This window comes from Pinus tabuliformis, chromosome 2_1, assembly GCF_031772625.1.
Source record: "Pinus tabuliformis cultivar Carrire ecotype Pingquan chromosome 2_1, CPIR1, whole genome shotgun sequence".
In the NCBI taxonomy this organism is placed as follows: Eukaryota; Viridiplantae; Streptophyta; class Pinopsida; order Pinales; family Pinaceae; genus Pinus; species Pinus tabuliformis.
In genome coordinates this window covers 295,209,269-295,281,357 of record NC_142299.1, presented here as the reverse complement: position 1 = coordinate 295,281,357, position 72,089 = coordinate 295,209,269, and the positions used below count along the sequence as shown (strand labels likewise).

Below are 72,089 nucleotides of genomic sequence, written 5' to 3'. Positions count from 1 at the left end.
TTTATGAGAAGGAAATGTTGGCAATACTCCATGCACTTAAGAAATGGCGACCCTGACTAATGGGAAGACACTTCAAGGTATCAATTTCAGAGTATCTTATCAAGTGGAAGAACTTATCTGCTGAAGATTCCACATGGGAGGATGAGAATTTTATACAGAAGCATCCAGAACTACTCAAGTGTTGAGGACAACACTTTTTTTGAAGGAGAGGGGCATGTTGGGTCCCTATAATACTAGTAATTACCCCATTACTATTGTAGTTGCATCCCTTATTAATATTGTTGTGCCCCTATTATCCCCATATTGTTATTACTGTGCCCCATAGAATCCCTCTATTGTTATTTTTGTGGCTTTATATTATTATTGTTAGGTCAGCTGGGTTATATTGTGACTCCTTAGACTCCTATATATAGAAAGGAGGTTTTTTCATTTGAATCATCGAAGAATTGTTCATTTATGTAATGTAAAGGAGGTTGCCCCCTTGAAGAGGCTGAATTTTAAGGCGTTGATCTATCTTTTCTATCTTTTTTTTGAGCTGGTTTCATAAAAACCTTAATCCTTCTACTTAGATGATTTCCCTTTATAGGAAAAAATCCATCCAACTGATAGTACACTATCCCTCCTCTGATCTCAAATGGGTATTTCTCTGAACTGACATGCATGAGTTATTTATGAGTGAATACTCAGTTATCTGAATTACAGTAGTTACATGCATGCAAGCACTAACTAACTAAACTCTCATTAATTTAACAACCTATTAAATTAATCTAACTGGACTTGACTAAGTTAAACTAAGTCAACTAATTGCAACTCATCCTTATCTCTTTAACTGATGGATAAATTCCTCAATTAATAGATAAAATGTTGCATGTCCTCACATCGACTTCAAGTTTGTTTTTCCTTAACTAATTAACTCAAGATGAATTAATTAATTAATTTACAAACTGATGTTAATATCAAATTCGAATTTTACTTCCTATTTTTTAGTCGAGGGACTGACTAAAATAGGAATCCATCATGAACTGCTAAAAATAGAATGCTATTTTTAGCACTTCCATTTTTCATTCCCTATTGCCCAACCCAGCACTGGTACCCAAACTGCTGTTTTTAGCAGTGCTATTTTTAGGACTTCTATTTTTAGCATTTCCTGTTGCCATTTTCAACACTCCCTCTCAACAAGAAAGGCTTCCTCTCAAACCCGATCCTGTACCTCCGGAATGTTCTGCATGCAACACTTCTACCAAGTGTGGTTGCTCCAACAACTCTCGGAACAAAAAAACTCCCCACTGACCTCTCTGTTGGGCTAGAAACATACTTTGATGCTAAAGCTCTACCTGCTACTGACAAGTGCTCCCTCTCTGACCTCTGCGCTACTGCAACATCTCCATGCATCTCGCACCATTGCACACCTCTCTATGCCATCCTGCACTGGTGCAACACACTTGTGTCTCTCGCATTGCTATAGCCTGCTAGCTCTGCGTTGTCTTGGGATTCCTGCATTGTAGCTCTACCTTCCCCTCCATCCACATCTGTCTCTACCCAATCAGTCAGTCCTGCTACTCCTCATCGGGGGTTCTGTAGCAAAGTCAAATCAAAGAGGTTGGGTACCTCAAGGATCTTGCACCTCCTCCTTGGGACGATCACTCCACATTGCCCCACCTCCTACCTAGAGGTATGGCTGCATGTGATCCCTCAGCCTACTTGGATCGAATTTTCCCCCTACTGGAGGTCTCTGCATGAGTAGATGTCCCTATTCGATCTCCTCTCAGCTTCTCTAGTTGTGGCTGCTCCACAACCTCCTGAAGCTGCTTCACCAATCGTGGCTCCTCCACAATCATCTGAGACTTCTTTTGGCACTGCATGTTGAGAGGTAATTTACTCTCCCTCTCAACCACCAAGTATCTAACCTTTGCCTTGCTCCTCAAGGCTTTGCATGCATCTTGAACCTCAAGTGCATACAGGTTCTTAGCTAGCACACCAATCTGTTTCATATTTCCCGCCATCACGAAATTTTCTAGAAAAAGAGCTGATTTTAAATCAGCGATATCTCCCTCATCCAAACTCTGATTCAGCCAATTTATTTTTTTTGAATTTGGGTCTTTTTTTGCAAGGAATCCAAATCTTCTATTTGTTTCTAAAAGTTTTGTACAAAAATTTTTAGATCTGCTCTACAAAATCTCGGCCCAAAACTCAAAACTTTGAAATCTCCTCTCAGTATATTGTTCTCTCCTTGATCACCTGTGCTTTGATACAATGTAGAATTTTTCGACAAATCAGCTAGCTCTGATACCATGTAAAATTTTTTTCTACAAATCAGCTAGCTCTGATACCATGTAGAAATTTCCACCTATAGATCACCTGGTAATGCAATATACTAAAGAAAAACACTTGATCTACTTCTACAAACAATTTAGCGGAAGCTTAATCAAACATGAGCAACATCAACAAGAACACATATAACTGATAAGAAGGAATCAATCACACATAACACAGAAGATATAACCTGGGGAAAGCCTTAGCCTAAAACCCCACTCTTTGTATTATCATACATAGGATTTATACAAAGCCTTAGCTCTCACACAGCTAGCTAGATCTCAGTACAATCCTCACAGATGAAGGTGGAAATACATTAGGATTACACAAAGCCTTAGCTCTCACAGCTAGCCAACTCTTAGTGCAATCCTCCTGGATGCTCACAGGCAATCAAGACTTCTCCTAAGCCTTCTCCTCTACCCTCCAAGCCTCCTATTTCCTTGTGCAGTTTTTCCTGGGTGATCCTCCTGTTACCAAGTGTAACACTGATCTCTCACACTGATCTCACACCCTGTAAAACTGCACAATCCTCAAGGAACCTTAATCCTTCTGCTTGGATGATTTTCCTTTATAGGAAAAAATCCATCCAACTGATAGTACATTGTCCCTCCTCTTATCTCAACTGGGTCTTTCTCTGAACTGACATGCATGAATTATTTATGAGTGAATACTCAGTTATCTAAAATACAGTAGTTACATGCATGCAAGCATTAACTAACTAAACTCTCATTATTTTAACAACCTATTAAATTAATCTAACTGGACTTGACTAAGTTAAACTAAGTCAACTAATCACAACTCAATATTACAACTCATCCTTATCTCTTTAACTAATGGATAAATTCCTCAATTAATAGATAAATTGTTGCATGTCCTCACATAGACTTCAAGTTTTTTTTCCTTAACTAATTAACTCAAGATGAATTAATTAATTAATTTACAAACTGTTGTTAATATCAAATTTGAATTTTACTTCCTATTTTTTTAATCTAGGAACTGACTAAAATAGGAATCCATCCCAAACTGCTAAAAATAGAATGCTATTTTTAGCACTTCCATTTTTCATTCCCTATTGCCCAATCCAGCACTGGTACCCAAACTGCTATTCTTAGAACTTCTATTTTTAGCATTTCTTTTTTCCATTTTCAACAAAATTATCTATGCCAAATATTGATGAACTATTATATGAGTTTCATGGAGTGGCTTATTTTACAAATTTAGATCTTAAATTAGGGCTGCAAAATCATATTAAGAAAACTTTTTGAAAACATAAAGGGCATTATGAGTTCTTGGTTGTGCCTTTCAAGTTGATTATTTATCATTCTACTTTTGAAAGCCTTATGACCTTTTTTCTTTACCCCATATTAGAAAATTTGTGTTGATTTTGTTTAATGATATACTCACCAATATAAAATCATAGGAGGATACATTAAACATAAGGATAAAGTCATACAAATTCTTAAAAACAATGAATTTTATGTAAAATGATCTAAATGTGTTTTAAGGAAGCATGAAGTAGAGTATTTGGGCCATATTGTTTCAAAGCAAGGGTTTAAGGTGGACACTCAAAATATCCAAGCTTTATCAAAATGGATTAATCCTAGGAAAATATATAGTCTTAGAGGATTTTTGGGTCTTATAAGTTATTATTAGAATTTTGTTAAGAATTATGCATACATTGTAGTCCCACACACATCTCTCTTGATGAAAAACTCATTTATATGGAATGAAAATACTACCTTAGCATTCTGATGAAAGGAGATTTTTGGGTAAGGCAAAATCCCTTTCATATCAATTTTTCGATGCTGAGGCCTGTGGGTTATGGCCCACAAACCTATCAGAATAATTTATTTGAGGCCTTAAGGCTTTAAACCCGAAACCATTCAACTATCAGGATACACAGGATTACATGGGAAAACCCCACTACGAACACATAATCCAGACTTCAAATATTATAAACCTGCATTCATAAATCATCGGGTCCATCTCTCGGTCCATCGTCTTTCCATAGCGCTCTCCGACCTCTGCATTCTCTGATCGCTTTATTGGATATCGGCGATATCGCTTATCGGCCCATTGGCTATCGACATTCCACAGTCCACTATCACTTAACCTTCCGATATCCGATCGCCAATCAACCAAATTGCCTGACAATCCTCCACCATTGATCTAACACACTTGATCAGAAATTTCAAGTGGAAAAATAGCACAGAGAGTACCAACCCGAAAAATTGGTTTTCTCTCTCCACCCGAGTGCTATGTGTCGCTTGGTTAGTGGAATCAGGTGCTCACCCTGAATTACCACTTACCACTTTGTCTCGAGGAACCACCTCTTTATTGATTATCTTCTATGCTCTTCCACCATGCGATGACCGTTGATCTATGAGATCCAACAGATCCTGTGCACTCTCCGTCTGTTTCCTCCTTGACTTGATTTCATTTGCCTTTGATGGATCTATGCGTTAAAACACGGATCTGCCACATTCGTTTAAGCATGCGACACGACAGTTAATTCTATATCTTTAGATCACCATCGAGCCTACAGTGATCGATGGTCGATCAACAATCTCGCAACACTGAATTAACTTACAGTACAAGTCGTATATGTAAACCACAGAGACACAACTTTGATAATATGTAGATGTACAATAACACATATTTTTCCATTATATACACAAAACTTGATTACAGGCTAAGGCATTCCAACCTTAGTTACAAATCACTCTCTTGACTACATTGTATCCTATCTCTTCTCTCTATTATCTATCTATATCACTCTATCTCGTCTCTCCCCTATTGAACACACAAGTTCATCATATATATATATATATATATATATCTCTCTCTCTCTCTCTCTCTCTCTCTCTATATATATATATATATATATATATATATATATAAGGGAACATTGGATCAGATCACTGTGAAGGATCGGATCACATCCTTTCCTCAAATATCTCAACTAATCTCTCTATATGCATACATATGGCAGATACATGTAATTAAGTCCATCAAACTAGCTCTATTTTAACAGAAATTTCTCCTGTTTAGCTCCGATGGTCCATGTCCACCTTACTCCGCTTTGGATTCCTCGTTTGATTAAGAGTGCTGGATGCTCCTGCCTCACATTCTCTCTCTTAAAGGATACCACATCTTATACATCAATATTAACCACACTTTATTTTGGTAAAACATTCATAGCCAAATGTGACAATAGGGAAATTTTGAAGTATAAAATGCTCTTCTGAGTGAAACAATAAAACAAGAGTTATGGATTTTAAATGAAAATAAACAAAACTAAAATTTTGTTGTATTTTTAAATTATGTCCTTATACATTACTGAAATGACAAGTGTGGGCACTTGTTGGATACAAAATCAATTTGTGGGTACTTTTGAATAGATCCACACTAATAAGAAATTAAAATGGATGAAAAAGTTGTGTTTGTTTCAATAGATACATTTTTTTATGTATTTTTGTTTTCTTTGAAGAAATATATTTGTATTCCACATGACAAATATAAACGTTTCAATCCTTGAGGGGCTCTCAGACAACCAGATTTGAATCCATTACAAAGATAATTTCTCAATATGATCTCAACATTTCACATGTAGGAATTGCACCTGGGTGGGGAGGATATAAATATTTCTCCTAACCACCCATGATATAACCCATTAATGGATTTTTTCATGTATTTATGGAGAGGAACACATTTTTCCATGCATTTTAATTGATTTCAGTGTGGGTCTACTAAAAGGTATATAGAATAGATAGTCATTGGATGAAGAATCAAATTACACATCTGACAAGAGTTTGAACATAATATTTGAGTAAATATATAGGGAGATAAGTTAAAAATATTGTTAAAAAAGTAGTTTTTTCCTTTTTCCTCCAAAAATAATTATTTCTACAAATGACATCATCATCTTGAATCCAATTGGTTCTTTTAAAGTTGTTTTTTATTATACATTTTTTATTTTGAGACTCATTTTTTCTCTCCAAAATTTCCTTATTGTGCATCAAAACAAGGAATTGGAGTATGCAAGAAGGGATACCATTTCCTTTTGAAAGTAAACAATATAGGCAAAAAGGCTTTGTGAAATCTACACATCGAAAAGAAATGGAAGCAATTTTACATGCAATAAAAAAATGACGACAATATCTCATTAGGAGGCACTTCAAATCCAATACCAACCACACTATCCTAAATTCATTTTTGGATAAAATATTCTCATTAGAATAGCATTAAAAGTGGGTAGCAAAAATGAGCCTATTTGATTTTGAAGCAATTTACAAAAAAGGGTAAATACAATGTAGTAGCATATCCTCTTTCTAGAATAGAAGAAGCCTCAAGCCAAATTTATATTCTATTACATCATTTATTCCTATGTGGATGGAAGAAGCTTTCCATGAATTGAAAAATCAAGGCAATAATGGATATAAAACACATAAAGGAAGGAATGAGATCAATGGAATATTAGTTTCAGGGAGATATACTTTGGTACAAGGGTAGAATATTTGTATGCCTTCAATCAATGTTAAATAAAAAATATTAAGGGAATTTCATGACACACTATTGGAAGGAAATTCATAGTTATTTAAAACATATTAAAGGATCAAAAAAGGTTTTTTAAGGGAAGGAATGAATAAATATATTCAAAAATTTCTAAGAGTGTGAGGTTCTCTAGGAAACAAAGGAGAGATAGTGAAATCTCTAGGGTTACCTTATCCATTACACACACCTAATCAAAGATAGGAATACATATTAGTGGACTTCATTACCAATTTACCAAAATATAAAGGTAAGGATGCCACTTTTGTGGTCATGAATAGCTTCACAAAATACACAAAATTTGTAGATTTCAAATGATTCGTAAACTACCATGGGCATTCCATTGGACAATCAATCACAACATATCTAACAAATTTATACGTAAAACTAATAGATATATATATATATATATATATATATATATATATATATATATATATATATATATATATATATATATATATATATATATATATATATATATATATATATATATATATATATATATATATCTTATGTGAATTATTTTTCCTTAGACTTCTGGATTTATTAAGTTACAATTTCATGCATGCAATATGTAAAATGTGGAAAATGGAGAACAAAAAGAAATAAATCAATCACAACCATAATAACACATGATATTCCCTCGGAAACCCTTTCGAGAGAGAACTAATATGGAAGGAAAGGCTACTCCATTCTCTTTATATGAATGAAAAAATTGATGCAACTACAAAGAAATGAGACCTGTGGCCCATGGGATACTACAATGCACAAATCATCTCTTTTTTTCTCTCTCTTTATCCACTCTTATCTATGAAACAAAATGCACTTGAATAGAATGGAAACCCTCTTCCTCATAGTGACATGGTTACAACACAACCTGATAGCCTTCTAGTGGTTAAGTTTGACTCTTTCAACTCTTAATTAGGGTTCCCATATGAATTCTTCTAGATTCTTATTCATCATGATAATGTGGCTAACCCATTTTCCATTAATAAGGGGGGATGACGTGGTATCCTCTTGAATAATGATGGTAAAAATAGGAAGGTCAAATTTTGAATGGAATAACTTTTGCATGCTTCAATTTAGGTCATTCTTGAGTCATTGGAATGTACGTAAATTTAGAATAGGATGAAAATTATGCAACTTGCACAAAACAAAGTTTACCCCAAAAAAGTGTCATTTGATGCCTCAAATTTCTCTTAGAAGGTTTTATACCCAAATTTCCCAAATTGGATCCCACCTCTTTTGAGTGAATTCCTACACCTTTTCCACCATAAAAGCTTTGATATGGATGAAAAGTAATATAAGGATCCAATCCAGATCACACCTCCCCATTTTGGAAGGTTTTTGGTTCCCAAAAGCTTCTATTGAATGAGGTGAGAAAAATTTTTCTCCACCTTCTCTTAGGTGTACCATTTATCCTTTCTAGGAAGCTACCCTTTCAACCCATTATGCCAAAGGTCATGTTGACCCTATCTTGCTATTTTGGGCCTTTTCTATAAAAATGCATTTTTGTTAACTCTTCTTGAGCATTTGTTGCCAAGACCTCTACATATGGTAGGACCTATTCCTCTTCTCGATCTAGCATAGAAGGATCTTAGAGTTTCAGATTCTCTACATTCACCACTAAGTAAATGAACATGTATAGGGGTAGAATAAGTCTATCGGTGTTATCTCCCAACCTTTATAGTATTTCAAAGGGATCATATCATAAAGCCTTGATTTTCTTACCAGGACCTTGTAGCCTCTCCTTATTCAACTATAATCATACTATGTCTCCCACCTTAAACGACCTCTTTGTTCTATGATGATCATGCATGAATTAAATTTTTTCCCATGAATTATGTAGTGTCTCTTGTACCTTTATATGAATTTGACCAATCTTCACAATAATTGTTTCTACCCTTAGGGAATCCCTTGTAAGATCCTCCCTCATTCCTCCTCGCTTATTATATGCAATATCCAATGACCAAGGTGGAAAATAGCCAAAACAAGTTTTAAATAGGGACTTACTAGTAGAAGTGTGGATATCTCTATTATAACAATGCTATATATACTAGATTTTAATCCCATGTCTTTGGATGCTTATGATTGTAACTACTCAAACGTTGCACCATAGTACTATTGACTACTGTTGTTTGCCAAAAAAATTTGGATGGAATTTTGTAGATATAATCAACTTCATGTCCATATTCTCCCACAATGTAGTTTAAAATGCACTTATTAATCTTGTGTCCCTATCTGTAACAATGCTCCTTGGTATCCCAAAGTGAACCTAGACATATCCAAAGATAAAGTTCGTTGCTTATTTCTCATTAATGGTATTTTTATAGGGCATTAGAAAACACATCTTCTTGAACTTATCAACTACCATGAATATGTAATAATGTCCCTTCTTAGTTGTTGGTAAAATTCCCACTAAGTCCATGGAAATTCATTACCAAAGCCAAGTGGGTATAGGTAGGGAATGATATAGACCCTATTTCATGTTACTAGGCTTGTTGGTACAACAAAACATGCATTCTCTTATAAACCTAGATACCTATTCTTGCATTTTGGTCCAATACACATAACTCTATAAGTTGGCCATTGTCCTCCCTACAATAAAGTGCCCTGCAACCTTGGGGGTGTGAGCCTCTCTAATCAACTACAATTTACCACTTTTAGGAACACATAACTTATCTAGCCTATAGAGTAACTCATCCTAGAGATGGTAGTCAACTATGTTGTCACCATCATGCACATGATTCTATCTCTACAACTACAAAAATGCCTCCTTGAAGTCCTCGTCCTCTAAATATGCCTCTATGTATGCATCAGGGGTGAATTGATTCATGTGCATAAGAGTTTCCAATGTTGTGATCATTGATGTAGGTTTCCTTGAAATCATTTCAGCGAACTTGTTTGTGCTACCCTTATTGTACTTGATCACAGTCTAAATGAAACTGTTGTAAAAACCCCATCCACTTGTAATGCCTAGTTTTCTATAACTTACTATGGGCTTGCAAATACAATAGTGGTTGGTGGTATGTGTGCTTTTATTCTCTCATTTACCATAAAATAGTGTTTCCACTTATTTACAACATGCATCAAGGAATAAATCTCCTTCTAATAGAGAGGATAGTTGAGAACCACCCATGAAATAGTTCAAAATGGTAGCACACAGACTTGTCCTCCCTACATCAATACCGCTCCCATAGAATACCTACTCACATATGCCTCCTCTTTGAAGGTCTACTACAAGTTTGGTAATTCTAGAACTAATGCTCGAATGACATTCTTCTTTAACTCCTCAAAGGCCCTTTGTTGACCCTTTTCCCATTGGAAACCCGTGCCACTTATTATTAACCTAGCATGAGCTACTACTACTAAGAATGAGGGTATGAATTTCCCTAGTTAATGTGCTATCCCAATGAAACTCCTAACCTCAAAAACATTAGTAGTTATTGGCCACTTCATGATGACCTCCATATGGGCATGATCTATCTTTAATTCTCCTCCACCAATCACATATCCCATATGCACATAAGAGTGCTATTGAGCTCACACTTATTGATATTTGCTAGCATTAGTTGCTTCTTTAATGTCTCTATCACCTGTGTAAAATGTGAGAATTTATCCTCCCAGATAGCACTGCATACAAATATATCATCCGAATAGACAATAATGAACAAATCTATGAAAGGATGTAGTATATCATTCATTAACCTCATAAACATATCTAGTGCATTGCATAGTAAAGATGGCATGACCAACCACTCATACAAACCTTTCCTTGTTTTGAAGGCGATCTTCTTGGTATCTCATTCTCTAACTCAAACCTGGTGATATCTAGACTTTAAGTCTACATTGGTGGAGTATCTTGTCTACTACAACTGATCCAATAGATCATTTATCCTAGGCAAGAGGTACATGTTCTTGAGCATGATTTTGTTGAATGCCTTATAATTTATACACATCTACCAAGTTCCATCCTTCGTTGGCACAATGATAATAGGTGACCCACATGGCGAGGTACTTGGTTGAATGACACCTAGTTTCAGTAGATACTAGAATTGTTTCTTCACCTCACTTGCATCTATAGTAGACTACATGTATAGCCTAATGTTTGGATTCAATAGTGTGGTTGACAATAGCTATATCTTGTGCTCCACTTGCCTCCTGGGAGGTATCTCTTTGGGCTCTTAAAATACATCCTTGTACTCCTATAGAAACTTTTGCAGTTGTTGTTCCTATTTCTTAGTATACCCCTCTAGGGATGACTTTGCCCTCACTCACTCTTTTATATACTGATTTTTTCTAAAAAAAACGTAAAACATATTTTTGGTGCTTGATTTGTCCCTCTTTAGATCTAGGCTATCTTCACGAGTTTTGCAGATGTTACCTTCATCATATGACTCATTTTATATTCATATGATAAAAAATCGCATGCTTAAATCTTCATAACAAAATACTTATGTCCACCCCAAATTAAAATTATAACTTATAAAAATGATTATTATATTAAATGAAAATTTTGAAATCTCAATCTTAAATTAATATTTGAGTAATGAAAATTTTGAAATCTCTATTCTAACTAGCTCAAAAAAGAAAATCAATATAGCAAAGATTAGAACGAATTCTCATGAGCTCCATAGTGAGACTGGCCGCTGGGTAGTTCCTAAAACGCCATGGATGGAAAGGATCTGCCATATTTGTGAGAATAAGAGCATCGAGGATGAGAACCACTTCCTCCTAGAGTGCCCTGCATACAACCACATTAGATCTCAATTTCACAACCTTTGTTACAATACTGACCTTTCTAGCCTTTTACAATGCCAAAATTATAGTGAGCTCGGGAGGCTTCTCTCCAAGCTTTTTGAGCATCGGAATAACATCTTAAATCAAAATAAATAATTTGTCTTTTTAGGTCCGATAGATCATTATTTGGTCTCAGTGGACGTTAACAACCACCATCATCATCATCATAATTATTATTATAATCATTTAAAAAAAATTAAATAATAAAAAAAATTAAAAATAAAATAAAACTAATTAATAACTAAAATCAAATAATCAATATAGAGATGATTAAAATAAAAATAATAAATATAAATATAATATAAATGAAAAGCATAAAATATAAATTAAATAAATGAAAAATAATCAAATATAATAACACAAAATTACATATGAATTAAATCTAAAATAAAATAGTAAAAAATTAAATAAATAAAATATATAAATAAAAAACATATAAAATAAATAACATACAAAACCCTCATCACCTACCTCATGCATTATAATATACTTCTACTTTCACTCAACAAGGAAACACGTCTTTAAGGAATGTGCCTCCACGTACATACCACGAAATGGAGAGGCATGAATATTAATACTCCCTTTCAAGTATGCCCCCTTGAAAACTTAAGCCTTCGACTCCTATGTACAACCCATCAGGCCTAACCAGCAGTGTTAACTTGGCAGCCCATATTTCATTGGGTCTAGGTTGCATTTAGTCTTCTCTCCCCTCCAATGTAGTATTAACAATCGGCCAAGTTCCAACTTTGCAGCCCATATTTCATTGGGTCTAGGTTGCATTTAGTCTTCTCTCCCCTCCAATGTTAGTAGCTTATTTTTAAGGTTTATATATATATATATATATATAATTTTATTTATGATATTAAAAAATAAAAATTTATGTTGAAATAGAAACCTGAAATTTATAATTAAATTTTTATTTTAGATTTTATATATATATATATATATATATTAATTTATTAATTTATTTATTTTAATTTCATGATTTTAACTTTTTATGGTAGACTGAACATATTGGGCCGGCTAAAAATTATATGTAATGGAGATAAGGGTCGAAAGAAATACTATATGGATTTAAAATTTAAAATAAATTACAGAATAAACTCCAATATATTAGCAACTTACATCTAAATTAGGTTTAGATATTTTAAATATAATTTTCTCATTTACATTATTGTACACTGGTTGGAAAAGTAGAAATCAAAAGTTTAAAATGAGAAACAAATTTTAGATTAATTAATGCGCATTCAATATTCTAGATTTTATGTAACATTATAAGGTTTTGAAAAGTAAATGTAGGTGCGTTAAATATATTTTATAACCTGAAATTTATAATTAAATTTTTATTTTAGATTATATATATTAATTTATTAATTTATTTATTTTAAATTCATGATTTTAACTTTTTATGGTAAACTGAACATATTGGGTCGGCTAAAAATTATCTGTAATGGAGATAAGGGTTGAAAGAAATACTATATGGATTTAAAATTTAAAATAAATTACAGAATAAACTCCAATATATTAGCAACTTACATTTAAATTAGGTTTACATATTTTAAATATAATTTTCTCATTTACATTATTGTAGACTTGTTGGAAAAGTAGAAATCAAAAGTTTAAATGAGAAACAAATTTTAGATTAATTAATGCACATTCAATATTCTAGATTTTATGCAGCATTATAAGGTTTTGAAAAGTAAATGTAGGTGCGCTAAATATATTTTATAACCTAATGTTTTTATATAACTAGAAAATTTTCACTAAGTTTTTCCCAACGTAAAAAACAAAATTCATTAAAGGTACATGAAACAATATTACTAGGAGAAATTTACAAAGGGTGAGTTTTTATTTATTTTAATTTCTTTTATTGTTATGTTTTTATATTTAGACTAATTTTTGTTTTTCTTTTTTCTTATGAAGGAAAAAATGAATAAAGATTTTTTTAAAATCTTGTTATATAAAAGATTGGGGCGAAATCAATTAAATGAAAAAAAGATTCATAATGTTAATACTAAAGAGGAATACGTTTTGAAATTGTCTCCAAAAATAATTTTTATTTTCTTTTAATTATGTGGGTAGTTATACTTTCGTTATTGAATATTTATGTATATAAACTCTCATTACACATTCGAGAGACCCATTATTGGAGAGACTTTGGGAGAAAATGATTCATGCTTTGGAGAAGTCTGACTACATATGTTGTACAAACTGGATTTATCAGGAATTTATAATGTAATGACATGCAATTTTAAATAAATAATTCTTTTATTCTCCCTTTTATGTTCATTCTCCTTATTTTTGTTCTTTTTTTTATTTATTTAATTTGTTTTGTTGAATATTCTGATTTAACTTGGTGATTTATAGTTATGACGTGATCAATTTGTAAGTCATTTAATATTTACTTGGTTTGTTTGATCTTCAAAATTATTTAGAGTGTTCAGATTAAGAGATTTTCTTTGGTTTATAGTGCTTGAACTTGATTATTCATTTACAATAATTTCCAAAGAAATCACATAAATTAGAATATGTATTTTATTTATCTTTTTGTGTTATTTATTTCTTTATTTAGGGTTTACTAGTTAAATAAGTAAGACTTCTGATTTAACTTGATTACACAACAAATTTTGCACACATATATTTATTTATATCTTTTAAATATTTGTTATTTAAGAAAAAATCAAATTTAAATAATATGTTGCAAGTTTAGGTCATGATGATACATGTTATCCATGCTTCATTTGCATATTTTATTTAGATATCATACCTATTGATTTCTCTTTATTTATTTTTCTTTGTTTATTTTTCTTTATATAATTTACAGTGTTGTATATCTCTACATTGATAACTACTAACATGTTGATAATTGTCGTGAACTTTATTGATCTGTTGTAATCTTTAATTGAACTCATTTATTTGCTAATATATATTATTGGTGGAGAAAATGTGTTAGCTATTTGTTTTATGTATTATTCATGAAGTAATTTAATACATGATATTGAGTTTATATTTGCATTTAAATAAATAATATTATCTTCAAGATATAGAGGTATTTCAGTTTTTATTTTATTTTATTTTTCTATTTTTCTTCTATGTGTTTCTTTTTTCTTTAATATTGTTTTAAGTTATTTATTTTAATTATGCACGTTAATTATTTATTTTAACCATGAATCCTATAATTGCATATAAGTTTATTTCCCCAAAGGTAAACCATTAAACTTTTCATTCCTTTATATCATTAATATGGCCATACCTATTTGTCTTTAAGGAAAATTTATTTAATTAACATTAGACACACGGAATACCCCCTGAGGTGAAGGGAGGCTAGCCCTTTCACCTGAAGCAGGAAGATCTATGATCCTCAGTGAATGTCTTCTTGGGTTGTTCTCAGTTACCAAAACAATCTGAGAACCAACATTCTTCTAGTGCCATTACTGGGGAACGAATTGTCAAGGTTTTATTTTCCTGGTAACTGAATTAATGATTAAGATTGTGACCTGCTGGTGAACAAGATCATATCTGCATGTGCCTTAAATGTTTTCAAGTGTATATTTGTTTGTTTTGTTGTTCACCTAGTGACTCTTGATTTTTTTATTGTTACAATGGATTTCTCTTGGGCTTCTTTGGTATCCAAACTATTTTCTTCTTTAGTTTTTCCTAACATACCTAGTTTATTTCATGTTCCTAATCATGATAAAAGTAATGATTGTAAATAAGAAAACTTTGGAGGCGAATCAAGGTTATACAACCATGAAGAAGAAAAGGTATGTGATGGTCTTTTAATTAGTTTTGATGCTAATTCATTTGAGGTTCATGTTGATTACTCAAAACTGCCCATGTATGATGAATATGATGATGATCATTCACTTGTAGGTTTAAATTCATGATCATCATACAACTATAATAATTTGCATGCTAATAAGCACGATGAAAATGATTATATAACTAATAACGAAACTGTCTATGATAATTATGCACATGATAATGTTATTGTACATGAAAATGTAAATAAAATAAATTTGAACTTTATTTTATACATTTATTTATTTCACTATAAATACATTATCTTTTTAATAACACCTTCCAAACTATGCATGTCTATATCAAAAATTCTTCTTCTTATTGTGATGAGCATGAATTTTGAAAATATTTAAGTTACCTTCTATCTAATCCCAGTATGATTTCAGATTTCTCCAATAAGGGAGTAAATTATGAATATATTGCAAATACATTTATGTTAGAAATGTTTCATCATTTAAGCAGTCACATAAAGTATTACGACTTTATGGAGGATTGGATGGAAGTCGTCTTTAAGATAAAATCATCATATTATCATGTAGGCTGGAACTCCTTTTTAGGAAGCAAAATAAGCGACACATCTTACCCTTCTTTACAATTACTTAACAATTTACTATTTTCAAAGCAAAGAGGTAAGAGTTTTGGAGTTGATAAATTACTATCCTGGTTACAGTAGTTGTTTGATTTCTTTGAATAACTTTACTCTTGAGAATATTAATGTATATAAATTATGTACATAAAGAAACTTTTTCTTACTTGTGCTTTATAGCTTTAGAACAAATAAATATGAAAATATTTACACCTTGAAGAATTTTTAATGATCATTACGAGAATGAAATGTGAATTTATGATCCTTGAGTATATTCTATAACAATGAGTTTTGAAAACCATCCTAAAAGTCTTTGTTTGTAAATGAAGATTGAGGGATAACTATTTTTCTAAAGGGATCAAATCTCATCTCTTTAACAGTCTCAAACTATATATCGAACATTTTTTACCACACCTTTCTTTTGATACTACTTAAACACAACTACCGTGAGTGATTGCATTAACCCACAGGTGATAGAACTATAAACATATGGTATGGATTTCATAAAATCTAATTGAAACTTTTGTGGAACTAGTTAGTTGCAATCACACTCCATACATGAGACCTTCCCTAATCACTCTAGTACCCTAGGGACAAGAACCTATGTTTTCTTTGGTGGGGCATGTTGATACCTCCACCAAGGCCATAGACACCTGTTGAAAACAAAGTAAGATCAATGGTGCTATATTAAAACCTAGTGCATAATCCTCCCACTCTTGTTGAGGTAACTTCCAATGGGGTATGTTGATATCTTTGTTGGGGCTATAGACACCCACTGCAATGGAGAAATTTCAGTGGTATTGGACTAAGTCTAGTGCTTGACCCTCCCATCCTGTAAGAATAAACATATATATTTAAGTAAAAGTTCATATTTGCTAAATAAATTGAAAAGAGGTATCTAACATGAAGAGTAAACAAGACTTCTTAAAGTCTCTTATGTCAGGATAGTGGATGACTGCATCAGCACTATGGATGCTCGCTAGTACTAGAGCGACATCCGAATATGGAAAGTCATGTTATGCAAACAAAAGAGGAAAAAAATCTCTAATTACTAGTCTCCATAGTTTCAGTAAAACTTTGTTCAAGATGAAGGCCACACTTGTGATCTTAAATCAATACTATGACTTTTGCAATCTCTTCATCATTAACTGTAAACATTTATTACTTATATATAGTGTTGAAATTCTTTTATGAAGAATGAGACATATGCCAATCTATAATCAATGTTCCCTAAATAATTATCATAATCATCGTGGAATACTGAATATATGACCAAGTATCTTATATGTGTGAATAATTATTGAGCTTTTCAATATTTACATACTAAGGCTTCATATGATTAATCTTTGTTTCACTCTTTCTATCGACCAGTTAAAACTTTAAGATGTAAAGATATTCATTTATTTTCCTAGAATAGATTAGACTTTTTGTTTTTGCATTTGAAGTTTCCTTTCCTCCTCTCGTTAATAAATGACGATTTTATTCTTAACATGAATCGACTCCATGCCCAAAGCGAAGGAACCAGGTCTGCAGTTCTTGATGCCTCATAGAGAGACATCATCCCGAATAAGAGCCAAACGTTAGTGCTTGATTTGGCCCTCTTTATAACTAGGCTATCTTCGTGGGCTTTGCAGACATTTTCCCCATCACATGACTCTTTTTGCATTCGTATGATCAAAATCGCAAACTTGAACATTCATAATAAAATATTTATGTCCACCCCAAATTAAGATTATTATTATAATGATCACTATAATTTATAAAAATCATTATTCTATTAAATGAAAAAATTGAAATCCTAATCTTAAATTAATATTTAAAAAACACCTTTACAATTATGAGTTATAATTATTATTATAATAATTTAAAAATAAAAGATTAAGTAATAAATTAATTAATAATTAAAATTAAATAATCAAATTACAAATTATTAAAATACTTATAAAAAATAAAATATAAATTAAATAAATAAATAAAAAATAATTAAATGTAATAAAACAAAATTACATACGAGTTAAATGTAATATAAAATAAAAAGCAAATAAAATAAATCACATATAAAACTCTCATTCCCTAGCTCATGCATTATAATGTTCTTTTACTTTCACTTAAAATGGCGAAAGCATTTAAAGATGTTAAGAAATTTAGTAATTTACGATGTTTCATCCATCTATTTGTTTATTAGTATTATTCGAAGAGGTCAGAGCTCAACAAAGAATACTGGAAGATCAAGTGCGAAATATGGAAGCCAGGCACGCTGAACAGATTCGGAGCCTGGAAGCCAAATTTGATGAGCAGTTCAGAAGTCTTCACGCCAAATACCGCACAGAAATGAACCTGTTTCTCCACCGGGTTCATTCACTTCATGAGCAGTTCAACGGACTCAACAATAGATGCATTCACGCTGAGGAATCGCTGACAATCCTAAGGGAAATCATGGAAGCAAAGCAGAAAGAAAAATCAACATCTTCAAGCGCAAAGCCAATGGAAGCAGATCAGCGCCCAGAGGACTCCACAGCGAGAAATATCAGTCGTATTGACATTGATTAACTATGTGCTGTAAATGCAAGTTTTGGTGCCATCAGTATATCCGGATTTATAGTAGCAATAGATGTTTTTTAGTCAGAAGTTACAGAAACCAATTCAAGGATAGGAACCTCATGCTCTCTCCTTGGATTTGTAGTGCTCTCGAAGCAACCTATGTATGGCTTCATGCCTTATTACTTTTTTCAATCAATATATAGCAACCGATCTTGTCAAAAAAAAAAAAACTTATTAATTTCTTTAACTTTTAATTAGATTTAAAATAATAATTTAAATCTTAAAAGTTATAAACATGTTTATAATTTACCTTTGAATTTTAATAAATACACATTATTAACCATTACACTTACATATTTATTATCATTTGATTTCTTTTCCATATTTATAAATTGAACTAGCCCAGCTATAATCAATATTAAGATAAAATACAATAGTCTGTATTGGCATAAGTGATACATGGTGCAAGGATGAAATATCTTGAGCCATGTAAACTACTAGGACTCGGTAAATATAGGAGTGTGCAACGTCGATATGCGTGGAAAGCAAGTTTGCGTGACAATAAAAAAATCATTTTTTTTGGAATTATTCAACGTACATGGTAATTAAAAATTTGAAAGGGATGGTTTTTATATATATATATATATATATTTTGATAACCGTGTATTATTTTTATATTTCATTTTCAATCAAAATTTATTTCTATAAAATAATTTAAATTCTTAAAATTAGATGGTTAGTAGAATGACAACAATGAGATAATATAGGCAAATATGAAAATGGACATTCACATAATACATTTTTTATAAATTGTATTAATTATATTTTCAAAATGAAATGGTACATTTCATCCCCAAAACATAAATGTACTTGAATATTTTTTCGTATAATGTTCCATGTATCTCAAATTATACATATTTAATAACTCAAATTATACAAGCATAACAACTCATATTATATAGAACTCTATGTATCTAATTTCCAAATAGTAGAAATATAAAACTGTCATCCTCAGACTTCTGCATTTTTCATTTTTCTTTTTTTGACTTAATATTTTATCTCTAACTAGTGGAAATAGAAGGCTCTCATTTATCAGAATCCAAAATTTCTCTATTTAATAGAATGAAAATTTGTAGCACCTATGTGGATCTATAATTTAGAACAACAGGAAAATATTTGTGGAAGACGTAGGAATAGAAGATAACCTAGTTAAACTGTAAATGGAAATGAACCAATATTTGCAAGGCAGATGGAAAGTGAAAAATAGACAAATTCTAGTAGAGTACTTATTTATCATGACATGTATGGAGTGTTAGACCATCCACCAGAGTTACAATCTGTATTTTGTATGCCCCACCAACATGTGATGAGTTTTAAAGGAAAATTATAGCGTGCCAATTTTGATTTTCTTTTAAAGTGGGAAGTGCTCCACCGTTGAGGTATGTTTCCATCTTTATGGTTTAAAACTTCATGGAAAATAAACCATAAAACTTCTTGGAAAATAGAGATAACAATCTTGCCTGTTCTTTTTCAATTCACATAAAAGTTCATGTGTTATAAAAGCCACTGCATATTTTAGTTATAAAAGCACACACATGTTTTGGTTATAAAATCACACATTTATTAAGATGTGACAAGTGGGGAGTCATTATCAACAAGGGCCACAGGCAGCGGTAGTCCCTATCGGATATGAAATATTTTAATCGTTTATATTTTGATAATACATTACGTTTAATAAATGTAGGCAATTCGGTTTCAATTTCATTGACTGCAACTATGTTCCAACTAAGAGCCTTGAAGCAAAAACTAAGAGCCCTGAAGCAACCAAAAATGTCTTTAGAAAATACAAAACTAGCATCTCCATCGACTGTGTATTATGGTTGTCATCATAGCTCGATGTGAAAGTGGCCAGAAATGTCTTTAGAAAATACAAGACCAGTATCTCCATCGACTATTTATTATGGTTGAAATCATAAATTAGTGTGAGTGTGAGCTTCCAATGTGTTTGATATTTGTGACACTTCTAGGGATCCTTTCGTGGATTAGACTTGTGGATGCAAAGACAATTTAAAAATGAGGGACATCGAATACAAAGGATACCTGTGATACCAAAGTAAACATTAGAACATTGTTGGACAATGGAAAAATAGTCATTGCTTATGACACTAAGAAAGAAACATTGTATATGAAGAAGAATACTTATAGTAAATGGTGGAAAGTGGACCCACACTCTACTTGTACATCACCATTGTAGAAGTAGTCATGTTAGCCAAGGTAAACTAGAAATTTAAAATTGTACAAATAAAAGTTGACCATAGTAGAATGAAAATCATAAACATTAACTCTGCATAACTTACAGGTAAATTGTTGTGGATTGTGCTCAGTCATAGCATGACAACAAGTTGAAAGGAAAACCTCATTAGATTTTGATCAGAGAATAGAAGGTCAGTGAATACATTAGATACAAGTAACAAACAATACTTATCAAGTATCCTGTTAAATGTGAAAGGAGGTAGAATTTACCATCGAGGAGATGAAACCCTCGCTTAGGCCCATATGATAGAAATTTGACCAGTCACCTAACCTACATTAGGAACAAAGAGGGTTGGCATAGAAGAAAAGTGGGAAACTAATAATTATAGTCACAAAAACTAAATCATAATAAAATGGGCACATTCTGTTATCATTGTTGAGGCATGAAGTAGTCAGCCTCGCCTAAGAGAAGTGTAACTAAAAAAAAACATTGAGACAAAAAGAGACTAAAACCTTTGTATTGCAGTGCCACTATTGAGTAGCTACATATCAATGGAGCTATGGCAAGAAGTTAACCAACCCTCATTAAATTTGGAATAGGTATTTTAAAGAAAAGACCTTAGAATTCAAGCTAATGATTCCAAGGAAAAAGTATAACCATGGTTGAGTTGAAGCCTGCATCCTAAACACATCCCAAACACCTGTGAATCGAAAGAAACAAATGGGAAGGAGGTTAGAGGAACCAAGGAAAAATGCATCAAAAAATCCAAAATGATTCTCTTGTTCCGATGTTTTCCCTTGCTTCCATAGAGGAAGTTACGACAACAAGAACATAGGGAGGGTGGATGCTTCAAGTCCTGGATTAGAGAATTTCAAATTTTTGTTCATTAGGTGGGTAACATATTGGATACGCCTTTTAACAAAAGGGCACAGATGTGGTGATCTAGCCGTTACACTCTGTAGATGGAGGCCCTTAGAGAATAGATAGGATAGGGAACATATTAGTACATATAGACAAAAAGAAATGACTCTAAGGCAGGAGAACATAAGGCAAGGTTAGGCAAGTCATAGGGCAGGGGAAATATAAGAAAGAGTGGGAAAAAGGAAGTTAATGAGGTGTGGTTCGAGTCGTGAATCTTAACCAGAACCTTCACTATGTACTCTATCCACTAGTTTACCAAATTGTGGTTAGCGTACACGTGTGGTTAGGTGAGTAAGGTTAGAGAATCGATGGTAAAGAAATGAAGGAAGAGAAATATGGTGGAAACATAGCGGTTCATAGCTCCTTGAATATAAATGAATATATTTCATGGTGGGTAATGATAGACTATAGAGAAACACATATATATACTACCACCTTTGTGTGAGTTGTGGAGTCATTCGCTCACTCTGGATCAATCACAAATAGAACATTATCTTTTGCTTTAAATGCTAGATCAACAACTAGATATGGTTATGGTTTAAGCATAAGACTAGTTCAGGTTTACCTATCCCTATTACAGGTGGGAATTCATTATTGTTAGAGGATCCTTGCCATAGACCAGCAAGCATGAATTTAGTATACAATCAAGTGTTTGGGTGGGGGGTAAATTGTGGTGGTTAAATAGAATACGGTTGGGTAAGGCAGTAAGTAAAGGGTGGTTAAGACGCGAGGTGGATAGGCTCGGTATCAATAATGGATAAAATAATAACTTAGCTTGTAATTGGTTAACCTAGTACTATATATATTGTTATAAGCCCCCCGATTGTTAATGACCTTACCTTAGAAATGATAAGAGAGTAGAATTGATTGAGTAGAGATTCCACATGTGACTAGATAGTTGAAAATATAAATGAAATTCTAGACGTGGAAAGAATTTTGGTCAAATATAATGGTTTTGATCAAAGAGAATAGTTCTTGTGGAAAAAACAGAAGACACACAAAACAATGTGTTAAGGCCATTGCACAGAGATTTTGTGACTTCATAAGCTGAAATAGGGAAGCACAACCCCTACCAATAGTAGTTTCAGCAGCAGGGAAGGCACAACCAGGAGCACTAGTAGTGGAAAAGGCTGCTACTAGAAATAATATTATATTTTATTTCAGCAACAGTGGAGGCGAAACCAACAACATCAAAATCAAAAGAAAATTTCCCTTAAAGGTCAATGGCTATTGTTCAAACCTCTAGAAAACAATGATACTATCCATAATCCTGAAAGTAGTGATATTATCTTTCCCTATGGTTTTGGAACTTGACTTGATGATGAATTGTCAATCGAGTATTCATATTGATATATAGAATATTGATATGACAAGGAAACCTTAATTATGACAAGTAAATCGTAATTTTTCATTATCATTGCCATAGACCAGTTTAATATTGTGCTAAATAGTGATAAATATTTGAGAATATACATACATACTGGAATTTTCCCTTATTGTCATGGTTCAATTCCAATGCAAGAGATTTGTTATGTTTGGTTCAATAACCTGAAACCTATGGTTTGAACAGTGTAAATAGATTCGTCATAGAAGACTATCTTGAACAATTTAAACAAATTCATCCTAGACGACTAGCTTTTTTAGAAGTTCAAAGTTGTGAACGCATGGACAAAAAGCAGATTATGATGATTTGAAAGTATCTTCAACTTATGATAGAATTTTTTCATATTGAATCATTTTTATGATGATTTCCTAAACAAAAAAGGGGCTTTTGAGCAACATTACATTTTGGCACATAAAAATAATTTAACTTGTATTTAAACTCATAATCATTTAGATTCAGATGTTATTAACTATTCTCTATACCCTCACATATTACTCCAAACTGCCCCCATATATATGATCATACATAGAAAGATATATACCAGAATGAATACCAAGCAGAAGAAAAATAATTACCTCATTGGCATTGATAAAAGTGACCTGAATAACAATGGATGATAATACTAATTTTATAAAGACATTAATAGCAAATTGTTATATTGTTGCATTCTTGAGCACCAGTGGAAAAAAGTATCATCTTTCATCTACATATGAATGAGCAATGTACCTAAAGAAATTGCACTCCACCATGAACGATGGGACCTATATACTATGGATGCATGTCATGACATTATTATAATGATTAGCATAAAATTTATACTAAAGTTGTTTAATAATACACAAAAACATAAAACTTGAGTAGAAAATTAAAATAATTGATTAGAACATTGTTCATCACAAAACCCCTGAAGGTGATTTTATAGCAACACAGATACTAGCGTTGGTTCTATGAGGTTCATGATATTTCCTCATATTCTCTCTAACACCATCATAGTTTTGAGATACTGAATTTCATAAGAATCCATTTGGGTTTGTTCCATGAGTCTATTCTCCCAAGGCTTTGCAGCCATCCAACGCTCTAACTAGCTCCAACCCCAACTATTTTTGTCTGGCTTAATTTTAGCATAATTCATGTTTGTTTTCCAATTGATCCTCAACTGTTGAAAAAGGATTCAACATTCATAAAAGTTATAAGCATAAAAATTTCAAAAATTCATCCAACGCTCTAACCATATTCAACCGCAATTATTTTTGTCTGGCTTTATTTTAGCATAATCCATGTTTGCTTTCGAATTGCTCCTCCACTACTAAAAAAGGATTCAACATTCATAAAATTTATAATCATATAAAATTTCAAAATGTAAACATGTTCTATCAACGAGTACCAACCAACAATTGTGCACGCTTCATTCATTCATTGAAATTTTAAAATTGCATTGTGAGAAGTGTTACCATATTTGTAGCATAAATTTAGGAAAAAAAATAGCTAATTTAAAAATGCATATGCAAGATATGTAGGAAAATATGAAACCAATCAATCTTATGAACCATATGAGAAGTTGGAACAATAATAAGAAAAATCACTCTCCTCTAATTCAACACTTAGGTCTACTAAAAATACAATACCTATCAAAACCCTAACCCTAGATGCCTTAAACCAACTCATAAATGTGCCTGTAAGTAAGCTAGAAAAAATCCTTTGTGTCTTTCAATGATAAGACTCATGTGAAATGCATGCAAAATATATGTTGAATATAGGCACTCAAGTTCGACTCAATATTAGGTGCACTTCTTTTGTTGAAAGCAACAACAAATGATCATAAATAAATTCACGAGGCTAATAAAATGATAATGAACCCTGGTTCAAATACTGGTTGACAATTATTGTAATTGTCCTCCAAAGATTCTTCTTTTCCTGCAGAGACCCTTCAATTATTTCACTCAATCAAAACTTTTCACAAAGCATAGGTTAGCACATGTTTATAAATGGTACTCTATTTCTTAAAATATTTGAATAATATGCCCTCTCTCTACATTAGATGGAAAAGGAAAAGATGATAAAGTCCAAACATAAGCTACTCTCTTTTCTTGATATATTAGTTAATTATGTTCTTAAACTGGAAAAAATAGATCGATTTTGTTTAAAAGATAACTAGAGAAGTACACTATCCACCTATGAGACAAATAGACTATTGAATAGCAGAAAAAAGTGTCCTCTAAATGTAGGGCCAGTGTCTGTAGAGATATTTTAAATAATGATTTCAATCTGAATTCTAGAGAAGTGGAATTCAAAGAAGACAAGCTCAACTATGACATTTGTTACTAGAAGATTTAACCTATTGTTTACCAATGAGAATAACTAAATAATGGAATTCCCCATTAAAATCAAAAACCATATTTCTTGTAATGAAAGTTTTAGAGGAGGTATTCCTCACTACCTTAAGAAGATTTGTAAAATGTTCTTCATGCAATCATTGTTTCTTGAAAACTCTGCAATGCATGCATTTTAGATATATTTACTTGCAAGATGCCTAAAATTTATTATTTATTTACATTCTCACTACCTACTATGTCTCGTGTAGCTGTGTAACTCAATGGCATTGTAACATACGTGATTCAGGAGTATTAGAAAATCAACTAGAAATAATAAATAAACATGGGGTATAATGTGCTTCTAAAGTTGCATGTTCAGGTTTTCATTGTGGACTTCACGTTTTGGTAATGGATCATAATCTTCTGGTTCAAGGACAAATTCCATGGAAAATGCATCGCTTCTTGGTACCATTTTAGCTACATGATTACTTGCACCATATATTATTTGAAATTGTGCATTAGACCACATATTATTTGAAATTGTGCATTCAAAAAGCAACATTAGACTACATATTATCTAAAATTGTGCATTCAAAAAGCATATACGAAAATGAATATCTTATTTTGACCTATAACCAAATTTCCAATTTTAATACCAAATTTAGACAAACCTTCCATAGTTTACCAATATTAGCAGCCTTCATATCATAATCAATAATTCCTTACTAGTCTGCATGGGTGCAATTGGTTGATGTTTGCTTAAACAAAAAATGTGTTAGGTCTCTATAATACTAGTGATCCCCCCATTACTATTGTCATTGCAGCCCTTATTGTTATATTTGTGCCCCTATTGTCACCATATTGTTATTATTGTGCCCCATAGAAGCCCTCTATTGTTATTGTTGTGCCCTTATATTATTATTGTTATGTTGGCTTTGATTATATTGTAACCCCTTAGACTCCTACATATAGAAAGGATATTTTGTCATTTGTATCATCCAAGAATCATTCATTTTGTGTAAGGTAAAGGAGGTTTCCCCCTTCAAGATGCTGATTTTGAAGTCGTTGATTTATCTTTTATTCTATTTTGTGAGTTGGTTACATAACATTTGGTATCAAAGGATTTGGATTCTAGGATTTCGCTTCTCCAAACAGTTCATCATGGAATTGTTGCCATAACATTTTTTCTATGATGTTTCAGAACCTGAAATTAAAACCCATTTGAGCCAAAATATCGATTAACCTGGAGTCCAAAGTTCAGATATTTTCTCACTATATTTTTGGCAATAGGATTCAAGGAAGTTAGGGTATTTGCAGGATCCCATATTATATCTCAAACAGGTAACCTGGGGAAAATCATCATAACTTTCTCTCTCAGCATCAGATTGAAAGTTTGTAAAAAATTAAAGATATATGATAGCTTGTAATTTTCTTTGTATCATTTTCAGGCCTAAAATTGAAACAGTGACATGTGGCACTTTGTACAAGTTCAATCTATTGAACTAGTCTATAATCAGGTCATTGTGGGATATTTGGCATAACTCTTCCTTGAAGAATCCAATATTGATCAGACTTGAGGGGTTGAAAAGAGGACTCAGAGGGTTACCATAGGATGCAATGTCAGACCTTGGAAATATAATCAGTTGTAATGGAATGACAAAGCTTCTAAAGGAAGAACAATGAGGCATAATTGCACAATTATGTTCGCTAGAGGTTCCCACATCGAAATCATCTATTTCTCCAGATCTCTAAAAAGTCTTAGAAAATCATTCCAAGGTATTGGAGACTCCCAAATGCCTCCCACCCACTCATGATCATGATCATGCTATTCATTTGATTCCAGGAAGTGTTGCTCCAAACGTCATGCCTTACATATATCCCTATGCTTAAAAGAGTGAAATTGAACGTATGGTTGTAGAAATGTTAGAGGCTGGTATAATTCAACCTAGTCAAAGTTCTTTCTCTACTCCAGTAGTATTGGTGCACAAGAAAGATGGGTCATGGTGCATGTTTCCGGATTATAGGGAGCTCAACAAGCTCACTATTAAAGATAAATTTCCCATTCCTCTCATTGATGAATTATTGGATGAATTGCATGGATAAATTTACTTCACCAAGTTGCATATTCGTTCAGGATATCATCAAATTAGAATGAAGACTGAAGACATTCCAAAAACAACATTTAGAACTCATGAGGGTCATTATGAATTTTTGGTCATGCCTTTTGGCCTTACCAATGCACCTTGTACATTTCAATGTTTGATGAATTCCATTTTCAAACCCTTCCTTAGAAAAATTTGTGTTAGTATTTTTTGATGATATACTAATCTACATCAAGTCTTGGAAGGATCATGTTCAACATGTTGACAGGGTGATCAAACTATTGGAGGAGAATCAATTATATGCAAAAAGCTCCATATGTTTCTTTAGAGTACAAGAGGTGGAATATCTGGGTCATATTGTATCTCGTGAAGGTGTGAAGGTAGACCCTAACAAAATTAAAGCCATTAAGGAATGGAAAATCCCCACATCCATAAAGCATCTGTGAGGATTTCTCGAGTTGACAGGGTATTATCACAATTTTGTTAATACTTATGGGTGAATAGATGCACCTCTAACAACATTATTGAATAAAGATGAATTTTCATGGACTCCAAAAGCAACGAAGGCCTTTGAACTATTAAAGAGGAAATTTGCCAAGCACTGGTCTTAGCTATGCCAGAATTCACAAAAACCTTTATTGTGGAATGTGATGCCTCAAAAAATGGAATTGGTGTTATTTTAATGCAAGAAGAAAGACCCATTTCTTTCGAAAGTCATCCAATCAAAGGAAAGTATTTACACAAATCTATTTATGAGAAGGAAATGTTGGCAATACTACGTGCACTTAAGAAATGGTGACCCTAACTAATGGGAAGACACTTCAATGTAAAAACAGATCATGATAGTCTTAAATACATTTTAGAATAAAGATTATCTTTAGAAGAGTAGAAAAAATAGGTTACAAAGATGTTTGGTTATGGCTTTGAAATCATCTACAAAAAAGGGAAGAAAAATGTTGTGGAAAATGCTCTCTCAAGAAAGGATGAGGATGTGGAAGCATTGCTTTGCGCCACTTCTATTATCCAATTAGATTGGATAAACGAGGCAAGGGATGAATGGAAGAATGACGAAGAAGTATGGGCACTCATTCAAAAGTTACAATAAGAATCAAGTACATCTGATACATTTAGATGGAAAAATGATTCGTTATGGTACAAAGAACACTTATACCTGTGTAAGAATTCCCAACTCAAACAAAAGATTATTATGGAATTGCACACCTCTCCCTTAGGAAGGCACTCATGACTTTTAAAAACTTACCACAGGGTTAAGAAGGAATTTTTTTGGGATGGCCTTAAATCAGATATTCAAAAGTTTGTGGAGGAATGTTTGGTTTGCAAACAAAATAAAGTTGAAACAATTAAGACCCAAGGTCTATTACAACCTTTCTCCATTCCAAGTGAATGTTGGGAGGAGGTTTCAATGGATTTTATCACAGGCTTACCCAAGTCCGAAGGAAAGAGTGTCATCATGGTGGTGATTGACATACTTACCAAGTATGCACACTTTTGTGCATTATCACATCCATTTAAACCCAGCACAGTTTCTACTGCATTTATGGGAACAATTCAAAAGCTACATGGAAACCCAAAGATTATTGTAAGCAACAGAGATCCCATTTTCGCTGGAAATATTTGGACAAAATTATTTTCTTGTCTTGTCGCTGGAAATAGTAAACAAATGTTTGGAAGGATATCTGTGTTGCTTTGTATCTGATAAACACACACAATGGGTCAAATGGTTGCCTTTGGCTGAATGGTGGTATAACACTTCCATCCATTTCTGTAGCAAAAATGACCCCATTTATGGCACTTTATGGATATCATCCACCATCCATCATATCATATTTAGGAGAAAATTATAAGTTTCAAGCAGTGGAAAATCACATCGAGCATCAACAATAAGTTCTCAAACTCTTAAAGGATAACCTCACTTTCACGTAGAATAAAATGAAACAACAAGCATATCAACCTCGCAGCGAAAGAAGTTTTGATGTATATGACTGGGTATTCCTACGGCTAAAAACATATAAAAAAATTCCCCTCAAGCAAGCTAAGAAGGATAATAAATTATCACCAAATTATTATGGTTCATACAAGGTGTTGCAAAATATTGGTACTATGGCATACAAATTGGAGCTTCCTGCAGCTTCTTGAGTGCACCCATTTTTCCATGTTTCATGCTTAAAGAAGTTTATAGGTGACAAACTCCCAATTTAAACAATATTTCCAGAACTTGACGAGGAAGGAAAAATCATATTGGAACCCGAAGCAGTCACAGAAATAAGACCTCGACAGCTACGAAATCAATCAATTTTAGAGTATCTCATCAAGTGGAAGAACTCACCCACTGAAGATTCCACATGGAAGGGTAAGAATTTTATACAGAAGCATCCAAAACTACTCAAGTGTTGAGGACACCACTTTTTTGAAGGAGAGGGGCATGTTAGGTCCCTGTAATACTAGTGATTCCCCCATTACTATTTTCATTGTATCCCTTAGTATTATTGTTGTGCCCCTATTGTCCCCATGCTGTTATTATTCTGCCCCACAGAAGCCTATTATTTTTATGTTGTGCCCTTATATTATTATTTCTATGTCATCTTTGATTATATTGTGACCCCTTAGACACCTATATATAGAAATGAGGTTTTGTCATTTGTATCATCCAAGAATTATTCTTTTGTGTAATGTAAAGGATGTTTCCCCCTTGAAGAGGTTGATTTTAAAGCCGTTGATCTATGTTTTCTTCTATTTTGTGAGTTGGTTACATAACAAAATGGCTTTTGAGATGTTGGGTTGTGTTATATTCTTTCCACGTAGTTAATAGGGGGTTTGAAGGGCACCCGTAACCCCACTTTATGGGGTCCAGGGCAGCGCCCCGGAAAATTTTGGTTTTGGACCATATGTTAGGTTGGGCGGACCCACCTATGGTTTTGTGCATGATTTTCGCACATGTTTTTTGGACGCGATGGTTTTCGGTCCATGGTATTGGACGCGATGGTTTTCGGTCCATAGTATTGGATTCTTCGGCATGTATAAATATGTATTGCAACATTGAAAGGAACATAATGAAAAATCAAGCTGGTAGTCCCGGTTTTGGGATCCAGGGAAAAATCTCTGTGCATATGTGTTTTATGGGTTATGCTCTCGCATTGTTTATTTTCTTTGTTTAAGAATTCGTATGCAGGTAATTTATGTACAGGGTTAAAACCTACGTTTGGTATCGGAGCTGTTTTGGCTTCAAGGGGATGCCTTCGTTGCTGAGGGGTTTCGCTCGGGCCTGTGGTAGACCTTGTTTAGTGGGAGATCTGCGAGATCGATTCTGGTGGTGAAAGAAGATGGCGAGCAATGGAAAGATAGAGATTGAGAAGTTCAATGGTCAGAATTTTGAGTTGTGGAAACTCAAGATGGAGGATCTATTGGTGGATAAAGATTAGTGGATCGCGGTAGATCTGGGTACTAAACCATCGGGAGTGACCGATGAAGAATGGAAGAAGTTGGATCGGAAGGCAAAGAGCACAATACGATTGTGTGTCTCGGATTCAGTATTGCTGAATGTATCAGGGGAAGCTACGACAAAGGCTTTGTGGGTCAAGTTAGGGACTTTGTACCAATCTAAGTCTCTGGTGAATAAACTGTTCTTGCGGAAAAAGCTGTATAACCTGAGGATGAAAGATGGAGACTCGGTGACAGAGCATCTGAATGCGTTTAATACTGTGGTAAGTCAGTTATTATCTGTTGATATTAAAATTTCAGATGAATATAAGTGCATTAGTCTGTTGTTTTCTCTACTAGATTCGTGGGATAGTCTGGTTATTGCAATAGGTAGCAATGCAACTGCTTTGCAGTTTGATGAAATAGTCTTAGCCTTGCTGATGGAGGAGATGAGACGGAAAAATATGGACAACCAAAATGGTGATGCCTTGTCTGTACGAGGACGGTCCCAGAACAGAAACAAAAATAAGTCATCGAGTGGGAGATCTAAATCTAGAGGGAGATCTAAATCTCCAGGAAAACCTACAAAGGTGGTGTGCTGGAAATGCAGAAAGGAAGGGCACTTCAGAAGGGATTGTAAATCTAAAGCTCCTGATAAAGGAAAGGGATCTGATGATGCTCCTTCTGTAGAGGCGAAAACCACCTCAGATGAAGGTGGGGATGTGTACTTGGCTTCTTCAAGTACACATGTAGATCATGAGGCATGGTTGATTGACTCAGGTGCATCCTTTCACTTCACTCCCCATAGAGAGTGGTTCTGCGAGTATGAGAAATACGATGGTGGTGATGTCTTCTTAGGAGATGATAGGAAGGCTAGAATCATTGGTCAGGGAAAAGTAAAGTTGAAGTTGCAAGGTGGAAGGGTTAGAACACTTCCGGGTGTTCTACATATTCCTGCATTGGCTAGAAATCTGATTTCTATAAGCAAGTTGGATGATGCAGGTGTAAAGACGATGTTCGAGAAAGATACCTGCAAGATGGTTCAAGGAGCACTGATATTAATGCGGGGAGTTCGGATTGGAACTCTGTACAAGTTGTAAGGTAGCACTGTTGTTGATGGGTGCAATAGTTCTATGGTTCCTGAAAATGGAGTAGAGAATCTAGTGGTCTCTGGAGAGAAGACCATGTTGTGCCATCAAAGGCTTGGACATATTGGAGAGAAGGGCCTTCGAATACTTCATGGTAAAGGTATGGTAGAAGGTATGAATAATAGCTCTCTGGATTTTGATTTATGTGAAAATTGTGTATATGGGAAGCAGAATCGGGTGAGTTTCCCCTCTGGTGGTAAGAGGACGAAACATATATTAGAGCTTGTGCACATTGACGTGTTTGGACCTGTGAGGGTTCCATCACTGAGTAAGTCTGTGTACTATGTATCATTCATAGATGACTTCTCAAGGAATACATGGATATATTTTCTTAAGAAGAAATCTGAAGTCTTTGACAGGTTTAAAGAATTTAAGGCTCTGGTGGAAAATCAGACAGAGAAGAAGATAAAGGTGCTGAGGACAGATAATGGTGGAGAATTTTGCAGTAAGGAATTTGAAGAATTTTGTAAGAAGTGTGGTATAGTAAGGCAGAAGACTACTCCATATACACCTCAGCAAAATGGAGTCACAGAAAGAATGAACAAGACGTTGATGGAAAGGGCAAGAAGCATGCTCAGTGGTGCCGGGTTAGGACAGGAATTCTGGGCAGAGGCGGTGGATACTGCATGTTACCTGATCAACAGATCACCTTCATCAGCGTTGGAGGATAAGACTCCACAAGAAGTATGGACTCGTAAGAAACCCTCTCTTTCACATCTAAGGTTATTTGGATGTGATGCATATGTACATGTTCCAAAGGAGAAACGAACCAAGTTGGATAGTAAATCTGAAAAGTGCATCTTTATTGGGTATAAGGATGGTTTAAAGGGTTATAAGCTTTGGAACCCAGTCACACGGAAGGTTGTGTACAGCCGAGATGTGTTGTTCAAAGAGATAAAAGATGTTATTCAACATGAATTCCAACCAAAGGAACCTGAGAAGATAGAGTTTGAGCCAAAGGAGGAAGAATCAGACTCTGCAGCAGAAGAGGAATCAGAAGATGAAGAGCCACAAACTCCGGCTGTGAGAAGATCAGTTCGAGAAAGAAGGCAGCTAGAAAGGTATAGTCCATCTACTTTCAGTTCAAATTTTGCTTTGTCTGTTACTAATAATGATCCCAGAACTGTGAAGGAAGCAGTGGATTCAGAGGATGGAAAACTCTGGAAAGAGGCCATGGTCGATGAAATGGCATCTTTGCACAAAAATGAGGCTTGGGATCTGGTGGAGTTGCCGGCTGGAAGGAAACCCATTGGCAGCAAATGGGTGTTCAAGAAGAAGACAAATGTAGAAGGAAAGGTGGAGAAATACAAAGCTCAGTTGGTAGCAAAAGGTTATTCCCAGGTGCCGGGAATTGATTTTGGTGATATTTTTTCTCCTGTTGCCAAGGTAACTTCTATTAGATTACTTTTATCTGTTGCTGCTCCTTTTGATTTTGAGGTAGAACAGATGGATGTGAAGACAGCATTTCTTCACGGGGATTTGGAAGAGGAAATCTACATGAAGCAACCTGAAGGCTTTGCGGTGAAGGGTAAGAAAGAACTGGTATGCAAGTTAAAGAAGTCTCTGTATGGGTTAAAACAGTCACCAAGGATGTGGTATCAGAAATTTGATACATTTATACGAGGACTTGGCTTCACCAGAAGCAAAGTAGATCATTGTGTGTATTTTAAATTAATTGGTGACCGTATTATTTATCTGGTCTTGTATGTGGATAATATGTTGCTGGTTGGAAATGACAAAGAAATTATCCAGGATTTGAAGACCCAATTGTCCTCCAAATTCAACATGAAAGATCTTGGTGCTGCAAACTATATTTTGGGCATGGAAATTAAAAGAGATCGGTCAAAGAGGAAGCTCTGGTTAAACCAAAGGAAGTATGTCGAGACAATACTCCAGAGGTTTAATATGCAGGATAGTAAACCGGTGAAGGTTCCTATTCCTGTAGGTGTGAGGTTATCTGCTGAACAGTGTCCCAAGACACAAGAAGAGGAAGAGGACATGTCCCGTGTTCCATATGCAAGTGCAGTGGGTAGCCTGATGTATGCAATGGTCTGTACTAGACCAAACATTGCACATGCAGTGGGAGAATTGAGCAGGTTTATGTCAAAACCTGGGAAGGAGCACTGGACAGCAATGAAGCGGGTTTTCAGGTATTTGCGTGGCACTAGTGATTATGGTTTGCGCTACCAAGGAAGACCAATATTGGACAGAGTGTTGGATATTCATGGCTTTGTTGATGCAGACTGGGCTGGAGATCTGGATCAGAGAAGATCTACAAGTGGGTATGTGTTTAACCTATTTGGAGGTGCAATCAGTTGGATGAGTAAGAAACAATCTGTAGTGGCACTTTCAACTACAGAGCCAGAATACATGGCAGCCACTCATGCAAGCAAGGAAGCAGTTTGTTTGCAGAGATTGTGTTCAAGTATGGGGTTAATACAGGGAGCTATAAGAATAGACTGTGACAGCGAAAGTGCAATTTTCTTGGCAAAGAACCCTGCTTATCATTCAAGGACATTGATGTTCAATATCACTTTGTGAGGGATATGATAGAAGACAGAAAGGTGTTGCTGGTAAAGGTGGACACTTTGAAGAATACTGCAGATGCATTGACAAAATCTGTGAGCTTTGAGAAGTTCTCTTGGTGTAGAGAAGCAATGGGAATCTCAGGGCTGAAAAATGACTAAGCTCTTCTGTGGCTCCCTGTGGAAAGAAAACATCAAGTGGGAGATTGTTGGGTTGTGTTATATTCTTTCCACGTAGTTAATAGGGGGTTTGAAGGGCACCCGTAACCCCACTTTATGGGGTCCGGGGCTGCGCCCCGGAAAATTTTGGTTTTGGACCATATGTTAGGTTGGGCGGACCCACCTATGGTTTTGTGCATGATTTTCGCACATGTTTTTTGGACGCAATGGTTTTCGGTCCATGGTATTGGACGCGATGGTTTTCGGTCCATAGTATTGGATGCTTCGGCATGTATAAATATGTATTGTAACATTGAAAGGAACATAATGAAAAATCAAGATGGTAGTCCCGGTTTTGGGATCCATGGAAAAATCTCTGTGCATATGTGTTTTATGGGTTATGCTCTCGCATTGTTTATTTTCTTTGTTTAAGAATTCGTATGCAGGTAATTTATGTACAGGGTTAAAACCTACATGAGAAACACTGCATGTTGGCCCATAAAAATAAGTTAACAATTATTTAAATTCATACTCATGTACATTCAAATGTTATTAACTATTATCTCTACCCTCATAGATCACGCCAAACAACATGCCCCATATAGATGATCATACATAGAAAGCATACATAAAAGGTAGACCACATATTATTTGAAATTGTGCATTCAAAAAGCATATATAAAAATAAATATCTCCTTTTCACCTGTACCCAACTTTCCAATTTCAATGCCAAACTTACACAAATCTTCCAGAGGTTACCAATATTACCAGCCTTCATATCATAATCAATAATTCCATACTATTTTGCATAGGTGCAAGTGTAGGAATAAATGTGACAAAAGTTGAAATAACTATCAAAGCAAGGGTGAAAGTTCTCTAAACTAGAGATGCAACAATGTGTTAATTTCCCTTGTAAAGAAATTAATTAGATATCCTTTTAAAGAAATTAATTGCATATGGATACAACAAGAAAGTGTGCAACTACTATGGGGATGCCCTAAAATATTCTTCATGAGATAAAAAAAGAAAAAAAAATCCAAGAACAACATGCACCAAAAGCAAATGAAGTAAATTGCAACAATGGAACAAACAAGATAATAGAAATACCACCTATAATAAGAGCAAGTCTATCCATCGAGGCATGACTAGGAGGAGAAGTAATGCCTTCAATGTCTTTTGAGAAACATTGCATTTTGGCCCACAAAAACAAGTTAACAAGTATTTAAATTCATACTCATTTACATTCAAATGTTATTAACTATTCTCTCTACCCTCACAAATCACCAAAAATAACATGCCCCATATAGATGATCATACATAGAAATCATACATAAAATGTAGACCACATAGTATTTGAAATTGTGTATTCAAAAAGCATATATGAAAATAAATCTCTCCTTTTCACCTGTACTCAACTTTCCAATTTCAATGCCAAACTTACACAAATCTTCTAGAGTAATTTCAATGCCAAAATTACACAAATCTTCTATAGGTTACCAATACTAGCAGCCTTCATATCATAATCAATAATTCCATACTATTTTGCATGGGTGCAAGTGCAAGAATAAATGTGACAAAAGTTGAAATAATTTTCAAAGCAAGGCTGAAAGTTTTCCAAACTAGAGATGCAACAGTGTGTTATTTTCCCTTGTAAAGAAATTAATTGGATATCCTTGTAAAGAAATTAATTGGGTATGGATATAATAGGAAAGTGTGCAACTACTATGGGGATGCCCTAAAATATTTTTCATGAGATAAAAAAAGAAAAAAATCCAAGAACAACATGCACCAAAACCAGATGAAGCAAATTGCAACAATGGAACAAAAAAGATAATATAAATACCACCTATAAAAAGAGCAAGTCTGTCCATGAAGGCATGACTAGGAGGAGAAGGCATGCCTTCTCATGTTTCTAAGTGGCCTAGTAGAAAAGTAGTACTCACACCCCAATCATCCTTTTGCTATACAAGATTCCTTATCTCTGCTATGATAAATGTGTACCCGTGCACATTAAGATTTTGTGCGCCTTTCTATCATCTCTATGCAATGTTATCTCCTCACTTTGATTTTGATTACCAGCATTAATCAACTTGGATATGGTAGTGAAGAATCAATTTTGTTTCACATATGGTGGTTTACAAGTAGAAGGATTCATCACTTCCAGTATACTTGTAGCCTTGTATATTCTCCTTTCCTTTAAAGTTTAACATGATGAAACCAAAAATCAAGCATGCTTGTTACTCCCGAGGTATGAGTATAGTCTTGAAAATAATCTACAAGAATATTTTACTGGTCAAATATCTAAATGTTTATTCTAAAGTACAAAATATTTTATAGGTATAAAGGAATTTCTAATATATTACAGTGATGAACAGTGGACACTAGGGATTTTTAAAATAGTATTTTCATAGAATGTTTATTCTAGAGTATTGAACTATACATTCTAGAGTAATTATATAGAGTTCAACATATCAACATAATAGGGAATATACACAATTTGTTTATAAAAAGCACACAAAAAACATTTCCACTGTTTATTTTATATATGAACAAAGGAATTGACAAGGTAAGACTTACTTGCCCATTATTGCAAAAGAACCTAAAATGATGCCAAAACTTCAAAACAAATGATATGAAAAAGAGAAAAGGAAACCACCCAATGATTTATCCTTCCTCTTCTCATTCTCCGAATGATATGAATTTGTTTATTTTGACAGCTATAGCATGGATTAACAAAAATCCCTACTGGAGTTTATCAAAATATTGTTGAATTTTCCACGATTTTCAGGGAAAAAGAGGAGTCTGGTCAGACTATAGCTGCAGGTTTAAGAATTTTAATATTCGTAATGTTAATAAAAACATTATTAAGAAATTTTAATTTTAAAATTTTAAAATATTAATTATATTTTTTCTGATAAACAAGATTAATAAGAACCTAAATTCATATAATAATAATATTAATACAAAATTTTCCATAATATTAATATAATTGTTTTCATAATTTTTGTATGCCCATCATTCATGAAAACATAATTCTATATTTTATACAACTTCACTCTCACATCATCTGAGATGCCAATCCTAGTTTTCTGCTTTCGATTTGGCCAGATAGAGCATATCTACAATCTTAGAATCATGTTGTTTTTCTATTTATACACTTACTTTTCTACATCCAGTCAGTTGCATCACTTTGTATGGTAATTTACAAATCTACCACCCTGTTGCTCAACAAATTAGAACCATGACATGAAGACTTGTTTCAAGGTTTCTGTCATACTTGAAATTTTCATTTGACAAAGGATCAAGTGTGACAGGCCATTCTCCTGGCTACAGAGAATGAGACCTGATAAACTATGTCCTGCAAAATGCAGAGAAGGGGAATGCAGAGTCTGTGCTGGGAGCTATTGAGAGTTTTACTCAACATAATTGGCTAGAAATTTTAGGGAAGGAGAAGGGTTCTCTTTTGGATGCTGAAGTGCAAAAATTTGAAAACAGAGTGGCCTTAGAGCTTGGAACTTATTGTGGGTATTGTGCCATTAGAATTGCTTCCAAGATGGCAGAGCCTGACAACAAGTTGATTTTTGTAGAAGTGAACTCACATAACTATGCAATTGCCAGATAAATGATAGAGCATGCAAGTAAAATATCCTACACTTGTAATATATGCCAATTATTTTGTTATCTCAAAGTACTAAAGCATAGTAGAAATATGGGTATTGTACTTTTCTTTGAAAAATTTCTCTCTTCCCCTGTTTGATCTCTGATGTTAACTAAGACCATGCTGGTGTCTGGGACATTATGAATTATTTTGTAAAAGAGTTTCATATAGAGAGAGAGAGACCACGCCTCTTTTTCCAGTTGCATGTTCTATTTTTGGCTCTACTTCACAAACAATATGTAGAGCGCATCATTCAATCCATATCTCTGTATCTGCTATGTCAGTATATTTCAAAGCTTATTACTGAATTACATCATCCACCATTGAAGACTATATATACTATGAACTAGTTCATGTTCAGTTAATCTTTTGTTTGCTGTTGCTAACTTGGTATCTCTCTATCTACCGGCTTACATGATTTTTCTGTAATTTTGGGGCCCAAGGCTATTGTTGGCCCTAAATTTGGCTTGACCTGTCCCTGAATTTCAGAGCTGAACACTGATTTTATTCCTCCATTGCCCTTAAAAATAGCTTTAATTTATGGGTAGACATGACCTATTTATAAATCCTTGGTTTTAGTGTTCAATTCTCCTTCCATTACTTTTACTACCACTCATTGTGGGTGGGCATGCCCAATATTCCCTTTTTTTTCGGTTTTTCCATTGCTCGAAGTAACTAGAAATGCCCTGGGAAGTTTCTGAAGGCTGAGACCAATCAAGTCCAAAAGGGCATTGTCTCATGTGCTCGTATCGATGTCAAACTCATCTTGAGTCATGGTCTCCCAAAAAATATTGTCCTGGAATGAAATAATTCTCACAAGAATACAACATTCAGATGCAGGGCTTGTCAAGAAACTAGCCATCAATTTATAGGATAATGTCTCAAGGCCAAGATTTTCTAGGGAAAAAAGGGGAAACAAATTAAACATAGAGGCTGGAATCTAACTCCTGGGTCAATTCGTAAAGAGGGAGATGTTCACCGACTAAGGTTCCAATGACCCCTTCTACAGCAAGGGATGAACATTAGACTTTGGTCTTCCAAGACGAACCTAACCTTACCAAATAGATAACCCTTGAGATGGTTGAAGAGGCTAAATGAGTAGGAGAACTCTGCTTTGGAAATGGGAATTTCCCTTAATTTTGAGGGAGATATTGATTGTGATATAGATGGATAGGTTGTTTCACAGGTGCCTCCACGAGGCCTACTCCCTTCATCTTAGTGGAAGGATGTTTGAAAGAAGAAGGGAAAGCAAGGTGAGCCACCTATCTCCATACCTACAAAAGTTTTTCAGTAGTCAGGTCGGTACTCATGGATAGGAAGATCGTCATCATATTTATTTTCTCTACTGCAATTGAAGGGATCATCCATTGTATATCGGATCCCTAGTCTAAGTTAATAGGGATCGCTTCCCCAAACATTAGTCTTCTTTTGTACATTTTGATATGATATAACTAGTATATTTCTATTTCTAATAAAGAAAAAATAGAAGAAAATCCTTTAGTCCACATTTTACAGACTGTAGAAATTTCTGTTTTCCCACCCCGGTTTTCAGTTTCTCCTTATTTCTCCCATATAGTTAAATGCCCTTTCCCATAACCATACATTTAACAAGCTCGAAAAAAATAAATTTGCTGAAAACACAAATTCTGGAAATTTTACAGAATGTTGGAAATTACAGAAATAAAAATCAGCAGTAACAAACAGCCATTAAAACGCATTTAAACACTGAGATTTTTGGTCAATGTGACCCTGGAAAAACCCCCTACAACTCTTGGGGAAAACCAGTTTGAGAGCTCTTCTTTATTTCTGGAAAATGCCTTTTACAGTGACAAAATTTTTAGCAAATTTTTTTTTTCTAGCAAGCAAACTTATCTATTTTTCAGCCTAACTGTTGGGTCCCTAGAATACTAGTGATTACCCCATTACTATTGTAGTTATACCCCTTATTTATATTGTTGTGCCCCCATTACCCCCATATTGTTATTAATGTGCCCATAGAATCCCTCTATTGTTATTTTTGTGGCTTTATATTATTATTTTTAGGTCGGCTGGATTATATTGTGACTCCTTAGACTCCTATATATAGAAAGGAGGTTTTGTCATTTGAATCATCCAAGAATTTTTCATTTATGTAATGTAAAGGAGGTTGCCCCCTCGAAGAGGCTGAATTCTAAGGCGTTGATCTATCTTTTCTATCTTTTCTTGAGCTGGTTTCATAACATTTGGTATCAGAGCTTTGGATTCTAGGGTTTCGCTGCTCCAAACAGGTCATCGTGGCATTTTCGCTATAACTTTTTTTCTGTGATGTTTCAGAAGTCACAAAAAAACCCATTTGAGAAGAAATCGTGCTGAACCTTGGGTCCGAATTTCAGAGCTTTTCGCGTGATATTTTTGGAGATATGATCTCAGGAAGTTGGTCTTTTTGCAGACTCCTGAATTACATTCAAAACAGGTGACCTGGGGAAAATCATCATAACTTTCTTTCTGAGCATTGGATTGAAATTTCGTAAGAAGGTAAAGAAAGAGGACGGACTTTAGTTTTCTTTTATATATTTTTCAGAGTCAAAGGTTGAAACAGTGACACGTGGCACTTCATACAAGTTCGCTCTACTGAACTAGTCTATAATCAGGTCACTGTGGGAGATTGTGCATAACTCTTTCTTGGAGAATCCAATTTGGTTCAGACTAGTGGCATTGGAAAGAGGACACAGAAGGCTACTACAGGTCACAATTTCAGAATTGGATGATTCAAAATTACAGAGATACATCAGATTCAATATCAGGCTTCTATAAAGTAAAAAAGGTGTGTAGTTTTTATTTTTTATTTTTGCATAAGCTTGGTTTGAAGGAATTCAAAGGGCCTAGTAAAGCATTATTATCGGTAACTGATGCCCCGAGGAAAGAAAATGCAAACACCTAGTAAGGAACCTAAAAGCTCTAGCATGACTCATGAAGAAGAGGAAGAAATGCTACATGATATATCAAAATTACAAGAACAAGTGCAACAAATGTCACGCTCACAAAAGCTAACAGATGCTAAGATAAATGGCGTGGAATCTAAGATAAAGGGCATGGAAGCTAAGATGGATGATTTGAAGATAGATTTGAAGAAAGACATGGCAAATTTGAAGACAGATTTGAAGACAGACATGGCAGATTTGAAGACATATTTGACAAATTTTCTACAAGAGATACTTACTAATGGTGAAAAGGTAGTAAAGGAAACTCATGATGAGAACAAAAGAAATGTTAATCATGATTCCATAGATTCTAATGTTGGATCGAAGACCCACCATATTCCAAAAATCGATATGAGGAAGTTTGATGGCAAGGATCCCACCACATGGATATTACAGATGGAGCAATTCTTCGATCTCAATAATGTGCAAAACACACAAAAGGTACGTATGGCAACTTTATATTTGGAACCAAATCAGTTTGTATGGTATCAATGGCTTTGCTCTCGTAAACAATTTATCACTTGGGCAATTTTTACGGAAGAATTGATAGCACATTATGAGGATACAAAAAGCAACACTTTTTTTAGCCAATTGATAAGTCTCAAACAAAAGGGTTCAATAATGGAGCACATTGAGGAGTTCCAAAAATTGAACATAAGGGTAAAAGATATTCCAGAGGAGCATAGGATTGATGTGTTCATAGGGTCTTTAAAGGATAATATCCAACATGATGTTCGCCTTTGGGAACCTGATTCATTAGAGAAGGCATTCAGGTTAGCAAGAAAAATGGAAAGCAAAATTATGGCAACTAGGAAGCATACCACTCACAACTATAAAGACGGAAGTGTTGTTGCCCCTAGTCTTCCACAACCTATAAGGTTGACACCACAACAATTGGAAGAAAAAAGAGCAAAAGGGCTTTGTTACAGTTGTGATAGCAAATACACTAAAGGTCATAAGTGTGCTGAGAAGAAATTATTCTACATAGATTGTGAAGAGGAAGAAGAAAAGGAGCAAGAAAGGTCAAAAGAAGAAGATATACTCCAGGAACAAAGCCTAGATGAAGAACAAATAAATCCGACCATATCTTGTAATGCATTGGCGGGAATTACCACTCCTCAAACCATCAAGATAGAAGGACAAATCAAGAAGAAAAAGGTAATAGTGTTGATTGATTCAGGAAGCACCCACAATTTTATTCATTGTAGGGTAGCAAAAGAATTGAATTGCTTCCTATATCCAGCACCAGAGTGTCAAGTGATGATTGCAAATGGAGGAACAATAAATTTCTGGAAAGTGCATAATATCAAGCTATCCATGGGAGAATATGTATTGACTAGCCCAATGCTTTCCATTCCAATGGGAGGTGCTGATGTTGTACTAGGAGTCCAATGGCTACAATCCTTGGGTACAATAGCTTTTAATTTTCAAGAACTTTTCATCAAATTTTCTGTGGAAGGAAAGGAAGTTGAATTAAGGGGTATTGCAGGGAAACCAGGAAAGATAATCAGCTCTAATGGTATGACAAAGCTTCTAAAAAAGGAGCAAAGAGGTGTAATTGCACAATTATGTTCGCTAGATGTTTCCACATTGGAATCATCTATTTCTCCAGATCTCCAAAAAGTCCTGGACAATCATTCCAAGGTATTTGAGACTCCCAAAGGTCTCCCACCTATGCGTGATCATGATCATGCTATTCATCTGATTCCAGGAAGTGTTCCTCCAAACATCAGGCCGTACAGATATCCCTATGTCCAAAAAAGTGAAATTGAACGTATGGTTGCAGAAATGCTAGAGGCTGGTATAATTCAACCGAGTCAAAGTTCTTTCTCTACTCCAGTAGTATTGGTGCACAAGAAGGATGGATCATGGCGCATGTGTCCAGATTATAGGGAGCTCAACAAGCTCACTATTAAAGATAAGTTCCCCATTCCTGTCATTGATGAATTACTGGATGAATTGCATGGATCAATTTACTTCACCAAGTTGGATCTTCGTTCAGGATATCATCAAATCAGAATGAAGATTGAAGACATTCCGAAAATGACATTTAGAACTCATGAGGGTCATTATGAATTTTTGGTCATGCCTTTTGGCCTTACCAATGCACCTTCAACATTTCAAGGTTTGATGAATTCAATTTTCAAACCATTCCTTAAAAATTTGTGTTAGTATTTTTTGATGATATACTAATCTACAGCAAGTCTTGGAAGGATCATGTTGAACATGTTGACAGGGTGCTACAACTATTGGAGGAGAAACAATTATATGCAAAAAGATCCAAATGTTTCTTTGGAGTCCAGGAGGTGGAATATTTGGGTCATATTGTATCTCATGAAGGAGTTAAGTTAGACCCTAGCAAAACTAAAGCCATTAAGGAATGGAAAATCCCCACATCCATAAAGCGGATTTCTTGGGTTGACAGGGTATTATCGCAAGTTTGTTAAGAATTATGGGAGAATAGCAGCACCTCTAACAACATTATTGAAGAAAGATGCATTTTCGTGGACTCCGCAAGCAACAAAGGCCTTTGAACATCTTAAAGAGGCAATGTGCCAAGCACCGGTCTTAGCTACACCGGACTTCACAAAAACCTTTATTGTGGAATGTGATGCTTCAGGAAATGGAATTGGTGCTGTTCTAATGCAAGATGAAAGACCCATTGCTTTTGAAAGTCGTCCAATCAAGGGAAAGTTTTTAAGCAAAGCTATTTATGAGAAGGAAATGTTGGCAATACTCCATGCACTTAAGAAATGGCGACCCTACCTAATGGGAAGACACTTCAAGGTAAAAACATCATGATAGCCTTAAATACTTTTTAGAACAAAGATTATCCTCTGAAGAGCAACAAAAGTGGGTCACAAAGATGTTGGGTTATGACTTTGAAATCATCTACAAAAAAGGGAAGCAAAATGTGGTGGCAGATGCACTCTCAAGAAAGGATGAGGATGTGGAAGCATTGTTGTGCGCTATTTCTATTATCCAACCAGATTGGATAAATGAAGCAAGGGAGGAATGGAAGAATGACGAAGAAGTGTGGGCACTTATTCGAAAGCTACAACAAGATTCCAGTACGTCTGATACATTTAGCTGGAAAAATGATTCGTTATGGTACAAAGATCGCTTATACCTCTGTAAGAATTCCCAGCTAAAACAAAAGATTCTTATGGAATTGCACACTTCTCCCTTAGGAGGGCACTCAGGATTTTTAAAAACTTACCACAGGGTTAAGAAGGAATTTTTTTGGGATGGCCTTAAATCAGATATTCAAAAGTTTGTGGCAGAATGTTTGGTTTGCCAACAAAATAAAGTTGAAACAATTAAGACACCGGGTCTATTACAACCTTTATCCATTCCAAGCCAACGTTGGGAGGAGGTTTCAATGGATTTTATCACAGGTTTACCCAAGTCTGAGGGAAAGAGTGTCATCATGGTGGTAGTTGACAGACTTACCAAGTATGCACACTTTTGTGCATTATCACATCCATTTAAAGCCAGTACAGTTTCTACTGCATTTATGGAAACAGTTCAAAAGCTACATGGAAACCCAAAGATTATTGTAAGTGACAGAGATCCCATTTTCACTGGAAATTTTTGGACACAATTATTTTCTTGTCTTGGTACTCAGTTAGCTCATAGCTCATCTTATCATCCTCAATCTGATGGGCAAACTGAGATAGTAAACAAATGTTTGGAAGGATATCTTCGTTGCTTTGTATCTGATAAACAGACACAATGGGTCAAATGGTTGCCTCTGGCTGAATGGTGGTATAACACTTCCTTTCATACAGCAACAAAAATGACCCCATTTATGGCACTTTATGGGTATCAACCACCATCCATCACATCATATTTAAGAGAAAATTCTAAGGTTCAGGCAGTGGAACATCACATCGAACATCAACAACAAGTCCTCCAACTCTTAAAGGATAACCTCGTGTTGGCACAGAATAGAATGAAACAACAGGCAGATCAACATCGCAGTGAAAGAAGTTTTGATGTAGGTGATTGGGTATTCCTATGGCTACAACCATATAAGCAAATGTCCCTCAAGCAAGCTAAGAAGGATAATAAATTATCACAAAGTATTATGGTCCGTACAAGGTGTTGCAAAAGATTGGTACTATGGCATACAAATTGGAGCTTCCTGCAGCTTCTCGATTGCACCCAGTTTTCCATGTTTCATGCTTAAAGAAGGTTATAGGCGACAAGCTCCCAGTTCAAACAATATTGCCAAAACTTGACGAGGAAGGAAAAATTATATTGGAACCGGAAGCAGTTATAGAAACAAGAACTCGACAGCTACGAAATCGATCAATTTCAGAGTACCTTATCAAGTGGAAGAACTTATCCGCTGAAGATTCCACATGGGAGGATGAGAATTTTATGCAGAAGTATCAGAACTACTCAAGCGTTGAGGACAACACTTTTTTGAAGGAGAGGGGCATGTTGGGTCCCTATAATACTAGTGATTACCCCATTACTATTGTAGTTATACCCCTTATTTATATTGTTGTGCCCCCATTACCCCCATATTGTTATTAATGTGCCCATAGAATCCCTCTATTGTTATTTTTGTGGCTTTATATTATTATTGTTAGGTCGGCTGGATTATATTGTGACTCCTTAGACTCCTATATATAGAAAGGAGGTTTTGTCATTTGAATCATCCAAGAATTGTTCATTTATGTAATGTAAAGGAGGTTGCCCCCTCGAAGAGGCTGAATTCTAAGGTGTTGATCTATCTTTTCTATCTTTTCTTGAGCTGGTTTCATAACACTAACAGACAATCTGGAAATCTGCCGTACGAACTGTACAGACCGTACAGATGTACGGACTGTATGGAAGTACTGACGTATGGACTGTACAGACGACTGTACGGACTGTGCGGACAGACCTCGGTTTCCATGCAGAAAATTGCCTCCTCGAAATTCGTGCCCAAAAAATCAGTTTCTCTCTGTTTGCTCAGCAAAAATCTGCCTTTTTATGCTTGTTCTTTCAGCTGTACAGATTTGCTGAAGTGCTGCCTTGGTATATGTGCCAAGCTGCTGCCTTCTTCTCCTTCCTGTCCAAAAATATCCCTTGCTCTCTTGCTCTCCTTCTCCCAATCTGCTCATGAAAGAATGAATGATCTTTTCCTCCTTTTCCTCCCTTAATCCAACCCTAAGTGACTTTTGGGTGATCCCTAAATCCAATGGTTGAAATAGATTTAGATCAATGGTTGAGATTAAATGCTCATTTAAATCTCACTTTCTATTTTTTAATTCACCCCACTTTAATAAAGACCCACTTAGTCACTTTTCCTTTCTAATTTTTCATTGACTTTATAAAAGTCACTTTAAAATTAGACTTAGTAACTTTATCACTTAAAGTCACTTTTAAATTAGATTTAACTTTATAAAAATTATAAAGTTACTTCAGGAGAAAAATTAAATTCTTTTGGACACTTTTCCCTAGGCCAAAGATCAAAGCCTTAAGGAACCACCTGTCCTCTGGTACCAAATTTCAACACTCCCTCTTACCGAGGAAGGTGTTCCTCACCACACCCATCTTGTCTCTGAAGTAGACATGCTTGCCCCGTGGTAAGGCTTTGGTAAGAATATCTGCAACCTACTCATCAGTGGAAATATATTCAAGCTTCACAGCTCCGTTTTGAACATAGTCTCTGATGAAATGATATCTGATCCCGATATGCTTTGACCTGCCATAAAATATTGGATTCTCCGTGAGTTTAATGCAACTCTGATTATCACAGTAAATCACTGAAGGTCTCAACGGCTGACAAAATAAGCCAAACAACATCTTTCGAAGCCAGATGGCCTCACAACTATCTAGACTGGCTTCCATATACTCTGCTTCCGCTGAACTCACTGCTACTGACTGCTGCTTCCGGCTGAACCATGACACTACTGCTGAACCCAACCCAAAACAGCACCCTAAAGTGCTCTTCCTATCAGAAGCACAACTTGCCCAATCAGAATCAGTGTATCCTACCAATCTCACTCCATCTCCATGCCTGTAGTCCAGACCATAATCCACTGTCCCCTGCAAGTACCAAAAAATGTGTTTTACAGCCACCCAGTGAACCTTCCTAGGCTCACACATAAACTGACTCATCGTGTTCACTGCAAAACATATATCTGGTCTAGTGTTGACCAAATACATCAAGGAACCAATCAGCTGCATGTACAATGTGGGATCCACCAACTCGGAATCCAAAGCATGAAGCTTCTTCCAGTTGGTGATCATTGGTGTCGACATGGGTCTACAATCCTCCATGTGGAATCTGCTAAGGATGTCCACAATATACTTCCCCTGCCCCAGGAAGAAATGCCCCTCCTCCTGCCACACCTCCAAACCCAAAAAGTAATGCATCAAGCCGATGTCCTTCATCGCAAACTCCGCTGCAAGATCTCTCTTGCAGTGCTCTATGAGTCTCTCTGCACCTGTAATGACCATGTCATCCACATACAACACCAGAATGAGAGGCTCCTGACCAATCACAATAAAGTAAAGCTTTCGATCTGCCTCACTCTTTGTGAAACCCATCCCCTGCAAATATGTATCTATCCTGGAGTACCAAGCTCTGGGAGCTTGCTTTACGCCATAAAGGGCCTTCTTCAGTCTGCACACATGGGACTCTTTCCCATGCACCTCAAAGCCCTATGGTTGCTCAATGTACACCTCCTCCTGTATGAAGCCATTGAGAAATGCGGTCTTCACATCCATTTGGTGGATCTTCCAACCCATCTCTGCTGCTATCGATAAAATGGAGCGGATCGAAGTATATCGAGCCACGGGAGCGAAGGTATCCTCATAATCAACTCCCTCTACCTGGGAGAACCCTCTAGCCACAAACCTCGCTTTGAATTTCTCAATGCTGTCATCTGCAGCATGCTTTACCTTGTAAAGCCATCTGGAAGTAACCACGGATTTGCCCTCAGGCCTCGGCACCACCTTCCAAACATCATTCTTCATGATAGAAGAATACTCCTCCTGCATGGCCTCTCTCCAGACCTGCTGGCTAGCTGCCTCCTCATAGCTAGAAGGCTCAGAGTCAAGGATGCTGGTAACCATCGCCATATAGCTACAAAACCTCTCAGGTGGTCTACTCTCTCTGACCGGCCTCTTTGGCTCAGCAACAGATGTGGCATCTCTCAAGGTTTCCTTAAGCCACTTGGGCTTCCTCTTCCCTAAGCGCACTTCTCCCACCGGAGAATGAAACTCCTCCTCATCATCATCATCAGGAGCCTGAACTCCTAACTGTCTGTCTGTTGTCCTCCTGCCTGCACCTGAACTTGTAGAAGCTAAGGTACCGTGTGAACTGTCCATCAGTGGACTCCCTAATGAACTGCTCTGCATGCTGCCCAGAGCACCACCCCTCTGGCTCGGTGAGCCACTCCTCACTAATGGACCTGACATCCTCATAGATGTACCTCCAGATCCTCCTGATCCCTGCCCAATGGATCCCTGTGACTGACTCAACTGTTGTTGAGGGTCTGGTTGATCCAGATACTCTAACTCCCGTGACCTCCTAAAGGCCCTGTCCTCCTGGAACTTCACATCCCGTCTGACAACAACACTCCTCTGTGCAGGAATGTAAATCAGAAAGGCCTTTGAGGTCTCACTGTAGCCCACAAAGATACCCTTCTCTGCGGTGGGCTCTAGTTTGGTCCTCTTCTCCTTGGGTATATAGGAGTATGTAATGCATCCAAAGATATGAAAATGACCAATATCAGGCTTCTTCCTAGAGAAAGCCTCCTCCGGAGTCATGTGCCCCAAGGCACGATGCAGACTCCTGTTCTGCAAGTAAACAGCTGTGTTGCAGGCCTCTGCCCACAAGAACAATGGCAACCCCTGATCATGTAACATGGCTTTGGCAGCCCTTATGATGGATCTGTTCTTCCTCTTTGCAACCCCATTCTGCTGGGGGTTGTAAGGAACAGTGAACTCCCTCCTAACGTCTGCCTCCGCACAATAGTCAACAAACTCTCCAAGGGTGTACTCTCCTCCATTGTCTGACCTCAGGGAATTGATCTTTCGACCTGTTTGTGTCTCCACAAGAGCTCTGAACTCCTGAAACCGCTTGAAGACCTCACTCTTGGTCTTCAAGAAATAAATCCAGGTCCTCCTAGAGTGATCATCAATGAATAAAACATAGTACTCATATCCACTCAAGGAAACATGAGACATCCGACTGCTCACATTGGAATGAATCAAATCAAGTATCCCAGTCGCTCTGCTGTCACTGCTGGGAAAATGGTATTTGGCAAACTTGCCCATTGCACAACCTCTGCAAGTATCAAAGTGATCAGTACTGAAATCTGGCACACCTGTAGTGATCTCTCGCAATGTCCTCAAGGCTCCATGATACATATGTCCCATCCTGCGATGCCAAATCTCACACAGCTCAGAATTACTAGCTCTGCTGCCGGTACTACTGCTCAATGCCAAAAGGGGGTGGAATGCAAACTTGTACACCTTTGCATGGCGTACACCTATCACTCTAGCTGAATCAGATGGAGTGCCCCTGGGATACATCAACACCTGTCCTCCCCTGAACAGTACCTCATATCCTCTGTCCTCCAAAGCTGAGATAGATATGAGGTTCTTCCTCATCCCTGGCACATAAAGAACATCTGACACTTTCAAGGGAGGTTTGGACTCCCTCTGAAATGTCAGTGTTCCCACCCCGACTGCCCTAACAACTCTGTCATCACTGAGTACTACCTCTATATCAGTGCCACTCTCTGAAAGCTCTAAGAAGTACTCACAGACTCCTGTCATGTGACGTGAAGCACCACTGTCCACATACCAGATACCTGAAGATGCTCCGCTAATCGAGGGAAAAGCATGCTCCCTCTAAACCTGTGTGGCAGGTGATCCTGCACTAGAGGACTCACACGTAGTGAACGAAAACTCCTGGTCAAAATGACCTGCAAAGTCCTCAATCTTTGCTGAAGCTGCCACGTCCTGGTTCTTCCCCTCCTTCTTCTTCTTCTCCGGACACACAACTACATAGTGTCCCATCTTTTGACAATTCCAACACTTCACCTTGGAATAGTCCTTCTGTGTGTTACCCTGTTTACCTTTACCTTTGCCTTTGCCCCCACCACTACTTGTGGAAGCCTGCTTCTTCCCTTTGCCTTTCTTGCCTCCTGCCACCAGTGCTACATCCTCATCCTGCTCAACTGGCTTGGCTACCCGAAGCTGACCTTTCCTGATCTCTGTCTGAATGCAATCATCCCAAAACCTCTCCCATGTGGGAAGGTATCACGTGCACAAACCCCATCAGCAAAGTTCAACCATGAACGGGGGAGGCCATTCACTGCAATCCGCACCAACTCAGTGGGTGGAATGGCCTCTCCAATTGCTGCCAACTCATCTCTCACATTAGTAATCTTTGTGAGATATCCAGCTGCACTATCATTACCCATCTTAATGTTTTTCAGTTTCTCCTTCAGAACCATTTTCCGGTTCTCATTGGTACTCTGGTAGAGATTGGAAAATGCTGTCCACATCTCATGGGCATTGCTCTTTCCTCTCACATGAGGAATGCAATGGTCTTTGATTCTATCTAGAATCAGCCTCTTACCCTTGTTGTTCTTTTTATTATAAGCTTTCAATTGAGTAGCATCAGTAGGCACAAAAACAAGGTTATGTGTGGTATGCACCATGATATCCCAGTCTTCTGCCTCCTCAAAGATACTCTGCATTCTATCATTCCAAACGCTGTAATTTATATGCCCATCTAGCCTATCCCCCACCCTCAATCCCAATGACATCCTGTTGTCCTAAAACTGAAAAATAACACTGCTGTAGTAAAGATAAAACTGTTGTTTATGAAAAAAATCAGCTTGCTGGAATTTTCTAAGTGAAAAATAAGCGGCTGTAATTTTTCCTTTTGTTGTCCCAAACTGCCCTTCAGCACTCAAGCTCTGATACCATGTAGAAATTTCTGTTTTCCCACCCCGGTTTTCAGTTTCTCCTTATTTCTCTCATATAGTTAAATGCCCTTTCCCATAACCATACATTTAACAAGCTCGAAAAAAATAAATTTGTTGAAAACACAAATTTTGGAAATTTTACAGAATGCTGGAAATTGCAGAAATAAAAATCAGCAGTAACAAACAACCATTAAAAGACATTTAAACACTGATATTTTTGGTCAATGTGACCCTGGAAAAACCCCCTACAACTCTTGGGGAAAACTAGTTTGAGAGCTCTTCTTTATTTCTGGAAAATGCCTTTTACAGTGAGAAAATTTTCAGCAAAACAAATTTTTCCAGAAAGCAAACTTATCTGCTTTTCAGCCTAACAGACAATCTGGAAATTTGCCGTACAAACTGTACGGACCGTACGAATCTACGGATTGTACGGATGTACAGACCGTACGGACGACCGTACGGACTGTATGGACAGACCTCAGTTTCCGTGCAGAAAATTGCCTCCTCAAAATTCGTGTCCAAAAATAAGTTTTTCTCTGTTTACTCAGCAAAAATCTGCCTTTTTCTTCTTGTTCTTTCAGCTGTACGGATTTGCTAAAGTGCTGCCTTGGTATGTGTGCCAAGCTGCTGCCTTCTTCTCCTTCCTTTCCAGAAATTTCCCTTGCTCTCTTGCTCTCCTTCTCCCAATCTGCTCATGAAAGAATGAATGATCTTTTTCTGCTTTTCCTCCCTTAATCCAACCCTAAGTGACTTTTGGGTGATCCCTAAATCCAATGGCTGAAATAGATTTAGATCAATGGCTGAGATTAAATGCTCATTTAAATCTCACTTTCTATTTTTTAATTCACCCCACTTTAATAAATACCCACTTAGTCATTTATTTCCAAAGTTACTTTTCCTTTCTAATTTTTCATTGACTTTATAAAAGTCACTTTAAAATTAGACTTAGTAACTTTATCACTTAAAGTCACTTTTAAATTAGATTTAACTTTATAGAAATTATAAAGTTTCTTTAGGAGAAAAATTAAATTCTTTTGGACACTTTTCCCTAGGCCAAAGATCAAAGCCTTAAGGAACCACCTGTCTTCCAAGACAAACCTAACCTTACCAAATAGATAACCCTTGAGATGGTTGAAGAGGCTAAATGAGTAGGAGAACTCTACTTTGGAAATGGGAATTTCCCTTAATTTTGAGGGAGATATTGATTGTGATATAGATGGATAGGTTGTTTCAAAGGTGCCTCCACGAGGCCTACTCCCTTCATCTTAGTGGAAGGATGTTTGAAAGAAGAAGGGAAAGCAAGGTGAGCCACCTATCTCCATGCCTACAAAAGGTTTTCAGTAGTCAGGTCGGTACTCATGGATTGGAAGATCGTCATCATATTTATTTTCTCTGCTGCAGTTGAAGGGATCATCCATTGTATATCAGATCCCCAGTCTGAGTCAATAGGGATCACTTCCCCAAACATTATTCTTCTGTTGTACATTTTGATATGATATAACCAGTATATTTTTATTTCTAATAAAGAAAAAACAGAAGAAAATCCTTTAGTCCACATTTTGACAGACATGCATTATTCTATCCTTCATCTAGCTCTCCAAGGCTTCTTCCAGATGTAACTAGTATATTTTTTTCCTATTGCAAGCAGATCTTAGATCAAAATGGCAGTTACATTATTTTTCCCAATGAACTTCCTCAGTTAGATGTATATTGAACCACTGTTATTTTTTTCCACTTGCTTTGGCTTTCCTAAGCATTTCTATGCGTTTTTGTTTTTTAAATGAAATTTCTTCCATTGAAATGCACTTGTACTCATACTTTCATGAGAATGAGAATGAATACAAAAATTCATCCAAACTACATTCCAATGCATATTCTCATTATTTAGAGTGCCTCTAATGTTGAACCTACAAATATTTTGTTTCTATCATGGGCTTATGACTTAATGCTAGTACTGGGCACGTTTGAAATTTGATAGCTAATAAATTCTTGTATTAATTTGTCATCAAATATTTTTACAACACTTGTGATTTTGATCATATTTTAAATGTTTTGTTGAATCATAGTCTTATGCTAGAGCCTAGAAATGACTGTTTCTCCATGAATTGAATTCTAATAGAATATTATGCTGATTTGTCCTATCAGGACTATCCTCAAAGGTGACAGTGTTGAAAGGAACGTTGAGTGAGGTGTTGAATGAATTAGACGACTTCCTGACTGAAATGATAGACTCATCATTAGATTCCATATTCATGGATCACTTCAAGCATTGTTTTTTTTCATATTTTCTATTACTCAAGGAGAGATGCATGCTTGGCAAAGGAACATGCGTTGTTGCAGACATCATAGGATTTCCAGAGGCCCAAAATTACTTGAATTATTTGAAAGAACATCTTGAGGAATTGGAGGTTGAAGCATACAAATCTGATGTTGCTTGTTGATCTGAGTTGACTCAACTCCCGGATATGCCAAGATATTTTACTTCTGTGATGTTGTTAAAATTGCATTTAAAAGAGCATAAAGGAACATATATGCATGTTGTGAAGAAGAAGGAACATGACAAGAATCAGCAATGTAAAACATAAGACATTGATAACGGAGTTCGTCTAGGAGGGACTATGTCTCCGGGCCCCGATGTGAAGATGGTGTAGGCCGCTGCATTAAGTTCTCAAAAGAGTGATGATGTACATGAATTGTTTTCTCTACCATGTTAGGAATATTCCCTCATGCAGGAGTGGCTCTACAAGATGTTCTATTGCAAGAACTCTCATTCACAAAAGGACTCCTATCAACATGACATAATTTCACGTATGATAATAATGCGCATCCCACCAACATGGCATCAAAGGGATCTCAGTTCAAACATACATGGAAACACATGAGTATCCCGTCAACATGGTGACAAAGGGATCTCAATCAAAAGATGAAAATAAGTATATCTCACATCAAGAACAAAACAAGATCCCACATTAAACATCAAACAAGTATCTATACAGCACAATGCATCTCAAGCAAAGAGACAAAGAAGTACATGATCACACTACATCACTACAACAAAACAGGCAATTTGCGCCAGATTTAGCACTAGATTCTAGTGCATTTTTTTCTCAATTGGGATGAGCAACCTGGCGCTAAATCTGGCTCTATTGTACAATTTTTAAAGCGTCCTTTTTTGCACCAAATTTTGCATCTTTTTTACGCCAAATTTTCCATCATTTTCTGCATCATATTTTGCACCAAGATTTTCATTTGGTTTTACAACAGGTTTTGCTTCTAGTTTTGTGCCTTTTTTTGCATCTATTTTTGCATCATTTTTTGCTTCCTCTTTTGTGGAATTCTTTGCTTCTATTTTTGTGTCATAATTTGCATCGATTTTTACACCATCTTTGACATCTTATTTAGCGCCTTTTTTTACATCCAATTTGTGCCAATTTTTGCACCTGGTTTTATGCCATCTTTTGCTTCTAATTTTGTACTTATTTTTACATCTATTTTTGTGCCAATTTTTCTGCCTTTTTTTACACCATCTTTTCCATCCAATTTCGCACCATATGTTGAATCTGATTTAGTGCCAAATTTTGCATGCATTTTTGCACCATTTTTTGCATCCACTTTTGCATTTTATTTATCTCCCTTTTTTGCATCTTATTTTGCACCATATTTTGCATTTAATTTTGCATCATTTGTTGCATCCAATTTAGCATCATTTTTAACACCATTTCTTGCATCCAATTTTTCATCCTTTTGAGCATCTAAATTTGCATCCTATGTTGAACCATATATTGCATCCACCTTTGCATCCCATTTTTTGTCTGTTGTTACATTCACTTTTGAGCCATTTTTTCGTCTACTTTTGCATTTGTTTTTGCACCAAGTTTTGAATGATTTGTTGCATCATTTTACATCCAATGTTGCATCTCAATTTGCATCCAAAATTGAGCCATTTTTATGCCCATTTTTGCACCATTTTTTCTTCTTTTGTGTCCAATTTTGCACCATTTTTTATGTCCAAATTTGCATCCTTTTCGGTATCTAGTTTTTCATCATTTTTGGCTTCCAAATTTGCATCCTTTTTTCTGCCACATTTTGTGTCCACATTTGCATCTCATTTTGCACCTAGATTTTAGTTGGAATTTTCATCTAGTTATGCATCATCTTTGACATCCTTGGTTTCACCATTTTTTAGTCCCATTTTGCATCTTGTTTTGTGTCTTTTATTACATCCTTTTTGCATCCTAATTTTACACCATTCTTTGCATCCTCATTTTGGTGTCCATTTTTGCATCCTTGTTTGCACCCAATTCGGTATCCTTTCATATGCCCTATTTTGTTCCCTTCTTTGTGTCTAGTGTTGCACCCTTTTTTAATTTTACTTTAAAAACCTTTTTGTGTCATTGTTTGCATATTGTTTTGATGGCTAGTTTAACATCCAATTCTACTCCCAATTTTTCATCCATGGTTAAATCCACTTTTGGCTTCTTGTTTAGAGTTTTACTTTTATTTCCATTTATGACCACCTCTATGGGTTCATTTTACTAAGTTCATTTACATAGTGAAATATATTAAATTTTCTAAATATCATTTTGCTATAGAATTTAATGCATGGTTAGATGAAAACAAAACCCTCTCAGTTTATCTCAGAAACCTAGGACAAACCAATTAAGAGAAAGGTTGTTCTAAGGCTTAGGATTCTTACTAGATCAAGATGTAGAGTATAGATTAAGAAAAAGAGAATGAATTCTTGTGAGTCCTCGCATGCAGGTCTTCTTGGAGTTTTTCGTATAGCCAAGAAGCACTCCTAGCTAGCTCCAAAGCTTGGTCCTACACATAAGAGAGAGAATAAAGCAACCTTCACAACATAATATCTTAATAATCAAAACTATAAAAAACATATAAATATTATTGAATAAATAAATATAAACCAAAAACCCATGCATACATTAGTTAAATAGAAGAAGTAAAGAATGAATAGAAACATATCGAAGGAAGAACAACTGATCTATATGAATAAAGGAGTTGGAGGAAAGTTACAACAATCATATATAGTTGCAACATCACCTCCCCCAACTCATAGCTCCAAAACTCTCCCTCTCAAGACAGATCTCAAGAGCGTGACAATACAAAATTCCCATCATTTTTTCAATGGCCAAGCCTCTAATATATAGGAAAGTGGAGGCTATGAAGATTTCCAAAATTCCTCATTAGTTCAATTTGGGAAAAATCTTTTGGGTGAATAATGTTTCCTCATATAAAAAAGGAATTTTCCACTTTTTAGATGCTTTTGTGCTTAGGAAAAAGCTTCCCCATGCTTTATGGCTCTTTCCCACTTTTGTATGCTTTTATTTTTTAGGAAAAAGCTAAAGATGAGGATAAAGAGATTACATTCCACCATATGTTTCCGAAAGTGACCAAGAATGTCAAATTCAAATTCTAGTTTGCTTATGTTTTTTTTTTTTTTTTAAATATATATTTAGTTTTAGTATTTTTTTTTTTTCTAGAAAAATATATTTAGTTTTTGGTATATTTTTCTATAAGAAAATTTATATTTTGTTTTTATAAAAATGGATTTTAAACATTCCATTCATGCTAAATTTGTGATTTTATGATAGGAGTTTAAATTATATATAGTAAAGTAACTTAATGTCATGTGTCGTGTTGCTGAGATGGGTGTTATACATCTCTTTCTTGCTAAGTTATAGAATGTGCTTGGGTTTTCTTAATGCAATAAAACTAATTATGTTCTTCATGATATCTTGAAATTTCATCTTGAACCAGGCTAATAAAACAATAAAGTTAAAATAGGTTTTCCTTTGTCCTTTATAGATCTTTGTCCCCATTAATCTTGGTCTTAATAGATTAATTGTCTTGTGGTGGCCTTGAGTGGTCACTTCCATTAGTTGCATGCTTTGTAGTTTTCAGTTAGTGACATTTTTTAGGCTTGATAATATGTTATTTAATTTATTAAAATGTGTTATTGTCCATATTATTGTTAAATATTAATATTAAATATGCTGATTTTTAAGCATGTTTTAGCAAAACTTTCCCAAAATGTTTATAGATTGTATTTTATAATGCAATGATTCTTTGCTTGATGAAATTGTTTTGGATATTTTTTTTAATGATTCATTGATTGATGAAATTGTTATGGATATTTTTTTTAGTATATTAAATTGTATGTGATAAAGTCAAAAATCACCTCTTTTTTAGATTTTCATTGATCAATTTCCCTTAAGGCCATCAAGTTCACCATTTGGTCCCAGGTTAAGGAAATATAGGAGTCATGAAGTGGAATTGTCCAAGCACTTAAATCTTGAGACATGTTTCTTTTTAGTCACTTTATACTTTCTTTCTATGTAAATTTTTGATGAAAATAGTCTTGGAACATGAGGGGCGTCAATAGTAAGCGAAAACAAACTCCTAAAAGAAAAATGGTATGCAAAGCACCCATAAATAATGTTGATATAAGAAGCAAAAATATTAAGTGAGGTTCAACCTCATATAATTAGAAAATGGGGGAGGAATTTCCAAGTAGTAGTGATTGATGCTTAGAGATACTTGGGTGGAATTGTTATTATTTGAAATGATTAAGACATCAAGGTTACCAATATGTTTACCTCTTTTCGCATTATGACAATACAATTTTAGTTAATTGACATTGAGGACTACTACCATGTATCCAATGTCTATGACTCCAATATCGCAAATGGAAAACCTCTATTTCTCAATTCTATTTCTAGCACAAGTAATTTATACTCCCCATCTCCATGGATTGTTGGGAGTGACTTCAATATTGTAAGTGTCTCGAGGAAAAGAAAGAATGAATCGAAATGTTTAACAAGATATTTTGTAAGCTATACCATTAAAGCCACAAAGTAGTCTCCATTAAAGTTGTCAAGAAATGAGTCTCCAACCCACACATGTGGATCAATGAGATGTAATACATGTGTGTGTGGTTACAAACTCAATACACCTCTATAATAACTCCACAAACTTATGTATTTCACTCTGTCACATAAATTGACAGTAGTGTGACATAAGTAAACCAATAGTAGACATGAAAGCCTTAGGAAACAAACATTCCTTAGATCCTCAATTAGGTGCTTAAATGATGAAGTGAAAATGCAAGGAGAAAAGAAGAATTCATGATTTAACCATCACATACATGTGATCAAGTGTGACTAGGAGTGTATATATTCATATATTTTCCAAAGAGGGAGTGAATACATGAGTTACCATTTATTGGCCCTTATTTTTCTTTCTTTTTCATTTTCTTATATATAGGACTTAGGGAATAAGGTTTTCATAAGTTTGGCACAACTCATAGATATAAGATTTACATGAATTTTCACTTCAACCTTAGAGTTTAGACTTAGATAAATCAATATAGTGTATGTTTAATGATTTTGGCTTTCACTTTTTTATTGTATTTCATCACAAATACAAAAGGGGAAATATTTTGCCACAAATATATGAATGCTTAATCATAAAGTCGTCATGTGATGAAAACAAATTAATGATGTTATTCTCTACGAAAATGATGGGTATTCTTGAGAAAATCTTATGCTTGTGGATGTTTCCTCCCTGGTTGAGAGGGAGTGAGGGTAGACACCATGTTATCCATGTGTCATGTACTATGGCTAGGATTAACAATCGTAAGCCTAGTAAAGGCACTAGTAGGGATAATGGTGGATTGGATAAACATCTGGGACCAATATTCTTTGAGAATTTTAACATTGACTAGCACTAATCGCCATAAGTCAAGTACATTAATCCAAGATAAGAATAGTCATGAGGATTGACATTTTCTGGTGTCAAATATTATGATAGTGGATTAGGAAATGATCATGTGAGGACATACCTGGTAAACATCTTGGTGGGGTAAGTGCCTTGAAAGGAAGTGGTGTCCAAATTTATGCCTCCCAACATTGTGCTATGATCTAATGGAGAGATAAACTTGTTAGTCAAGGCCTTACTATTTTGAAAATTTTGGCTATGATGATGTAAACCATCATTGATGCTTATCAATCTAGATCCCTTCTTATATGAATATTTCAACTTGAGAGTACTTTTTTGTCTCATTATGAGTACCTCGCTAGTTTAGAGGGAGGGTCATCATCTTCATTATTGCCATCATCACCACCATCAATGTGATCATTATTGTCATCATTTCATTATCATCATAATCACCATTCATGTCTTCTTCATGATCATCATCATCATCATGATTTTGTATATTGTCGTCAATTGTTCATAATTATAGGTATCATAAGAAATATCACCAACCTTAGGACACATGATATATGAAAGAAAAATAACCACTTTATTTTTTAGAAATGATTGATGATCATCAACATCACTACCATTATCATCGTCATTATAATTGTCATCATCCCCATCATCATAACTAATATAAGTTTTATCATAATTTTTGTCATCTTCATCATGAACATCATAATCATCATTCATGCCATTATTGTTCTTGATTATGACCAAGATGAAAATAATGATAATGATGATCAGATGATGATGACTTGGAAGATGAAGCCAAAGATAATTATTATGATTTTTACCATGATAACATTTAAAAATTGGGAGGAGTGGCCAAGGTCATTAGCATCATCATCATTGTCATTGTAACTCCCATCGTCTTTATCATCATTGTCATTATCATAACAATCGCAATTCATGTCATCGTCATCATCTTCATTATCATCATCGTTATAATTATTGACATTGTCATCAGTTGTTCATAATTTTCAATGTCATAAGAAATATAATCAATGCAAAAGATATGATGTGTGTTGGAAAATGGATGCAAAAGTAAACAAAAAAATGGGGGTAAAAATAGACGTAAATTTGGATGAAGAGTGGACACAACACAAGTAGATGCAGAACAAGATAGAAAAATTGAACAAAAGTGGATGAAAAAGTAGATGCAATAGTTCATACAAACTTGAACACAAAATAGGACTCAAACATGGATGAAAAAGTGGAAGAAAACATGGGCACAATAGTAGGCATAAAACTTAGCATGAATTGTGGTGAAACAAATGTGGATACTCCAATGAATGTAAAAAAAAAGGGACACAAACTTGAATGCAAAAAGGAGGAAAACTTGGATGAAAAAAGGGATGTAAACATGGGCCAAACATGGGTGCAATAGTGAACATAAAATTAGTTGAAAAACTAGACAAATCAAAAGTGGATGTAAAAGTAAATTCGAAATGGGATGCAAAAAACATAAACAATATTTGATGCAAACTTGGACACAAAAGAGGATGCAAATATGGATGCAATAGTGGAAGAAAATGTGGGTTGCAATGATAGGCATAAGATATGGCATAAATAATAGCACAAAAAAGGTGGATGTAATAATAGACACAAAACAATATGCAAACTTAGATGCAAGACAAGATGCTATAAGGGATGTAAAAGTGGATGCAAACACGGGTGCAACATGAGAAACAAAATTGGATGCAAAATATGGATGAAATGGAAGTACATGCAAAAGAAGATACAAAATGAGATGCAAAACCCAACACAAAAGTGGATGCAAAAATAGATGAAATATTTTATGCAAAAGAGGATGTGAAGATGGATGCAAAATTGGAAGCAAACGTGGGTACAATAGTATGTGCAAAACATGGAACAAATTTTGTCACAACAAAAGTAGATGTAATGATAGATGCAAAAAAAGAAGCAAATGAAGATGAAAAATAGGATGCAACAAGGGATGTAAAAGTGGTTGTAAACATGGGTGCAACAATGGATGTAAAATAGCTTTTGCAACTTATTTGAAAGAGCAATTTTGTCCCAACAATTAGACTTGTAGCATAAAGAACATGGTTAATACATATGATTCGACCAAAAACTAGTTACTACCAAAATTCAACCAAAAAAAATATTACTGCATAAAAATAGAATTAAAAACAAAAAAAATAAAAACAAAAATTTCCCAAATTTAAAATAAATAAATGATAAACTTTTTTTTACCAAAATTTAGTGATTTTTTTAGTGCTAATACTAACATCACCATTACAACAAGATATTTTTTTAGTGCTAATACTGCCATTACAACAAGATATAAGAGGGATATAATGCAAAAAGTTTAATAATAATATGTATGTAGAAGATAATCTTCAGACTGGTGAATTCATGATAATCAATGGGACTATAGTCAAAATAATTGGATGTTATTTACTTTTTTACATAGATTGTCAAAATAATTGCATAAATCGATTTTTTTTAACCAAAATTTAACAAAAACTTTGCTAGTGCTAACATTAGAACCACCATTACAACAAGATATCTTTCTAGTGTTGACAACACCATTATAGTAAGATACCTCAAGAGAGACAGAAAATTTAAAAAGTATGATAGTAATATGTATCCAGAAGATGGTAGTGAAACTAGTAATTGTTCATTCTCATTATCATAATCATTGTCATCATCATCACCATCATCCTTGTCATCGTTATTGCCATCATTACATTATCATCATAATCACCATTCATGCCATCATCATCAGCTCCATCATCATCATCATTATGGACATTGTTTGCAATTGTTTATAATTATAGACGTTGTAAGAAATATCAACAACCCAAAAAATGTGATCAGTGCTAGAAAAGGGTTGTTTAGGACACATCGATATACGTAAGAGAAATAACAACTCTATTTTTGAGAGATGATCGATGATCATCATCATCACCACCATTATCATCGTCATTGTCATTTTTATCATCCCCATCATCATCATTAATGTAATTTCTATCAACATTGTTGTAATCATCATCATCATTCATGCCATTATTGTTTTTGATGATGACCTAGATGAAAATGATGATGATGACACCAAAGATAATGCTTATGATTATGACAATGACAACATCTAAAATTGGGAAGATTCGCCAAGGTCATTAGCGTCGTCATCATCATAATCATTGCCATCATCATCATTAATGTCATTGTAACCACTATCGTCTTTATCATCATAATCACAATTCATGTCATCGCCATCATCTTCATTTTCATCATTGTCAATATTATTGACATTGTCATCAATTGTTCATAATTGTCAATGCCATAAGGAATATCATCAATGCAGAAAATATGATGAGTGTTGGAAAAGGGATGCAAAAGCGAACATAGAAATGGGGGCAACAATAGAAGTAAAATTGGATGAAAAGTGGATACAACATAAGTAGATGCACAACAACATGAAAAACCTAACACAAAAGTGGATGCAAAAGTAGATGCAGTTGTCAATGCAAACTTGGATGCAAACATGAAGGCAAAAGTGGAAGCAAACATGGGTCCAATGGTAGGTGTAAAACTTGGCACAAACTGTGGTGAAACAAATGTGGATGCAACAACGGACACAAAAGTAGATGCAAAAATGGATGAAACAAAAGTGGATACAATAGGGGATGCAAAAACATACACAATATCTGATGCAAACTTGAACACAAAAGAGGATGCAAATGTGGATGCAAACGTGGAAGCAAATGTGGTTGCAATGGTAGGCGCAAGATATGGTGCAACAAGGTGGATGTAACAATAGACAAAAAATATGCAAAATAAGATGCAAAAATGGATGTAAAAGTGGAAGCAAACATTGATGCAACAGGCAAAACAAAATTGGATGAAAAGAATGGATACAATGGAAGTAGATACAAAACGAGATGCAAAACCCAATGCATAAACCTGATACAAAAGTGGATGCAAAAATAGATGCAATATTTGATGCAAAAGAGGATGTGAACATGGATGCAAAATTGGAAGAAAACGTGGATACAATAGTGAGTGCAAAACATGGTGCAAATTATGGCATAACAAAAGTGGATGTAATGATAGATGAAAAAAAAGAATCAAAGTATGATGCAAATGAAGATGTAAAAAGGGATGCAAAAAGTGAAATTTAAAATGGGTGTAACAGTGGATGCAAAATTGTATGCAAAAGTGGATGCAATAGAAGTCGATGCAAAAGTAGATGCAAAACGAGACACAAAACCCGATGCAAATCCTGGTCCAAAATTGGATACAAAAAGGGATGCAAAAATAGATGTAGTAGTTGATGAAATCCTAGATGCAAATGAGGATGCAAACATGGATGCAAAATTATAATCAAAAGTGGGTGCAAAAGGAGGTGCCAAACTAGGCGCCAATTGTGGCACAAAAATATTAGATGCAATAGTGGGTACAATAATAGATGCAAAAGAGGATGTAAATATGGATGCCAAACAAGATGGAAAAGTGGATGCAACAAAAGTAGATGCAAAATTATATGCAAAACTAGACACAAAACTCGATGTAAAACGTGGCGCAAAAGTGATGCACAAATGGATGAAAAAATGGATGCAAAAAATGATTTAAAAAAGGATGCAAAAAAGGATGCAAAAGTCGATGCAAAATTTGATGCAAGTGTAGGTGCAAAAAGTGGATGCAAATGAGGATGCAAAAGTATGTCAAACAAAAATAGATGCCAAAATTGATGCAAAACCTGGTGCAAAGGATGACACAAAACTTGGCATAAAATTTGGTGCAAAACGTGGTGCAAAACCTATTGCAATACCTGGTACTAAACTTGGTGTAAGATTTGGTGCAAAACTTGATGCAAATTTTGTGTCAAGTTTTGCACCATATTTGATAAATGGATGCAAATAGCACCAAAAATGGGCTCTAGATGCAAAAAAAGAAGTAAAAAGGGACGCTAATCACTGGTTTTGTTGTAGTGCATATACCTCACACCAATAAGTTATCTGAACAAGAGGATGATAAAATTTTGGATCTAGATATACCATCAATCACGTGGCATCAAATATCATGGAAATGACTGCGCGCACATTGAATTCTAACACATGCACTCCACTTTGAAAAGTGGCCAAAAAATGAAATGATCAGATGGAAAATCTGATTAAACCATCAGATTCATGGTGTCGAATATTGTAAAATCAACTATCAAATTTCTGAATTCTGATAAAGTAAAAATCTAGGCTACATGAATCTTTTAGATTCCCCCTAGATTTTTCAAAGATTCCCTCCTCCGGGTCATATGAATATCTGCTGCTCAAATCAGTAAACTGGTCTTGCCATTGAGATCCTTGCAAAATTCTAAGGAGAATGAGTATAAGGTTGGTTGCATTCTGAATCTGGGAAAATTCAGCCTCCAAGGAATCTAGAAGATTCCCTCAAGATTCTTAAAGATTCTCCCCCACTGAGAATCTACAAATCTGCTGCTCAAAAGGTGAATCCAACCTTGCCATTGCGTTCCGTGGGGAAATCTGAGAAAAATGATTGTAAACTTGATTACATTCTGATAAAAAGAATTTTTACCTCCCAAGGAATCTTAAAGATTCCTCAAAAACTCTGCATGAGAATATTCACTGGAATATTTTGGGTATCTTCCTCGTTTTCTATGCCCAGGACAGACCCCCTCTGCACTGCCAAAAATCTATTTTGACTTTGTTCCTCCATTCGGTCCAAATCCGCTTTTGTTATTTCCCATGCAAATGAGGAGGGTTTTTAAATGCGAGGGTGGCGAAGTTGTCAATGAAGCGTCGTTTGGCTGGTTGGTTGTGTCATTTGGTTTGAGGCACGGAGGTCGGGGGATCAAATCCCACCCCCTCCAAAAATACATAACAAAACATATTTATACTTAAATTTTCTGTTTGGTTGCAAGAGTTTCGACGTGTTAAGTGAAATGGTGCATGGTTTGGTGTTGTAACCATTGTAGTATTAAAACATGGGACCACCGCATGGGTGGGGCTGGTGGACCCGGCTGGTGGGCTCCAGTATTGTAGCAATAATGCTACAACTCCTGGGGCTTCCTGTCTCTTAATTTTATCAACCCGGTAGTTCGTACAAACTTGGAAGCGACGGTGCTGTATGTACAAGTACTAGCTCTTGTCGCAGCTGTCACTTGGTCAGCTGGCACAAGTCCGCTAGGGCTCAAGCCAACTTCTATAGGTTCACAGAAGAAGCTTTATCAATGATGGATGAAAGCTAGCTCAAAGGAGACTAATCTACTTGACAAAAATGAACTGAAAGCAAATCAAAGCATGTAAACCTAGGAAACCCTAATTTGACTAGTCTAACTTCTATAATGCAAAGAATGTGAATGAAACTTCTACCAATGCTGCTACTACCTCAAATAAGTGAAAATGCATGGATCTAAACTACTTGCATCATAAAAGACATGTTTTTGTACTTTTTCATTAAGTGGATGGAATGATTGTGATTTTGTGCATATTAGGATTTGGTTGTGCAGATGGGATGGAGAAGGAAGGAAAACGTGGGACAGGTTGGGGAGGCTAGGAGAGGTCCCTAGGGATCCTTAGCATCCATCCACATAGGTTCCTCTCATTCAGAAGCTCAGCAACCGAGTGAGTGGCCTCCTACAGGATGTCTGCAGGGGTTTCTACAGGAAAGTGTTGTAGGTCTTCTACAGGATGACTGTGCAATTCTACAGGATGATTGGCCGTGGAGGTTTTGGGAGATGATGGAGTGTTGGAGTGGTGTGGGAGGATAAGTGAGATGGAGATGGACCTGATGATGGCTCAGGAGCTGGAAAATCAGATGGAGGAAGAGTGCATGCAATGGTTGGATGGTTGGAAGGATGGGATCAACGAAAGTTTAAGTAAATGGGGCTGAGTGATTAATGGATGAGTTGGAGGGTAAAGGAGTTGGACAGAGGCTGAGTAGGTGGATTGGGATGTGGTTGACAAGCAGAGGAAGGTAATGGAGTGGCATGGAGCAGTGTAGATGAAACAAATAGTTTATGAGTGTCACCAACCGAAAGTTCATTAACCTAAGCTACTTGTAAGATAAACTCAGTGAGCAGCAATGCAAATTGGAAGGAAACTCGTGCATGGAAGTGAAATGAAGAAGTATGGTTCAATAGCAACAGTGCATGGATGGATCTTCAACGAAAATAAAGATGTTGCAGCTTGCATGGAAGTGGCAAGAACTGCATTTCTTTTTGGTGGTTGGTTATGGGCTGCACCCCAATCCCTAACAGAGATGGCAGTGGGCCTTTACAACCTTTTTGCTGGAGCTCCAATGATTTATAACTATCCTCCTATTGAACTTAAGCAACTGAAACAAATGCACCATAAACTAATCCTATCTAAGCTCATGAAAAAGACTAAGTTAACAAACTGTAACTTCGAATGGCATGTGAAAGTAAACAAACTCAAAGTGCTGAAACGAAATGCAAACACATTACAACACAGAGGAGATCTATCGCTCTCAGGTTGGGCCCTAACCTGAGAGCCATAGCTCCCTTATTAACTCAGAATTGGATCCAAACTGCCTGCCTTTTATTAAATCATCAAGAGTCTAACATCATGCCAAAACTGGCTTACAAAGAACACAAACCAAAATGACTGACTAGCTGTTACGAAATGACTAACTATTAGCTACAAAAAAATGACTACTAACTAGCTACCAAAAATGACCAACCACTAGCTAACCAAAATGAGGCCCCAAGCCTTCTTATTTATACAATTTGAGGACCCAACAGTCCTCCTAAAAGTTAGGGACTTGGCTGCCCAAGACTTGGAGTTAACAGCAGTCCAACTTGACTTGCTTGGCTGCCCTTGTGCTCATTAATTTGGTGGCCTTTGAACTCCGAGCTGATGGTGGAGAATTCGAGGTGAGGGTCCATAAATGAGGGGGACACCTTCCTACAAATCCTCTAGCTTGTTCTCCCACGAATTTGGCTGCCAAGTGCTCATTAAGACCTTCAATTTTGTCTCCAAGTTGACCAACAAGGCTACACAAAGCACCCATTAGACTTGTTGGCATAATGACTAACCAAATTCACTCTATTAACATAAAAATAATCAAAAACATGCAATAAACAAATGAGAATGGTGGACTAAGCCAAATTAGGAGGTTGAATGAGCCCAAATAATTGTACATTTTTGGGGCTCATCATCACCCCCCTACTGAAAGTGTTGCTCATCCTCTGAGCAACCAAATCTCTCCTCTTGTCTTTGATGGCCCTGGTGACGTCCTTGGCTAGCATCTCGGCCGATTTCTCCTTTGGCTTCCCTCTTTTCAAACTTTCCTGTAGAAACTGTTCTGTCTTCCTGTAGAAACTGACTCTGTCTTCCTGTAGAAACAGACTCTGTCTTCCTGTAGAAATCGTTTCAACTGTTTTGGTCTGCTTGGTTGGGGGTTCCTTCTCCTTGACCTGTGCTGTGGTTGCCTTGGGTGTGCTCTACTGTTCAACAGATGTTTCCTTGTCTGCTGGAGGCCCTTCTTACTGCTGTTGTTCTCCCATGTTGATAAGCAATAACCGTTTTGAGAAGAGATGTGTATTGATGTTAAATTCACATGTGTAGAAACCCAACTATCTCGGATAAGGATGCATGATGAGGCAAACTTGGAATATGAATATCTGGATAGAGCCTTTACTGCAATAATAGTGCCATAAATCTCAAAGGCCCTTATGAATGGAATCTTCAGTAGAATCATATGGAAGGCCACGAACATATACTGAATCTTCATCATCAACTGTCATCTTGCTAATACTTTGGATGCTCGATAACCGGTTTTTCACTTTAAACTTGAGACATTGAAGAACTTAAAGAAGATCAAACACTGGACATACTTGAATTTTCAGCATCAAAGGTGCAAGAATGCCTTCTTATGAAATAGGAAGTAAAGGAATTTGAACGTGTGATATTTCTCTTGAAAAGGAAGTGATAAAGTTCCCAAAATGTTAATAGGCCATTTGTATTTGTTGGTCCTGCTGAAATTAGTCACAACATCTAAAACAAGCCAGCAATATGGTGATAGACCCCTTTCTCAAGGTCATCCTCCAATTGACATCAAGGTTCTGCAACCCAAGCTTTCATGCGGACAATCACAGTATCTCGTCTGGAGCTCCAAATTCAACAAGAATTCTTGGTCTTCCGCATAGCTGTTCTCTGCCTTTCCTGTAGACGACATCCTGTAGGCTGCGTTCCTGTAGAACTGCGCTCCTGTGATTTTTCTTCTTGGTTCTTATGACAGAGTTTCATCACTGTGTAGACCTCTCCTTTGACCAATTCTCGGGTCATAATACTGCTACTACCCCAGAACTCGACTGATCAACAAGAATTAAGCTCTCACAGCCATAGTGCAGAGCTAATTTTTACACCAACCATGTAACAATTGCAAAACAGAGATTGGACATGTGCATAGGTGAGTGTTACAATGGTTTATCGCTTCCAACAGAGGAATTTCTTAATAGGAACCATGGAAGAGAATTTGGCGCAGAATCAGTTGAACATTTCGTGCACACACAGGAGAACTACTATTATGGATTCAAATGCAAGAGCAAATTAATCAGCGGATGGTGAGGGCATTTCACGGCTGCGTTCAATTGGCTGTTTATGGAAGCTTCCACTGATGGAGGGTGAGCTGGCGAAGTGCACGTTGGCCCCATGCAACTGTAGTTCTGCAACGGCATAAGAGTTTTCTGTAGCAATCTTGATGGCGGTTGCTCTTCTGCTAATAAAAGTTACCAACAAAATCCATACTTCCAGTTGTGTGCAAGTTGACTAACAGCTGAGCGCTCATTCTGCGTGATTTTTGGAGTGAGGTGGCAAAAACATGCACGTCGGCTTTTTTGAACTGAAGTGCTGTTATGAACTGCTGTTGTTAACTAGTTGTCCTCTGCTTGTATTCAATTCCATTAGTTGCACTAGAGTTTAGAATGTCCCCAACTGACTGTGTTTTGTCTTTGATCTTCACGTGAATGACCATGCTGCGTGACTGCCGGCTAAGTTCTCAGGGACGACAATCAGCTGAACCTTACTAATTCTTGGCTTAATCCCACCATTCCATTAATTCATGCAATTTTCGAATTAAATTTATGCAATAGAGGAATGAGTTTGTCACATACCTCGAAGTGGAATGGCTGCCGTGAGCTTTTTGCTGTTGCCTGCTCTGATTTTGTTGCTGCATGCTTAGTTTTCTTGATTGCATATGGCTTGGCTGCTAATCCTTGATTGCTTTTTTCATGTGCAGGTGTCCTCTGGCCGGATCTGAGGGCATGCAATCAATTCCACGTTCAACTCTGCCCGTTCAAGCTGCTGCTGCTGCATGGTCACAAAACCAGACTTCTTTTTGCCATTTCTCCCAAACGGTAGATCGGTTTGATCTGAAACTTGGTGGGCATGTTCCTACCATCATGATGCATCTCCCATAGCAAATTCGTGATCAATGGATGCACGGATTTCGAGAAAATTGGAAAATGGCTGAAGATTTCAGAGCTCGATTTCTCGGAAACCGTGCATCGGAATTGGCTGAAACTGCTTGGGTAGGCTACTATCACCCACATGCATCTCCCCATGAAACAGGTTTTGAAACAGATGCACGGTTATGGAGAAAATGCAAAAATGGCTGATGGTGATGGAGGCTAATTTCTTGGAAACCGTGCACCAGAATTGCATGAAACTGCTCAGGCATATTGTCATCGACCTTGTACAATCCCCCATAAAACAGTTTGTCAAAAGGATGCATGGTTTTCAAGTTATGGCAAAAACAAATTTGGTTCTATGGATTTTTGCCTCAAGGCTTTTTGCATGTGCTTGCATGGGATGACAAAATGAATTTTGTTTGTGATGCAGGTATGGAGATGATGGAGGAGGAGTTGGAAGATGGCATGAGGGCTTCTGAACACTTGAGGAAGCTACCATGCTCGCCAAACCACTTTTTGAAATGCATGCCTAGTTTCCCACAATTTCTACAGGAAGATCCTGTAGAAGCACAATGAGAGGCACAAGGAGGTGAAAAAAATGATGGATGAAGGCAAGGGATGGACACACAAGTGCTTGCAGGCCTAACCAATAGATTCCCACCATTAGATTCACTTTTGAGATTGAATTTGGCTCGTCCAAAGGTTCTACAGGATGTTTCTTGTAGAAATTCAGAGCATCCTGTAGAAAACACAGTTTTGAGGAAAGAAGCATAATGACATGAAAAGAATGATGGAAAAGGGGTGAGGAGTGGAAACATAGATGAGTGTAGGCCTCATGGACATATTCCAAGCCTTCAGGTCCTCTTTGGAGATCACTTTGGCTTTTTTGTAAGCTTCCTGTAGAAGATACGAAACTTCCTGTAGAAGGCACAAAAACTCCTTTGTCTTTGATTTGAGTGCCCCTCCTATCATGAAACGTCCTCCTTTAACCTGCGATGTCATTGCTACAACATGAAATGGAGATTAGCTTTATTTTTCTTTTTCTTTTTCTCTTTTTTTTTGAAAAACAACTAGGGTGCCTCATGGAGGTTTTCACCCTAATTGCCTGCCTTGGGCACCTCCAAGGGAGGTTTTCACCCAAAGATCTTTTTCTCTTTTATTTTCTTTTCTTTCCAACCCATTGACCGCCTCATGGAGGTTTTCAATCAATGAGCCAATCTAAGGCGCCTCCGAGGGGGTTTTCACCTTAGATTGTTATTTATCTCTTATTTTCATTTTTTTTTTCATTTCTTTACCTTTTTTTTCTTTTTTTTTCATTTTTTCCTACCCTACCCTACTTGAAAAACAAAATCATTTTCAAGTATAGGAATACTTCCAATGGAGCCATGTGCACATCAAGATTAGAGAAAAAATGATGTGAAGGCTCGAAATGCATGCTTGGACAACTATCCAACTTTCAGAGACAAAATGATCTGACTTTGAAAATACAAAACATAGCTGAGGAGGAAAGTACTGCTGCAACTTAATGACTGTCTGGAACAATGTCTCAATATAGCTTTGATATCCATGGTCCTTTTGCTGATCGGGATCATTCTTCATGTCACCTTCTAACATGACTTTGTCATCTTCCTCTTCTTGCTGATCTTTCTCTTGAGTACATGGAAGATTTGATGGTAACCACGAGGGAACTCTCTCGATCTCTGATTCTGATCTCTTTTCTTCATCAAGTGCAGCCCATGGTTCTTTGATCTCCTCTTTTGAATCTTCTTTTGCTTTTGGTCCTTCAATGTTGTCAATAGAGTCTCTCCTTTGCAACACTCTTCCTGAGCTTTGGTGAAGATCATTGGGCTCAAGAGGAGTCATTTGCACATGTTGTGCCTCAGATTTGCAATTGGGTTGAGCTGCTCCATTGCATGGTTTTGGAAATGGAGGTACGGGTAGCTGAGTGGAGGTGTGAAATTGAGATGGAGATGGATAGCATTGTGGTTGGGTAGGCATTTGGGGTTGCCTTGGTGGAGGAGGAGGCGATGGTTGTGGATGAGCAGGTGGTGGAGGAAAATGAGCGGGATGAGAGTTGTACTGGGGCCTCCACTCCTGATAAGGTGCATTCCACTGAGGCTGTGGCTGAGCATAAGAGTGAAATGAATGAGCAACTGGTTGGGCATAATATGGATCTGTGAAGGAGCAAGGAGGATATGACCAAGGAGGAGGTGTAGACCAGGAAGGATGAGCAAAGGGACCCCAAGAAGGCATGAAGGTGGCTTGGTAAGGGTCATAATAGGTCTCGGGTGTCCCTTGTAGTTCCTGCTGGTAGGGTATGGGTCCATGTGGCCTCCTTTGGTTCATATAACAGAGTGATTCAATGGCTCCCTTGGCTCTTTGATATGTAGCTTTGATTCTGGGCAAGGAAGGGCACTGATCTGTAGGATGGTATTCTTCACAGATGAAACACACTTCTAGGGAGTGCATTGGACATTCGTTCCTAGGATGCTT

General features: G+C 35.8%; 1 pseudogene; it reads left to right on the top strand.

The window, feature by feature from the left end:
- Positions 1 to 25,809: 25,809 nt before the first annotated feature.
- On the top strand, positions 25,810 to 53,844 carry LOC149199968 (uncharacterized; annotated as a pseudogene).
- Positions 53,845 to 72,089: the final 18,245 nt, after the last annotated feature.